Here is a 72089-nt window from a genome sequence, read left to right on the forward strand (position 1 = left end):
GATGCGCCGCATTACTTGTGTAAGGTCCACCCATCTGGCCCAAAGAAGGTTTCCGATGGTGGATGAAGGTTTCCTGCGTGTTCGGTCTTTCCAGTGTGCAAAGTTCTTCAATTTAAGTTAAACTCTAATCTGACTCCATTTTATCATTTAATCTGACTCCATTTTAGCTTGAAATACAAATTGATTGCTTGTCTATTTCTAATTTGTATTCTTCTGATATTTGATTATTCTAGTTAACTCTTGACTTTATATTTACTCGTTCATTCGGTTGCTCATGTCTTTAACAAGGATGCAACGTAATCTACTAGAGTCAATAATTACAGAGTAAAACAGAATAAGGTCAAATGTAACAATTTATTCTCAGTCAGGTAAATACTGTATGTATTATCTCAATTCCACAGCAATTCAAAGAGATCAAATCATATCAATACAAAACATCGAATTCTCAAAGATAAATCTATGAGTAAAGAATGCAAACCTGACTTTATAGAAATACATAGTGTAAGTATTGAGACATACCACACTACGGGCTTCTGGCTACAGAAATCGCCCCGACCCTTTTGCTACATTCTCCTTAAGTACCTCAGACCAAGACCAACACCCCCCGAGGTGGAGACAGGAACTAACAATTGTAATTTGCAATTTAATCAAGTCGAGTTAGCACCTTTTGGGACAGAAGGTAATTTGCATGAAAACCACTGAGAACTGACCCACCCTCTACAGTATGCAAAATATCTCTGAACTCTTAGGATCTGTATTACCTTTTAGTTTACTTCTTATAAGAATGAGACCATTGTACCAGTCGCTCTGAGACAATTCAAATGATACCAAACATGACTGTAAATAACACTTGCATTAATGTAGAACTTTACATTCTACTATTGACCATTCTGAGTGAGCTGAGTGAAAGGAAGGGTGGGTGAGCGGAAGAAAAGGAACTGATGCATATTTCAGAGAGGCGTTTTCCCGCATTTTCTCTCAGTGGGATGTGGAGACAGATGTCTGTATGTTAATGCACTGTGTGTGTGTTGTCCATCTCAGGAGTTCAAAGTATCTGAGGTTCTGTAATTCTTACACTTGTAAACAATGTCTATTTAGAATCTGGCGAACGTGCAAGGCTAATGCGTTCACAGTGTCGGCGTTGCCCATTCTGCAACCCCCCCCCCCGAACACTGTCACCTTTTTTTCTCTGATGAGTTTGCAGGTCTGTTTAAGGGATTTGAATGATAGAAATGTGATAGTGTGTCATCATGTGTATGGAAGGTTAAAGAGATAGGACTCTTAAACTCTCAGAGTGTGTCTGCCTCCCGAAGTCCGCCCTTTTGATCTGCCTGGAGCCACCTCTTCATAGTCTCCTTGACCTCCATTTCAGCAGCATTAGATTGAAAGTTTTTCCAAATTGCAGCCTTGAAATATATGTATAAATATATATTGTAAGGTAATTATTAAATCTTAAGCATTACAGTTTTTTTTACAGTCATTAGGACCAGACCCAGAATTCGCACCTCATATGTTTGATGAATGTTCATGCAGCTGCTCAGAATTTCTGTAAAAAAATAAAATAATGTCAGAATGCATACATAAAGTGTTCAGATTAAACTTTTTAATTTGTTTGCTCATAATAATCCCCACCACAGTAAAATAAGTATGATTTTAATCACATCATTTATTTTTGATGATTTTAATTCATCATCATATACGCTTCAAAAGTTTTCATTTACCTCCTAATAGAAACCATCTAAAAACTATATTCTTCGTGGCATTTAAAACATCAAACATGAGATTGAATATTAAATAAATTAAATAACATACTTTTTGCAGCTGAAGTATTCCTCTTGAGAACTCTGCTCCTCAGGATTAACCGCCAGATCTTTCTCAGGCGGAGGAGATCCTTCATTCTAGCAGCGGCCCGTCGGAGTCTAAACCAAGCCGGGCCAGAGATAGACGCTCTCGGTTACTCACGTAACCTCGGTTCCCCGAAATGAGGGAACTAGACATTGCTTAGGGAAATACCTTTTTCTCGAATACTACTGAAGCCTTATTGAATCATGCCAGTGAAACTGGCCAATGGCGTTCAAGCGCGCAAAATATGAGCGGGAATCCCACTCTATATAAGGCAGTGCTTGTACGTCATCCATTCAGAATCTTTGACTGAAGCAACTTACATTCTAAGATCCAGAGCTCTGTGACACGGCAATAAGTGCAATGTCTCGTTCCCTCATTTCGGGGAACCGAGGTTACGTGAGTAACCGAGAGCGTTCCCCTTCAATTCGGTCACTCTACATTGCTTTGGGAACGTATAAAATCCCACCGTGTCACAGCGATGGAGCCTGGCTCAACTAAGTACGTCAAGTTTCCCATTCGGAGCCGTAATGAGAGCGGCAATGATATTGGCGCTCTTAGTAAACACAGCTCAGGTCTACAGGACCTAGTCGAAACCATGGGAGGGGCGCGGCAACTAGATGATGCCGCGTCACACCAGGGGTGGAGTTTAACTCCGGTGAAACAGAGAATGTGAAATGGCAGCGGCTTCGGTGCTTTCATATATACAGTGGTGTGAAAAAGTCTTGGCCCCCTTCCTGATTTTTTATTTTTTTGCATGTTTGTCACACTTTAATGTTTCAGATCATCATACAAATTGAAATATTAATCAAAGATAACACAAGTAATCACAACATGCAGTTTTTAAATTAAGTTTTTTATTATGAAGGGAAAACAAAATCCAAACCCACACGGCCCTGTGTGAAAAAGTGCTCGCCCCCTAAACCTATTTCACACAGGGCCATGTGGGTTCAGATTTTGTTTTCTCTTCATAAAAAAATCCTTCATTTAAAAACTGCATGTTGTGATTACTTGTGTTATCTTTGATTAATATTTCAATTTGTTTGATGATCTGAAATCGTCTATCTCTGGCCCGGGTTGGTTTAGACTCCGACGGGCCGCTGCTAGAATGAAGGATCTCCTCCGCCTGAGAAAGATCTGGCGGTTAATCCTGAGGAGCACAGTTCTCAAGAGGAATACTTCAGCTGCAAAAAGTATGTTATTTAATTTATTTAATATTCAATCTCATGTTTGATGTTTTAAATGCCACGAAGAATATAGTTTTTAGATACTTGTGTTATCTTTGATTAATATTTCAATTTATTTAACCATGGTTTTACTATAGTAAAACTGTAGCAAGCATGATTATAGTAACCATGTGTTTTTTTTTTTAAACCATGGTTTTGATGCCATATTCTACTATAGTAATATGGTATCTTAAGAAATATGGATTTCAAATTCAGACGGACAACATTCTGATTCTTCTGCAAAACCTCCTTGTTATTTGTAATATTTCAAGAAAATGAACACACATGAACACATCGGAACACACATTAAGGCATTTGAACACACTTGAACACCTGAACTGGTTTTGGAGAACGGTGAACCCTATGTCTCTAGCATACTATTAAATTGTGTGGTGCCTCATTCTTCCTCATTGACCTGTAACACAAGGCTCTAACGCAGACTTCCCCTGACAGCCTGTCTTTATTTGATACTGATAGCAATAACACAAGCACATATGATGAAAACAATTAAGGCATTCCTGTTTGTTTACAGTTAGCTAACAGTTAGCACTGAAAGCTGATTAACATTAAATGTTGCTTACCTTCGTAACCGTGTATATACGAGGCTGCGTATAATTTAAAGCCTTTCTCCAGCTTGCTGGATGGAGCTTTGGTTGTTTTGCAAATACGATGCATGTCAGTAACGTTAATCCGTGGGAGATCTTGGAGACAGCGGGTGTAGAACGTAGCCATTGCTAAACCGGAACTGACTGAGCCCTATTGAAGAGAACGCGGAAGTAGGTGTGCAAGTAGCGTATTACTAGATAGACGCACACACAAACGGTTTTTCTTTGCACTGTATGTGTTTTTCTGTGTGGGTGTCAGACAAGCAATGTGCAAACTTATGTGAGAGTTACTTTGGTATAGAAGCCCCAAACGTCCGTCAGTCAGTCATAATTAACCAACTAACTGACGGAGCTGCGTTTAAGGCACAACATTCTCTCAGTCCACTTCATCAGATGATGATACAGATGATTAATATTTCTCATGTGGCCCAAACACAGAGAATTACGAGAAGAAAAAAAGTCAGTATTGTTTTTGAAAGTCGGTATTTAAACTGCTATAACTTCTCATTGATGACTGCAATGTTTTTGGAAAAGTTACAGACCGTCTAGCCTAATTAAAATGATTGAAAAGCTCATTGCACAAATATTTTCTATGAGAAGCAAACTAATAGCCTAGTTTATTATCTTCACTGCGCATCACTTATGCGGTGATGCGCAATTAAATTATTGCAGGGCAAATTAATAGTAATAAATTCACATCTTAAGGCTTGCAGGTGACTTTAGTAGTTTCATATATAATGGTATCATTTTTATTTTTATTTTTTCAAAGTAAAACTAGGGCAAGTTAAAAACATAATGTATTTAGTTATTGTTGTAGTAACTGCCTTGCAAAAAAAAATAAAAAATTCCTAGCCAGTATAAAAAATAATAATAATTATGGCTGCTAAATTTTGTTAACTCACCGGCCATCGGCACACAATCCTTAACTGCACTACAGTCAGTTTTTTAGGTCTATAATTTCTATCTGACTCGTGTCTTTTTTTTCCCTTTGTTTTTGATTTGCAGCTGATGGTGAAGTGAAGACGTTGGAGAAGTTGTTCACCGTTTCATGTTCACCGTACACATTTTCACAGTTTCATGTTCACCGTACACATTTTCATACCTATTGATGTAAATTTTGTTTGATGTTTGTTGTTTGTTGTTTAAAATGTTCATATCTCATTTCAGAGATTGAGATTGTTTCTTTAAATGCAAGTTATATATATATTTTTTTATATTTAATTCATGGTTCATAAAATTCTCATGTTTTGTGAACAATAAACTATGTAGAAGAAGTGGCTTGTTGACTGATTATTTATGTACAGGCATCAGAATATAGAGGTTAGGAGAACGTTCTGGGAACCTTCAGAGAACTTTCTGGGAACCTTCTAGGAACGTTCCTAGCCAGGAAAGTTTTCTTAACGTAAATAGAACGTTCCCTTAAGGTTAGGGGAACGTTCCGGGAACTTTATGGGAACGTTGCGGGAACGGTCCGGGAACGTTCCAAGTAGGTTCCCGGAACGTTCCCCAAACCTTAAGGGAACGTTCTATTTACGTTAAGAAAACTTTCCTAGCTAACCAATAGGGAACGTTCTGGGAACATAAAACGAACGTTCCCAGAACGTTCTGGGAACCAAAAAATGTTAGCTGGGTTGTTTCAGTGATGCTGTTTAGTTATTGAGTATTTTATTAGTAAGATGTTTGGCACTTTGCAGACGGTCCCTTCGGTCTCTCAGACTCCAGCAGTGAGATCAGTGTATTTTGTTCAGAGAGGAGGAAGCTTGTTTCAGTGATGCTGTTTAGTTATTGAGTATTTTATTAGTAAGATGTTTGGCGCTTTGCAGACGGTCCCTTCAGTCTCTCAGACTCCAGCAGTGAGATCAGTGTATTTTGTTCAGAGAGGAGGAAGCTTGTTTCAGTGATGCTGTGAAGTTATTGAGTATTTTATTAGTAAGATGTTTGGCACTTTGCAGACGGTCCCTTCGGTCTCTCAGACTCCAGCAGTGAGAACAGTGTATTTTGTTCAGAGAGGAGGAAGCTTGTTTCAGTGATGCTGTTTAGTTATTGAGTATTTTATTAGTAAGATGTTTGGCACTTTGCATACGGTCCCTTCGGTCTCTCAGACTCCAGCAGTGAGATCAGTGTATTTTGTTCAGAGAGGAGGAAGCTTGTTTCAGTGATGCTGTTTAGTTATTGAGTATTTTATTAGTAAGATGTTTGGCACTTTGCAGACGGTCCCTTCGGTCTCTCAGACTCCAGCAGTGAGATCAGTGTATTTTGTTCAGAGAGGAGGAAGCTTGTTTTGAGGAAAACTAATTGTAGCTCGTTTATATCACTACGAAATAAAAGAGGGGTTATTTCTGAAGTAAAATCGTTTTGCTCCCGAGTTATTGATCCGGAAAAGTCCAATCTGTGAATATCTTGCCAACTTTCCCGAACTTTCTCCAGAGCGACTTTCCCAAAAACACAGAAAACTCCGAGAGTTCAGACTTCCGGTAGAACCGAGAAGACGCCTTCACGAAAGATCATATTTGACGGTAAGTTCAGCGATCAGGATTTATTTAATATCTTGTTATATGATGTTCTATATATTTATAAGATTGTAACTCTGCTGTTGTTCACTGAAAAGAACAGAAACTGACGCTCATGAAATGAATCGAAAGTGAAAGTAAATATAACGGAACCGCACAGATACCACAGAAACCCTTAGATTTTACCATGGTATTGAGCTCCTGTGTGTGCTTTTACCTCTGCTTGTCATCATCTCATTATGTGATGGATCATTTCAATAAAAGTAGAGTCTTAACAATATCTTAGGAGGGCAAACATACATGAAAAGACTAACAATAACATGTTTGCATAAGCGTGCAGAACTGCCCTAATAGCACACGTTCGTCGACCCGATGTACAAAACTCCGTCGGCACGATGTCGCTCAGGGAGCGTTTGCTAATCGGGAATACATCGCCGCGACATCGGCCCCTGATCGGAAATGCGTTCCGGCCGATGTTGGGACGATGCAGCTGTAAATACCGGCCGCTCTGCGTGGGCGCGGTTCAAAGGCGTTTTGCTGCCGCTGCTTTATAATAAAACAATACACACCACTCTCAAGAACAGTTGCAACTTTATTCATATTTTCATTTAACACATTACATATACAAATACATTTACATTTATCAGATGCTTTGATCAAAAGCGGATTATTTGTAGTCTTTTGAAACTGAACCATTATTTTACCACAGCATTTGCAGTAAAACCATAGTAAACTCAAAATCAACCATAGTTTTACTGCAGTAACCATGGTTTAGCTATGACTGTTGCAGTAAAACCATAGTAAGTACAAAATAACCGTTACTACAGCATTTGCAGTAAAACCATAGTTACAACATTTACCATGATTTCAAAAACTATGGTTACTATAGTCATAGTTACCACAGTTTTACTGAAGCATTACTGCAATATTACTATAGTAGAATATGGCATCAAAACCATGGTTTAAAAAAAAAAACTCCAGTTTTACTATAGTAAAACCATGGTTAAATATTGTATTAGTAGAGCACTTTTCACAATACTTATCATTTCAAAGTAGGTTTACAGAATATGCATATTTCAATGTTACAATTTAAAAACATCCTTTAATCAGCCAGAAGTGACTGAGACTCACTGGGAAGACCATCTTCTGGCAACAAAATAATGTCCATATGACAGTAGTTCATAAAACAAGTCATGTGTTCAGTGCTGTCAGCATCGAAGGCTATCTTCATGAGTTACAATAATACAACAGTTACATAAACACACAATAAAAACAATTATTAAGCAGTTCAAATGTTTTAAATTGCATGATAAAAAAATTCTAAAATATTTTTCTGATAAAATCTTCCTAAAGTCTCTATTTTTGTGTTCAGTTAAACACTATTCTTCAACATTATTAAAGGGTCAGTTCAACCATTTTCAGTCCATTTTGTTACAATGTTGGTAATATATGTAAAAGAACAATGTTCATTCTTTCTCTGAGATACCCAGTGTATTTGCCAGCAAAAATGATGCAAAATAGCATTTTTTCATTTAGATGCTGCAAAAAGAGTTTGTCATTTTGTCAAAACTCGTCATTTCATTTTGCGTCATCCTGTGGAGTGCTGCTTGCAAATAAAAGAGGACATATAGATACACATAACTCAGAGAAAGAGTAAATATGGTTTATTTACAGATATTAGAGACGTTGCAATAATACAAAGTGGGCTGAAAATAGTCAAACTTACCCTTATAGACAATATAAGGATAGTATTTGTTTTGTGTGTCCATGTACAGTTGCTGTCATCTGAAGTCTTTGTGAGCGTTGGTATCATCTGAAGTCTGTACAAGTGAGTTTGGATTCAGTCTGGAGCTGGTGTAATCTCTAATCATCTTGGGATGGGCATCCTGAGATAGAAACAGGAAATCAAAAGAAGAAAGTTTAGCATAGCTGCTGTTCATATTATTTCAGACAAAAGAGGATTTATTTCATCACGTATAACTGGAGTGCGGTTATTAGATGTGTTGTGTGAATACTTGGCTAAAATATGTATTTTAATCTAATTTAAACTAAAAGAGTGTGTCCGAGCCCCAAATATTATCAGGAAGGCTATTTCAATGTAAAATACCAAAAAGCTCTACTTCCTTTAGTGGATTTGGATAAATCCTTGGTATTAGAATTGTGTGACCTCACTACAGACCAAGCACCACAGCTGCTGCTGCCCCTATTTGTGCTTATTTTGCTATAAATCTAATTTAATCACAAGAAGGTGTAATATGTGCTCATCCAAAAACATTAGGCAGGTGCTCAATCACATGAAACACTTCCTCTATCGATAAACACAAATCGGCACACTGCCACTAATGCTCTCAAAAATCAGTTTATTGATGAAGTGTTTCATGTGATCCCTTAGTAAATGTATTATTTTGTCCTCATTATTTGAGGAACAGGCGGTCTCTTTAGAATGGACAACACATGCCACACAGTATCGTTTAAGTGGGTGGAACGTCATATTTGTCATTTACACTACTCTTAAATTCAAAATTCAAGAGTTTTATTTGTCACATACACAGTTATACAGAGTATAACCAGCAGTGAAATGTAGGTCAGGTCCGCTCCAAGGACAGTGCAATTATAAAGAATACAAATATTAAGAAGAAGTACAAACATAAAATAAAATAAAAGATAAGATAAAATAAGATAAGATAAGATTAAAAAAAGCAGGTCAGTATGTTGTTGACAAATAGTAATGAGAGGAATGTGCAAAAAATAATGTGCAAAGAGTTGTACAGGGTATTTGAATAGCAGCAATATGAGGTAGAGAAAAATTATGAATAGCTTATTGATATATGATATTTACATGGAGAAAAATTATGAATAACTTATTGATATGGTGATATTACATGGAGTCAAGTGATGTTATGACACAGAGTTAGAGTTTAGGAGCCTGATGGCCTGGGGGAAGAAGCTCCTCCTAAGTCTCTCAGTTTTTGCCATCAGGCTACGGAAGCGCTTACCAGATGGAAGCAAAGTGAATAGCTGGTTACCAGGGTGATTAGAGTCCTTGAAGATTTTAACAGCTCTATTTTTGCAGCGTTTGAGGTAGATGTCCTGCAGAGAGGGGAGAGCAGACCCTGAGATGCGCTCAGCTAAGCGCACAACTCTCTGTAGTGCTTTGCAGTCCTGATTGGAGCTGTTTCCATACCACACTGAGATGTACTGAGTCAATACACTTTCTATGGTCCCTGAATAGAAAGTTTTCAGGATTGCTGGTGAGACCCTGAATTTCCTCAGCTGTCGCAGATGGTAGTCTGTGCCTGGCTTTCTTAACCTGTGTTTGGATGTGTGTAGTCCAAGTCAGGTTCTCGGAGATGTTTACGCCGAGGTACTTGAAGCTACTCACCCTCTCCACAGGGGTCCCACTGATCCTGAGAGGAGAGTAGGGCTGTTGCTGTCTCTTCCTAAAGTCCATGATCAGCTCTTTAGTTTTCCCCACATTCAGAGAGAGACAGTTGTCCTGGCACCATGATGTGAGTCTCTCTACCTCATCCAAGTATGCGGTCTCATCGTTGTTGGAGATGAGGCCCAGAACCACAGTGTCATCAGCGAATTTGACAATAGATGTGGAGCTGTGAGAGGACATGCAGTCATGCGTGTAGAGAGAGTAGAGCAGGGGACTCAGGACACAGCCCTGTGGGGCTCCTATGTTCAGAGTGATGGAGTTTGAGGTGAACTGGCCAACTTTCACCACTTGAGGTCTGCCGGTGAGGAAGTCTTGAATCCAGTCACAGAGTGAGGAGTTTAGGCCGAGGTCTGTGAGTTTAGATGCCAGCTTGATGGGGACTATAGTGTTGAAAGCTGAGCTATAGTCAATGAATAGCAGCCTTACATAATTCCCATTGTTGCTGTCCAAGTGTGTGAGGGAAGAGTGGAGAACGTGAGAAATGGCATCGTCCGTGGATCTATTTGGGCGATAGGCAAACTGAAGAGGGTCCAAAGTATCAGGGATGGAGGAGCAGATGTGGCTCTTTACAAGTCTCTCAAAAACCTTCATGACTATAGATGTGAGGGCAACTGGGCGATAGTCATTCAGGCAAGAGGGTTTATTGTTCTTTGGCACAGGGATAATAATGGATTTTTTTTAATGTAGTGGGAACCACGGAGGTAGCAAGGGACTCATTAAAAATGGAAGTGAACAAACCAGCGAGCTGATCGGCGCAGGACCTCAGAACACGGCTGGTTATCCCATCAGGACCGGCTGCTTTCCTGACGTTCACTCTCTTTAACGCCCTCCGAACCTCATCCTCCGATACGGTGATTACAGGATCATCGCTGCTCTGCCTGCTGCTTCCTGACGCGCCGCCGCCGTTGCCATCGAAGCGGCTGCAGAAGATGTTTAACTCGTCGGCCAGCAACGGATCTGCTCTCACCTCCGCGGAGGATTTGTTTCCGAAGTCACAGATGGTCCTCAGTCCCTGCCACATCCGTCGAGAGTCGTTGAGCTGGAAATGAGACTCAATTCTCTCTCTGTATCTGTGTTTGGCGGCTCTTACTGCACGACGGAGAGCATAGCACGATGCTTTGTACTCGCTCGTATTCCCAGACAGAAGAGCCTCATTGTAAGCGGCAGTGCGTGTGTTAACCGCGGCACGGATTGTTCTGTCCACCCACGGTTTCTGATTGGAGAATGTCCTTATCGTTATTGTTTCTGTAGCTTGCTCGGTTAGCGTGTTTACAAAACTTAATGCTACATCCGTGAACTCGCTGACGTCAGAAGAACTCGCCCAGAACATGTCCCAGTCGACGTCATCAAGCGCCGCCTGCAGCATAGTCTCTGAGTGGGAGGACCAGCGCGTCACTACTCTCTGCACCGGAGGTTCCTGAACGAGCCTTTGTTTGTATCCCGGTGTTAGAAAAATGGTGGCATGGTCCGATTTGCCAAAAGCCGGTAGTGAGCGGGCTTTGTAGGCATCCTTGAACTGAGTGTAGCAATGATCCAGTGTGTTTGGTCCTCTAGTTGGACAGGATACATGTTGATGAAAGTTCGGCATGACCTGTCTGAGGTTGGCTTTGTTAAAGTCCCCCGCGATGATAAAGGCAGCGTCAGGATGTTTGTTAATGTAGCCGCTGAGCACATCGTGAAGCTTAGACAAAGCCAAGCCGGTGTCCGCCTGTGGTGGAATGTACACAGCAGTAACAATGATCGATGAAAACTCCCGGGGCAGATAAAATGGGCGGCAAATAATGGAAAGATGTTCCAGATGAGGCGAGCAGGAACGCGACAGAATGGAGATATTCCTGGGATCACACCATTTCTTGTTGATCATGAAACACACTCCACCACCCCTGGATTTACCGGCCTCAGCTGTTCTGTCCGTCCGAAAGACAGAGAAGTTATCACTTGGCATTACAGCAGTGTCCGGGACCGAGGACGAAAGCCATGTTTCTGACAAACACAGGATGTTACAGTCCCTTATGTCCCATTGGAAACTAATCCTGGCTCTAAGATCGTCCATCTTATTCTCCAAGGATTGGACATTAGCGAGGAGAATGCTTGGAAGAGGAGGACTGTGAGCCCTTTTCCTGAGTCTGACTCGAATTCCAGCGCGCTTCCCGCGGTGTTTCTTGATCCGTTGCCTCAGGGGGTTATTGTTCGTCTCCGCGTTCCGAAGAATCTCCAGAGGCCACGCAGGATTCGTGGATAAAGTGTCCTGAAGCAGGTTGGTGTAGCGGTTTCCAATGTCCAAAAGTGTTTCTATGTTGTAGGTGATCAGTGCCGACGTGAAATGTGTAAAAAGAGAAAGTAAAAGTAGGTAAAAAAGTAAGTTTAAGCAAAATCTCAGAGGAGCGACCCGAACGGCGTCCGAACACAGCGGCGCCATCTTGGTAAAAAGTAAATGTTTGAGTCAGTAAGATTTTTTTATATGTCTTTGAAAGAAGTCTCCTCTGCTCACAAAGGCTGCATTTATTTGATCAAAATGAAGTAAAAACAGTAATATTGTGAAATATTACTATAATTTAACAACAGATTTCTATGTGAATATATGGTGAAATGTAATTTATTTCTGTGATCTAAGCTAATTTTTATTATTCCAGTCTTCAGTGTCACACGATCCTTCAGAAATCAAACTGATACGCTGATTTGCTGCTAAAGAAACATTTCTGATTATTATCAGTCTTATCAATTATCAAAAGTTAGAGCAAACATTTGTTTCAAATAAACACTGTACTGTTTTAAAACTTTATTCATCATAGAATCCTGAAAAAAATGAAGCAGCACAGCTGTTTTCAACACTGATAATAATCAGAAATATTTATTCAGAAGCAAATCAGTATATTAGAATGATATTTCTGAAGGATCATGTGACACTGAAGACTGGAGTAATGATGCTGAAAAATCAGCTCTATCAAGAGAATAACTGAGAAAGGAAGACCAACACCCAAACTGAATTTGCAAAGGCCAGCAAAGTTTTTATGCGCCATTTCAAAGATTGCAACTATGAGTGGCTAACAGCTAGCACCAAGCACAAGTTATTTTGTTGGCGTGTTTATTTTTTAATCCGACTAAAGGGACATGGGATGATAGACCCAGGGACTTTATATACAAGTGACAGGTGAATGCTTTATTATTTGAGGAGTATTGTATCATGCACATTGTTATGGAGGTGTAGGTGGTGCGTTGATAATACTGTGGTGTAGTCTGTGGATGTCCAGCATTTGTACAGTTTTGCTGCTTTGGTTGCGTCGTCGTAAATGTGCATAGTGAACTGTGTATTGGCGGATTACTTTTACTGACCATGATGTAGGGAAATTTACTCTGCATTTAACCCACACTAATCTAGCCTACTGTTGAAATTGTTGATCAGCCGTCATTGTTGTTGAGAGCCTATGCGTGGCATAATATGTGCATTATGCATATGGCTGTGCTAGCTGTAACAGAGATGTGTAAGATGTGTACATGTAGTTTACAGTTGCTTACTGAAGGCCCAGACTGAAACCCCACGGTACGTCACTGTCTGACAGTCGCTTCACTCCAACTCTGCAGCAGGCCATCATCACTGAAGAATCAACAAAACAAGCAATCTGTCACAGAGCCAACAATATTTAGTTTGCAGATCCAGGTTTATTAGAAGGAAACAAGCTAGAACAGAGGTAAAATGCAAATAAAAGAAAGAAGAATATATAACAATTATAATAACAACTTTCTTTAGACCACCTGTATTTCTAAGTCCGTAGCTCCCTTCAGAAATGTTGAAATCTTGGAGCTTTCCTTCTGTTCTGTAGTTTCTTTCTGTCCTCCTGAAATCACAGAACAATTTTTATTATATTTGTTTACCATGAAATATCAAAACTTGTTTTCAGTGATTACACTCTCCACGTAAGTGACGTCATTGATTCAGTAAAGAAGCCTTTTCCAATAACATATTGACAAATCACCATCAACATCTCTCATATATGGGTAGTTGACGTATCAATGTGTCCTATGGTGTGACAGCAAAAATGTAAAAAAAATAAAAATAAACTCTAACATTGAATATAATCCTCTCTCATGCTATTTGTAACTAAGAATGAAGATTATTTTTCTCAAGTTATTTGTAGTTTTTCTTTTCTACATTTTTGCTATGTCACACCATAGGACACAGTCCAATTTTTATTTGTCAACTACCCATATATACACAAATATTTGATTAAAAGCCCAGAGTTTCATAAACAAGAGCTCAATCTACAGATTTAGCCTAATGTTACCTGAAAACTGCTAAAATGCTAACAGACTTTTTCGAAGACACTAAACCATTTCTATAAAATAAATATTTAATTAAAACATGTCAATAAGTAGTAAGAAACGTGCCAGGAACGTTTTTATGTAATATTTGTGTGATGTTAGGGACTAAATTTACCTGAAAACAGTGAAACCCGCAGCGAGAGACGAAGTTTACTGCTTGCTGGTTGTGTTGATGCCCCGTTTCCATGGCAACTCTGCTCCCGCTGGTGCAGCGCTCAACTCACACACAGCATTCACACAAACATCTGGCATTAAAACATTACATTAATAATCTGGCAGCCTGTAAAAGAGTGAAAACAAGGAGATAAAGCAGTTAGGACTTCTCTATAATAATCCGCTTTAATATTTCCCCTCAGAGAAACTGCTGGAAACACATTAAGGTGTTAACATTCATTTTAAAAATCGCTAGCGTGACCGTTAGCTAAACAAGTTAGATGGAAATGAGGCACAATCTCTTCACCTGTGCTGTAGCACACCGAGTGCCTTACTAGTACCTTTTAAGTGTCACAGAATTAACAACGTAGTATTTTGTTTGTAATTTAGTTGAAGTGAAATCTTACCTGAAAGCCCCAGATGTCGCCGGGATGAGTCTCTTCTCTCTGTGGGTTGCTAAGAAACCAATAACCGGGCTCGCAAGCAAACAGATTAGCGTGGCATCGGCCTGCAATCGGGAACCGACTCGGAGCCGACGATTGAAGAGCTGAGAAACAGAGCACTGACCGAATTATACCAGCCTACTCCTGGCCGATGTTTTTTAGATGTTTCAGGTAGTGAAGCCGACGCTTTGATATTGGGCCGACGTCGGCCAGACGTACGTGTGCTGTTTGGGTGAACAATTTCCGAAAATGGAAACTAATTGTGGAGGAAGAGCAGCTATTAAATATCGGCTGTATGTCGCTTCCACAGGGTTTATTCACTAGTGGTTCAATAACTAAACATCAGCTCTGAAAATAATCCTCATCAGATGTCATGATCAGTTAGTTGATATGTGTTACAGCAGCAGAAACACATCAAGCTCTGAACAGATTGATGCTTTTCTCCTGCTGCTGGAGTCAAATATGTTCAGTAAGACACAAGAGCATCAGTGAGCTCAGATACTGACGATGCTCATGAGGATCACTCTTCAGATCTTCTTCACTACAGTCAGTAAAGCATCACTTTATGGATTCAGAAGAAAAGGATCCTGCTGCAGCTCCACATTCTCTTCAATCTCATTGTGTGTGTAGCGTTAAGATTTACTGCAATAATAATCACAATATTATGTGTCATTTGTTCTCTTATGTTTCCATTTGCAGGTGTGAAGTCAGTTTGTCATTATGGAGAACAGAGAGAGATCTTCATCTCCTGATCACAGCTGTGTGTCTCTGAAGAGTGATGCATCCATGGGTCGTCCTCCTGAATTCAGTGATGATCCAGTGACCTCTGACCCCAGGTGAGATATAATAAATTCAGATTAGGGGTGGACGATATGGCAAAAAATATCATATCACGATTCTTTGTCATGTTGGTTTTACTGTTTTGTCTGCACAGTACAGCCAAACTAATTTCCCTATTATATTATAAAGATAAAGCCTTTCAAGGTAACAAAATATAAAGAAGAATGGTGGATATTTAGGCCAAAGTGGGCGAAGATAAAACTCTTTGTCATTATTTTATTTGTTATTAAAGAATAAGAACAAAGTTACACATAATATACAAATAAAACAAACAGTGCTTTATTCTCAGGTACAATTAGGCATATTTAGCAATATAACAATTAAACTCTATATAGATTGATTCCTATTAAAGCAACTGTATTATTTTCAGTCAAGAGTAGTGAGTTATTGTTTTTCTTTGCGTTTTGTTGCTTTAACATTAAAGAATAACAATTTTGTCATAGTGTTTTATATTTATGCCATCATTAATTCACTCAAAATTAGTTTTAAACCTGAATGAGTTTCTTTCTTCTGCTGAACATAAATGCTATTTTGAAGAACGTGGAAAACCAAACAGTTGCTGGTTCACAGTGACTTCCGTAGGATTTTTCCCTACTATTGAACTGTTATGTCTGTGGTTTTCTGTTTCTCCTGTGAACTAGTTTTCTGTTTAATTAGTCATTCAGTTCACCTGTTGTCTTAATTATCTCATTAGTTTCCTTTGTTTGGCTCATGCTTTATAAGTCCTCAGTTTTCGTCCGTTCTCGTCTATGTTATGTTGATATAATTGCCTGTCTTTTGGATTTACTTCTTAAAATACCTTTTTATTGATCTCCATCATCTTCCTGTGGTTGTGCCTCATCAACACCTCACACAAAGTCAATGTGGACCAGCAACTGTTTGGTTACCCACGTTCTTCAAAATATCATCGTCTGTGTTCAGCACTAGAAATAAATTAATACAGGTTTGGGACAACATGTGAGAGAGTAAATAATGACAGAAATTAAATTTGTGGGTGAACTATCCCTTTAATGATAGTCGACAGCATGTTTAGTACTGTCCCTTTAAGACCTGTATGCAGGTAATATACAGAAACGCATCCATTTGTTTCGGCTGTTTACTTTCATTTTAGACATAACCAACTGAGTTTATATGTAAACCTTGTGTGTTTTGACAGTATTAGTTCAAAAGATAACTTAGATGAAACACACAAATAATGTACTTTTGTGATTGTGAATAAGTGCAGTGTCTCGTGAGTGTAACTCTACCGCTGAGTTAACACTGATGTGAATGTATGTGGCGCTGCACAATACATAGAGACAGCAGTGGCTCGGTTGAGCACTAGAAGCATTGCCCGTGTTAAACAGGTGTTAGAGACAACAGCTTTATCATCAATTGAGTAGCAGGCAGAACTAAAGCTTTAGTAACACTTTAAAGCCTTTGTGTAATGCATCGTAAAGGGATATTAAAGGTATAATGAGTTATAATCTTTAATAATGTGCACTGTAATAGATTTAATCTTGTTGTAAATAATTATAACCAAATTTGAAACGCATATGTAGCAATGAATTGCTAAGTCTTATAATGTATTAAGTGTGGTTACAGTTATTCATGAGATTGTACAATGTATTATAAGGTGCATTACAAGACATTTTTATGTAATGCTTATCAATATCTCCAGGAGGAGAGAGAGACAGAGATCTTCATCTCCAGAACCCAGCTGTGTGTCTCTGAAAAGTGACGGGTCAATGTCTCTTCCTCCACAATTCAGTGATGATCCAGTGACCTCTGACCCCAGGTGAGATACAATTCAGTATTAGACACAACAGACTGACTTGTAAGAAATTAAACAGCAGGCAGAACTAAAGAAGGAGTTATTTCTGTGTGTTTTCTCAGTATCTCCAGAAGGAGAAAGAGACAGAGATCTCAAAAACAAACTGAATTCACAGAGAGATGAAATTTGTAATCGGGCTGCAACAAATGTTTGTTTTGATTCATTTGTTGAGCATTTTTCAGTGAATCAGATGAAAAATCCAAATAACAAAATGAATATGCATTATTAAAGATGTAGTTTTTAGTCAATTTAAATTTTAATCCACTATACCAAGGCCACATCCTGCCCAATGTTGTCCTCCAAATAATGTGTAATATACAGCCTATGAAAACAAATTTTGGGGCGGTTTCCTGAACAGGGTTTAAGTCCTAGATTAAAATAAATGTTAGAGCTGTCTAAACTGAAAAAAGCTTGCACTGACATATCTTAAAATACATTATTGCAATTGTTTGGTCTTAAAATGCACACAAGTAATGCTTTTTTGTAAGGCATGTTTGTAAAAACTACTTAAATGTCCTAATTTAACAAAGGCCTAGTCCTGGTTTAATCTTATCCCTATCCGGGAAACCGGCCCATAGAGAATTAATCTATGTAGTCTACGTAGTCTCTAAAAAACCATTAAAATACAAACATTACATTCCAAACCCCAAAAAGAAAAAACCCCAACTGACCATTTTAAAGCAGAAGCTAAAATGAATTAAAAATGATGATAAACGAGAGTCACGTGACCTGTGAGTACGATGACAGCTTAGTTTTGTGCCGCCGCCAACCCCACTCATATTCGTCGATAATTTCACTCTATTTAACAAATTGTTTGGCTATTCTTTAATCACTGTGTATTTGACAACAACGGTATGTCCTCACGTCAAGCGAAATCGGCCGGCAGGCAAGTAAGTCGTGAACAAACGCATGAAGCGGATAAGATGGAGGAGTCTCTTGCCGCCATGATCGCATCAGCCATGGAGAAGCAACAGTCGTTTATTGAAGCACAGTTTAAAACTCTTCAAGACAGACTGGACAACATTCAGAAGGAGCTTTCCAGCTGTTCTAGCGGCGTAAGAGAATTAGGTGATAGATATTCCATCCTGAGCAGCCGAGTTAGTGAAACGGAGAACAACTTTGAGAAATGTACCATGAAAATGGTTACCTACGAGGAAAAACTGGCTGACTTAGAAGATCGGAGCCGGCGGGATAACGTTCGCATTATGAACTTACCGGAAGGTGTAGAAGATGTGAATCTCATGTCTTACATCTCGGATTCTCTACCAGTATGGTTTCATTCGTTGACCGGTGTGAAGGTGGAGATTATGAGAGTTCGTCGCATCGGCCCTCCCAACAGCACAAGCAGGCCGCGAACGGTCATTATGAAGATGCTGCGCTACACTGACCGGGATCAAATCCTCAGAGCGTCTAGGAAATCGCCAGTCAAAGTCGATGGAAAAGACATCCGATTTTCTGCTGATTACAGTGCATTTACCATGAATCGTCGCCGCGCATTCATTGAGGTTACCAACGAGGCACAGAAAATGGGCTTTCAGACTTTCTTGCTGTATCCTGCAAAACTCAAACTTACTCGAGGATCCCCTTTGGAGGTTGAGGACTTTCTGAGTGGAGTGGACACACAAGCGAGTGAAGAAGGATAATGTGACATTTCTTAAAGTATTTTTTTCTTTTCTGAATGTTGGTACTGGTATTCTCCAGTAAGCGTAAATGGAGTAACGTCAACATCTGATTTATATTATTGGCCTATTTGGAAATGTTTTTGTTGTACTCATTAGGAATTGGTTAACATGAGTGGGTGAGTGGTACTATCGAGTCGGCAGACTCGAGTGCCACACTATCTTTAGATGCTGAAAAAGCCTTCGACAGGCTGGAGTGGCAATATCTATGGAAAGTCCTGGAACACTTTGGCTTAGGTAGTGACTATATTAATATGATTAAAGTTCTATATGCTAATCCTTCTGCAGTGGTTATGACGAGTGGCATTTGTTCTTCACAATTTTTCATCTCACGCGGCATGCGTTGTTCGCCTTATCTCTTGAGCCTCTCGCACAGAAAATCCGTCAAAACACTATGGTGAGACCTATTACTTTTTGTAATACTTCACATTGGATATCTTTATACGCAGATGACATCCTACTGTATGTCAGTGACACAACTAACTCAATCCCACATCTTCTTTCTGTGTTTAATTCTTTTAGCTTACTCTCTGGATATAAAATTAATTGGACTAAATCTGCACTAATGCATTTAAATAATCTAGCAAACCTCCTCGTATAAAATATGCAACTCTACAACATTGCAAAGATGCGGGTGGTCTTACGGTACCAAACTTTAAGTTTTATCACTGGGCATTTATTTTATGACCTCTTATAGCTTGGTTGAATCCTGGCCCTCTCGTCTCTTGGAAATTGGTTGAATCTAATTTGGCATTACCCTACAGATTAAAAGATTTAATTTATTGTAATATCCCGTTGAAGAGTGTGAAACAGCATTTTGGTCCAATTATAACGTATCTTCTTTCTGTTTGGCGTGCAGCTGCAAAATTATCCCACAATAATAATTTATTGTCGTAGTGTGCACAAAACCCTGACAATAGATGCGAGTACGAAAGGTGTAGTGTCTTCATTGTATTTGTTGTTTTTGGAGGCCTCCTATAAGCCATTACCGATTTTGGACATCTGGTACAGAGATGTATATGGTACGGATACAGAAGACAGCACTGATGATATCTGTTGGGATTCAATATGGGCCAATTTTAAACTTGTTTCAAAAAATCCTAATCATCAATTAATTCACAACAAAATGGTTCATAGGATGTATCTTACTCCTAGAAAACGATATTTAATAATGAAGCTTTCTTCATCTTCCAATTGTAATTTCTGCTCAGGAAACTCTGTAGGCACTTATAGACACATGTTTTGGGATTGCCCTGAAGTTAAGCATTTCTGGAAACGGGTATCTAAGACTCTGAAGGACATTCTGACAAGATGACATTCTGACAAGATGGCGGCGCGAACACATCGCGAGGCTCAGCGTCTTACCAGATTTTGGAAAATGGTGTTAATTTACCTGGTTATTTCACTCGTGTTCGCGCGATCCAGTTATGCGAACTACAGCTATAGTAAACAATCACTTTTGGACATCAGCAAACAGTGTTCCAACATAGTTTTAGATCATCCTTTCGACTTCAGCGAACTCCCGTCGGAGCTACTGAGATCACCGCGGACAAGCGGATCACTCGTACCGACCGGAAGTGCTCGGCGTCGGGACCGTAAACAAAGACGGGGAAAGCGTGGAGGGCTGCGTGCTAAGCTAAGGCTAAACCCACATCGACCAGCTCTGCCCAGCATCTTCCTTGCCAATGTACGGTCTCTGATGAACAAGATGGACGAACTAAAGATCTGGACCCTCACACAGAAATGGCTTATGGACTGTAATGTTATGTTCTTCACTGAAACATGGCTCTGCAACGATGTCCCAAACAGCGTGGTGCATATGGATGGACGCTCTCTCTTCAGGGCTGACAGAGTAGCAGCAACCTCTGGTAAAAACAAGGGTGGTGGAGTATGCATTTATGTAAATAAATCATGGTGTAAAGACTCTGTCATTGTTGATACCTACTGCTCTGCTGAGCTGGAGTTCCTGATTATCAAGTGCAGGCCATTCTATCTACCACGTGAGTTTACTTGCATTGTTGCTGCTGCAGTTTATGTGCCTCCGGACGCTAATGCTAACGTGGCTATGAAAGAACTCTGTGCTGCTATTAGCAAATTACAAACCCTGCACCCGGATGGAGCCTTTATTGTTGCTGGGGACTTCAATCACTGCACTCTTAGATCTGTTCTCCCTAAATTTAATCAAAATGTCTCCTGCACTACAAGAGGACATAAAACATTGGACCACGTTTATACTAATGTGAGTGATGCCTACAAAGTCACACCCCTCCCCCACCTGGGTCAGTCTGATCACCTCTCTTTGTTCCTGCTCCCCAAGTATACCCCGGTCATCAAACGTGTGAAACCTACAACAAGGACTGTTAAAATCTGGCTGGAAGGTGCTGACTCCACTCTTCAACATCAATTCCAGCTCACAGACTGGAGTGAGTTTGCTGCCCAGGCCATCACAAACTCTCAGATTAACATTGACACTTACACCAACTCTGTCATGGAGCACATCAACAGCTGTGTGAGCAGAGTGACTACACACAAAAAAATTAAAATCTTCCCCAATCAGAAGCCCTGGATGAACAGAGAGGTTCGCCTCCTGCTCAAAGCAAGAGATGCAGCCTTCAGGTCTGGAGACCAGGAGGCTTACAGCTCAGCCAGAGCCAACCTGAGGAAGGGTATCTGCCAGGCCAAACTTACACACAAACAGAAGATTGAAGATCACTTCAATTCTTCAGACCCCCGGCGTATGTGGCAAGGCATACAATCTATCACGGATTACAAACCACCTAACTCTGTGCCCCCCTCCAGCTCTGCCTCCCTCCCAAACGAGCTCAATCACTTTTATGCTCGTTTTGATCAAAATAATAAGGAGATCTCACTCAAAGCTGAGCATCAACCCAGTGAACTGCCTCTCACTCTCTCCACATCAGATGTTTACTCCACTTTGCGTAAGGTGAATGCACGGAAGGCAGCTGGCCCTGACGGAATACCTGGTCGTGTGCTTAAAGCCTGTGCGGAGCAGCTAGCTGAGGTCTTCACGGACATTTTCAATCTGTCCCTGGCCCAAACAACTGTCCCCACTATCTTCAAAACCTCCACCATCGTACCAGTACCGAAACACTCCACTGCCTCGGTCCCTAACGACTTCCGTCCTGTTGCACTCACCCCCATCATTGCCAAGTGTTTTGAGAAACTGGTTGCATCCCACCTAAAATCCTGTCTCCCTGCTACACTGGACCCATTCCAATTTGCCTATCGCCACAATAGGTCAACAGAGGACGCCATCTCAACAGCGCTTCACTCTGCCCTCACCCACCTGGACAGTCAAAACACACATGTGAGAATGCTGTTCATGGACTTCAGTTCTGCATTTAATACAGTAGTCCCCTCCAAGCTGATCTCCAAGCTCAGCCAGCTTGGAATCAGCACACCCATCTGCAATTGGATTCTAGATTTTCTGACTAACAGACCTCAGTCCGTCAAGTTAGATAACCTCTCCTCCTCCATCATCACCCTGAACACCGGCGTGCCACAGGGCTGCGTACTGAGCCCTCTCCTGTACTCCCTCTTCACCCATGACTGTGTTCCTGTTTATGGCTCCAACACCATAATCAAATTTGCAGATGACACCACGGTGGTAGGTCTGATCAAGGATGACGATGAATCAGCCTACAGGGATGAGGTGCAGCACCTGGCTGTGTGGTGTGCCACCAATAATCTACAGCTAAACACCCAGAAGACAAAGGAGATCATTGTGGACTTCAGGCGGACTAGGAGTCATGCACACACACCCATCTACATCAACGGAGCTGAAGTGGAGCGTGTGTCGAGTTTCAAGTTCCTTGGCATCCACATCTCTGATGACCTCACCTGGTCCCATAACACCTCTACTCTGGTCAAAAAGGCACAGCAGCGCCTTTACTTCTTAAGGAGCCTTAAGAAAGTTCACCTGAATCCCAGGATCCTTGTGGAATTCTACCGCTGTACCATTGAGAGCATACTCACGAACTGCATCTCAGTATGGTACAGCAATTGCTCCGCATCTGACCGCAAAGCACTCCAGCGGGTGGTGAAAACTGCTCAACGGATCACCGGCACCCAGTTAACCTGTTAGCCTGCACCAGAGCGACCTCGCACTGAACGCTCTTTGTTTGCATGTGTCATTGTTTTCTAATAGAATAAATGAAACGGGACAAAGTTAATCTTGTCAAACTCTATATCATTCTGAGGGTCTAAGCCTCAAGCATCGACGACAGATCGCTGTTTTTCGATGGAAAGCTTATAAGGAATGAGTGGCACAAATTTGCTACATTTGTGTAAGCAGTACACATCCAAACACGCAGAGTAAAAAAGCCGTACGTACCTTTATCATTGTAATAACGAGCCACAAACGCGTCCACTGCTGAAATCCCAGTTTAGTTAGAGAGGTAAGGGTCCACAGAAAAACATCCCAGCGAGCACTTTTAGTCCAGCGAAACAATAACGTTGTAATAAGGATGAATATTCCTTTGTTTACGTTTCATTTCTTCAGAGAGTTATTGTTCGCGTCCGTTATGGAATAAATTACGCTCAAAAACAGCGTCTTGGTGGTAAAAAAACAAAACGATTTTGTAGAATACGGTCTTACAAACATAATGAGACCGTCTACGGAAAAAAAAGTCTCAGAAAAGCGGAATATAGATTATTTGAATTTGGCGCTCCCTCCTGCCGGCAGTGACGCTTCTGTGACGCACGCTGTCATCTGAGCGGGGCATAACTTAGCGATCTGCTTTATCCATAAAAAACTGTTTTTTTTTTCTTCTACATTTTTTATATGTGTGTGTGTGTATTGTGTGGGGAATGTGGCCGTGTCTGCATGATTATAATCTGTATGGACGCACATCAGCGTGTTTATTAGCGACTCTATGACGGCTATCATTGTGATTCATTGATCAGCTATTATTGATTATATGGCCCATCTGTTTGATTATAATCTGAATGGAAGCACATCAGCGTGTGTTTACTGACTCTATGACCATGTCTGGCAATATCACTTCACGTCTGGCAGTGATATTTATCATTGTAATAACGAATAACGAAGAATACTTCAGTATACATACTATATACAAAGCATTTTTTTCTATTTTTTTTCCTTTTTTATTACTCAAATAATTATTTTTGTATTTTTTAGTGCTCAAATAAATCTGTCTATTATTTTATAATTGAAAAACTATGCAGGAACATGTATAATGACTAAAATAGCTTGTATAATTCTGTAATCCATTTGGTGGTTATTTTTCCTCAAACAGGGGGGTGGGGGGACTATAAATAGTTTCAGAAAAAATATTGCAGGAATCTCATTTTTCATGGTATCTTCTTCAAATTTGAAATATGAACTGATGAGACACATGGCTTTCGATCCATTACTTTTCTGGATTGCTCCAGGACTTATTTCATGTATTTGTATATGAAATAAAAAAACATTCAGTGTGGAAAAATATTTTTCAAGGCACGTCAGTGTCTATAACTTTTTATCTTTTTGAGCATTATCAACTCTGGATGATAGATAGTAAAGCCCAGAGTCTCTTCTTTCCAAAGATACCTAATTTGTTTGTGTAAGCACACTTTGTCACAAACTGTTACCATTTTAATTCAGGTAGGTTATTTTCACCTGCGAGGCCCTAAATGGGGTTGAAGGTTAAAGTGTTAACTTCCATTGAGAACATTTATTATAAGCGCTGTCTGGGCAGGGCAAGAAACATCATCAAGGATGCCTCTCACCCTAACCATGGACTTTTCACCCTCCTCCCATCCGGCAGGCGTTACAGGTGCCTACGCTCTCGCACTAGTAGGCTCAGGAAGAGCTTCTTCCCCGAGGCTGTGACACTTCTGAACGCCACACCACCAATCTAACCTGCACCTGCTTATTACTGCACTGGTCACAGTACTTTACACACATGCATTTGCACTACTCATATTTTGCACAGACTGCACATTGTCAAAGTCATTACACTATAAACTGTTTAAAGTTGTTACTGTACAAGCACAGTAAACTATTTCTATAAAATATTGCACTACTGCTATTTTGCATAGAATACATTGTTCTATCAATACTTTGCACACTCATCCAGCTGTATTTATTTATTACCACTGTTCTCACGTTTCTGCTGTTCATAATGTGTATATATAATCTGTAATCTATATAATCTACATTGCTCTGTTCATAATGTACATACAATCCCTACATTGCATTCCTATTTTATATTCTGTATATACTCTGCTCAATACTGTATATAGCAATTCCACTGTATATTCTGTAAATCATATCTTCACGTACTCTGCACTTATATGTATATAAAACACTATATTCTTGCACTTCTGGTTAGATGCTAACTGCATTTCATTAGCTCTGTACTTGTACTCTGCATAAATGACAATAAAGTTGAATCTAATCTAATCTAATACTGGAAGTCGATATTTCATGCTGTCCTAAGCTTTTGCTTTTAAATGACTCCTCTTTCAGTTTCTCTCTGTCTCAGAAAAAATTATTCTCTGGATTAACTGCAGCTAAGAAAATGCTTGCCCTACGTTGGCAACCTCCACATTCTTTAGCTTGGTCACATTGGATGTATTCCTTCCTGGACATTGCAAACATGGAGCTATCAGTGGCTAGGATGCATGGTGCCACTCAAACTATTTCAGCTTGGATAGGGGCAATATCTAAAATTAAAGACTTGTTAAAGTGACATGATTAAAATGTCTTTACACTGTATTTGCTTTGTGAAGTTTTTGTAATAATTTTTGTTAGACTATTTGTGATTGTACCTATTATACCTTTTGATTTTTGTGATGCAGAGGGAGTGAAGGTTTTTTTTTTTTGGATGGTCGCCTGGGGTGGGTGGGTTGTATGGCATCTAAACGAGGAAAATTTAGTGTGTTGCACTTTGTTCTTATTGATATGTCTGTAATTTGTTTCGGTAACACTTAATAAAAAATTGATCATAAAAAAAAAATTGATAAACAAAAGCGAAAGCATGAGGTAGGCTATAGTGTTGTCAAAAGTACCGACGTCTGAAATTGAAGGAAGTGACGATACCAGCATTTTGAGCTGTAGAGCAGATTCTTAAACACCTCTGATTGGCCATTGTGTTCAGTTGCTCAACAGATATATCTGTGATTGTCTACGGTGATCATCGCTTGACGCTCTTCACTAAGCACTTACACAGATACACACAGGAGCGTTTGAAAGTCACGTTGATCAGCGGATCTGTCTGTGAGCAGATATATAAGGGATCCACTGATAGACACGGCTTTCAAACGCTTCTGTGTGTATCTGTGTACGTGCTTAGTGAAGAGCGTCAAGCGATGATCACATTTTTTTTTAATTTCAGTACCGATGACAGTACTTTTGGCAACACTAGTATGCAGTGAGAAAAACACACAATCACTCATCTGAACACTGTAATTATTGCATATTTCCACAGTATCCCTGCTTTCATAAAAATGTGAATACTTGTGTTACAATGTACAACTTTTAACCTACACTTAATTTCTATTATGAAATATTTTAGCAAAATGTATACTTTATTCAGACTATTTTTTTTCTTCAAAATATTTAGTTTATGCATCCACACTCATTCATATTGTCAGGTAATGCTAAATGGAAATATGCTAACGTTGGAAATCCTTACTATCATTTACAGTTAACTATATAGCTGTAAGTTATGCACTGAGGAAAACACATCTCAGTGGCATTAAACAGCATAACGCAAAAATCTTAATATAATTAATAATTAAAATTCTCATGTTTCGGGCATCTTGAGTCATGCTCCTTTCCCGCAGAAGCTTACTCTGTGTCCTCTGCTATCTTCCATATGCGTTTTGTCCATAGTAATGTGTTATTCACTATTGTAAAGCCACATGACTGAGAGATGGTTTCTGTGCACAGCTCACAGACACGACTAATCAATAATCACTTTCATCTTTAGTTATTTTCATTATATGTTATTATGTATTTTATTAATTAGTTGTACCAGCTCTGCTTGAAATAAATCAAACCACAGACAAAACTACAACTGTAAATTGTTTCTTTGTGTTTTCTCAGTATTTGGAGTCAGAGAGATGCAAAAAGTGTTGATCTGAAACTGAAATGAAACTCATTAATTGCATAGAAAATACAAGATTGACAACGTTTTGTTGGAGATTATTAAATGTGTGCACTTTTTTAGTTTCAGCTGTCATGATCAAAATGGAGACCAGGATCCTCCTCAGCCAGTGAATGATGAACTACAGAGAGTCAAAGAGCAGCTCAAAACCAGCATGAAGAACAAGTATGAGAGATTATTTGAGGGACTGAAACTCCAGGAGAATGAAAGCCTCCTGAACAGGATCTACACACAGCTCTACATCATAGAGGGAGAGAGTGAAGGAGTGAATGAAGAACATGAGGTTTTACAGATGGAGGAAACAGCCAGAACACAACACTCACAAGACACTCCAATCTACTGCAATGACATCTTTAAAGCCTCAGCTGAACCAGGATGTGAGGAGAAAGACCAGATCAAGACTGTTCTTACTAAAGGCATCGCTGGAATCGGAAAAACCGTCTCTGTGCAGAAGTTCATTCTGGACTGGGCCGAGGGAAAAGCCAATCAGGATGTAGATTTGATGTTTGTGCTTCCATTTCGAGAGCTGAACTTGATCCGAGATCATCAGTACAGTCTTCACAGACTTCTGCTGGACTTCCATCCTGAACTTCAAGATCTGGACTCAAAGATTTATGAGGAGTGTAAAGTTGTGTTCATCTTTGATGGTCTGGATGAAAGCAGAATCACGCTGATGTTTTCAGACGCTCAGAAAGTTTGTGATGTGACTGAGACTTCATCAGTGGGTGCGTTGATGTCAAAGCTCATGAAAGGAGAGCTGCTTCCCTCTGCTCTCATCTGGATCACCTCCAGACCAGCAGCAGCCAATCAGATCCCCTCCAAATACATCAACCGTCTGACAGAAATTCAGGGATTCACTGAGCCTCAGAAGGAGGAATATTTCAGGAAGAGAATCAGTGACCAGCATCAAGCCAGCAGAATCATCTCACACATCAGAAGAGCAAGAAGCCTCCACATCATGTGCCACATCCCTGTCTTCTGCTGGATCTCATCCACTGTGCTTCAGAAGCTCCTGGAAGAAGATCTGAGTGCAGAAATCCCTCAAACTCTGACTGAAATGTACATCCACTTCCTGCTGATTCAGATCAACATGAGGAACCAGAAGTATGAAGAGAGAGATCCAGAGAAACTCCTGCAGTCCAACAGAAAAGTGATTGTGAAACTTGCTGAAGTGGCTTTCAAACAGCTGATGAAGGGCAATGTGATGTTCTATGAGGAGGACCTGATTGAGAGCGGCATAGACGTCAATGACGCCTCCATGTATTCTGGGATTTGCACTGAGATCTTTAAGGAGGAATCTGTGATTCATCAGAGGAAGGTCTACAGCTTCATTCATCTGAGCGTTCAGGAGTTTCTCGCTGCTTTCTATATGTTTTACTGCTATTTAACAAAGAACAAGAAGTCACTGTTTGAATTCAGATCTTACAGCTTTGATAAAGTCTCTCTGTATAATCTACTAACATCAGCAGTAGATAAAGCTCTTGAGAGTAAGAATGGACATCTGGATCTGTTCCTGCGGTTCCTGCTGGGCGTCTCACTGGAGTCCAATCAGAGACTCTTACAGGATCTACTGACACACACAGAGAACAGCTCAGAGACCATCAGAGAAACCACACAGTACATTAAAATGAAGATCAAAAATGATGATGTTGATGATTATTTTATACATCCTCCTCTCTCTGCTGGTGAATCCATCAATCTGTTCCTCTGTCTGCTGGAAGTGAAAGATCAGACTCTGTTCAGAGAGATTCAGGAGTTTGTGAAATCAGACAAACAGTCAGAGAAACTCTCTCCTGCTCACTGCTCAACAATCTCCTACATGCTTCAGATGTCAGAGGAGCCGCTGGATGAGCTGAACACCATGAAATACAACACATCAGATGAGGGGAGAAGAAGACTGATACCAGCTGTGATCAACTGCAGAAAAGCTCTGTGAGTGTTTCATCATTAACTAAACTTTCATATTTAATAATGAATCTGACACCTTTATAATAAATGTTCCTGAATGAGAGATTTTCTCCTAAATAGGCCAGAATCTTAAAGGAGTCTCGACAGGCCTTTTTAAAGCAGTAGATAGTGAGTAATTGATCATAAATGCTTAATATTCCAGCTGTTTGACTGCTGTTACAGTGAACTATTACAGTGAAGGCAGTGCTTGAAGTGTGTTTACTCTTAGTGCTCTCTTTGTCGCGTTCATTCGTTCATTCATTCAGTAACGAAGTGACATGCTGTAGTTATGAATGGGTTATTAATCACTGACTCTCAGATTCGTTCACTAATGAAACACTGCTGTATGTTGCTTGGAGAAGCACACCGGATGATACGGATTTCATTGGAACTATTATTAATTTGTTGCAAAACAGAACAAACATGACAATATGATGTTTAACATGTAGGCTGCATTTTAAATGTTCACTTAATATCACCTTTTTTTGTTGAACTGTTGTAAAAAAAAGTCATGTTTACCATTGTTTGGATATTCAGGGAAATGTGCATTCTTGCTCGTATCTTAAAGGGCATATTGCAGGTTAGAGACCCCAGTGAGTCGATGTATAGAAAAATACTGTAGGAACTAGATTTTCTTTAAAATATACTATTAAGGCTTCTGGAGTCGTTTTTGTGAGAGAATTTTACTTCCGCATCTGAAACGCGCCAAAACCGGAAGTGACGCATCAAAAGGGAGAGCGGTCCATTTAAACCACAGGAAAACAATGGATCGCAATGACAGTTCGGACGCTGAGGAAATGTTAAATGTGTATTTACACTCGTATGACGGACCACAGATAAAATTATGCGCCTGCTATGCAGCCAAGAGAACAGGACAGGCCAGGATTAGAAAGAACAACGGTCAGAGAAGACAAATTGAGTTGAAATGAGGAGAACAGGGCAGGTGTTTGGTGAGAGATCAGTGTTAGCTTACAGATATACACACGTTAGATAATGTAATCAGGCAATAGCAATGCTAGTATTGATACTACCAGTAATAGAAACTAATAAGTGTTGCTCAGGCGTGTAACACTCGTTAATATCCGACACTAACATTACGTGACAGTGGTTTCTTATCACCGCAGGAGAGAGAGATAAACACGTTTTTGATTCATAGGTGCTTGTGTGGGAAATGCAGGAAAGCATAGACCTCTCCAGGCCAGCAGATACATGTTTTAGGGCAGAAATCATTTATTACTCTAAGCCAGGGGTCTTCAACTAAAATGGCTTGAGGTCCAGAAATGAACCCTCTCCACCAGCCGAGGTCCGGACAATTCTAAAAAACAATTGATGGCTTTTGCCAGGCCAGGGTATATGCTAGATATTTAAGCTTAATTTCAAGACATTTAAAGACCTTTTTTAAGACCTGCACAAAAATAAAATAAATAAATAAAATAAAATGACTGTAAAAAGCATGATTTACAGTTCAGATGCAGGTTTTTACAAAAAGATTCAAGTATTATATTAATTAAATAACAGCTTTCCTCAAATAGTAGAGCATGGCGCTAGCAACGCCAAGATCATGGGTTCGATTCCCAGGGAAAGCAAGAGCTGATAAAAATGTAAAAACTGTAACTTGAATGCAATGTAAGTCGCTTTGGATAAAGGCGTCTGCTAAATGCATAAATGTAAATAACATATATAAATATATTTTACTGCCTTAATTGGTTACATTTTACAACCAATTATCTTCTTGTTGATCCACCAGTTCACATTTACAACTCTGCGTGTTTGCAGCTTAAAATCATGGGTTGTTTTCACATTGATCTTTGACAACAGAAGACGTACAGGCTGACCGGAAATGGAAAATCATCCTCTTCCAGCGGAACGGCAGTACACAAGCCCAAGAGACAGACTCCACAAAGCAGCGCAGCAGCTGAATCTGAAACGTGCAGCGCTCATATTTATTGAATGAATAGCCTTTTTAAGTTTAATCGCAATTCTTGTCTTTCAGTCCCCACATTTAAGACCTCCTGAAATCATAATTAAGACTTTCTTGTACCATTTAAGACTTTTTAAGGACATGTAAACTTTCCTAATTTTTGAAAATGCCATCGTTTTTCACTCACTGAAAGTTTCATCTCTGCACGCATGCATCTCTCATCACTGCACGCACGACTTCACCCAAATGACTCTCGAGCTGACCTTGATGTGCTTAATATAAATTTGATTTATTAAATTAGCGTTTGGTATTTATTTATTTCATTATGTCAAAAGCCTTCACGAATTCGGACCGGAGTCTGCCAGTTGGCGGCCCCACTACCGTAAAGACTTCAAAAGCTGCACCGGCAGAAATAGAAGCGCCTCGTCAGGTTTAAATCTTAACATTCTGTTTTGGCTGTAGACGGGTCCGTATGGGACGGCTTTTGGGTCCGGATCAGGACCGTGGTCCGCCTGTTAGTGACCTATGCTCTAAGCTAAATACTTGCATACATGTATAAATCAAGCGGCAACCTCCCGCTCCCTCTAGTGAAACCAACACGGAAGTGATTAAAACTGCAATTCATCGACTAGCCGCTGGAGGCTGGCTCCAAAAGGGAGTCAATCACATTGACTCTCCATGTTAAAATGCCCAACTTTACAGTAGAAAAAAACATGTTTACAGCCTGGTACAAAAATTTATTTTGGTCTATATTTTGCCCTTCGTGACAACTGTGAGGAGGGTGAATTTTTTTTATAACTCATCCATTTAAATTATATTAAGCCTTAAACTTCTGCATAATTAAGGGCGTGGCCACTTGAGTGACAGGTTGATTGACGTTGCTGTCTCTATCTGCTGTCTGTTAGCCGTCACGTTACCTCAGCCGCTGAACTTGGCATCTCTGCCGTGTTTCTGCTTTTGTTTTATACAGTCTATGGCTTTTTTCGTTATTATTTCTTAAAATTATCTAATAAAATGGCTTGTTGTGCGGTTAATTGTACTAACAGACCGTCCAAGTCTAGGCTCCATTTTTTCCGGTGAGTGATATTGTAATGTAATTTTATTTATTAATTTATTTATTCTTTATAATTTTATTTAAATTTAGTTTCAGGTTAATTTACCTTGAGTAAGCTGGAAAGCTCTGGAAAAGTTCAAAAATTAACCGCCAATACGTCGACGAGGTAGGCGGGCGTGGTTTCAGCAACCAGGCATCTCAGTTCCGCCCACGTCCCGCCTCTTTGCCCATTTTGGATCATCCGGGAGTGACGCGTTGCCAAGATGGCGGCGGTCGGCTCCGCCCACTTTAGGCTTCAAAAACGCTCTTCAGAAACCTACGAGTGACGTCACGGACACTACATCCATTTTTTTTTACAGTCTATGGTATAAATACATTGTTAAAGATTTTAATATTAAAACAGTCTGAATAATTGTGATTCTCAATTACAAGTTAACTCTATTTAGGTCATGACTACCTATAAGTAACACTTTTTGATGCCATTGGTATAACACAATCAATAATGACAGCAGCATACAGACAAGTTGTCCGCTGGGCCTATGGTGCATGTGTTGTGTCAGCCATTAGAAGATAGTTTACAGAGGAAGGAGGACTTTATAAAGGTTTTGAATGGTCCCATTTTGTTGACAACCAATAAAAAATAAAATCACAATCAAGCAGATCTGCATTTATGGTTAATTCAATTCAGTTTTATTTATACAGCACTAAATCATAAATATTACTTCATAGCACTGTTAATACCCAACTCAAAACACAACATTTCAACTGTTGTGTTTTATATATATATGAAGATGTACCAAACATATACTACCAAAAGAAATACCATCTGATTTTAATCATTAAATGATTTTTAATAATTTAAAAACATTTAACAATCTTTCAGTCTGGGTATCACACTAATGTGTTGTTAAAGTGTGTTAAATGGTGAAGGCTGTGCTAGATATACACCAACAGCCTCATCATGTTGATCCTCTGGAGGGATCTGGAGAGAGGAGCAGGTGTAGTGGACATGACTGGAGGGATCTGGAAAAAGGTGCAGGTGGACATGACAGTGCTGTGTTCTCCTGGAGGCTGTGGTGACCTGCAGTATTCCTCTCTCAGACGGCATATGCTGGGAGAAGCAAACACAAGTTTAGATCACATTCACTGCTGACCATACTTTTTCACTTGGCCTCCATCACATCTGTTAAGTTACACACCACCGCGGTGTTTGAAGCAGATGCATTAGTGAAGTCCTGTCTCTTCAGCTGCACTAACGCACCGAGGCCCGGAAGATACCGTCCTATTTCTTGTTAGGAAACCTGTGGACTCGATGTCCTGACAGGCTGGAGTTTGTGCAACCTCCACAAACACAATAATTTACCATGACAATGATAAATTGAAATAAAAATAACTACCGAAAACACACTGACTCCCGCACGCTCAAAGCAGAGCACGGCACACGACCCCCTTATGTGACGTAATATGACGCCATGTTGAAAAAGCGGTTTTTGAGAACTGTCCAGGAAAGCCTCACTTTTTTATCTAAATTTGTGCCCTCACGCCTTGTAAAACATTTTCAAATCCTGCATTAACGGTTCATGTGGTATTTTCATACAAGATTATATATTCATTTGAATTTTTTTTTTAACCTGCAATATGCACTTTAAACATGAAAACAATAACTCTCACAGAGTGTGTCTGTATCGAAGAGAGTTTAAATCGATCTCAAGGTACAGTCCGTGTCAATATTTGCTCTTCATGATATTAAGTGAAGATCTACTTTAAAGATACATTGAAAAGCAGCACGGTTTGCTAAAGCAGCATATTCAGCAGGCATCCTATCATACGCTCGCTGCTTGTGTTTGACTGCAAAAGATGAGGGAAGCTGATTGGTTGCTGATATCATGTATTTGACCGTTTACGACACTCCACTTTTCCTGTTTTTACATCAGAAGCGGCCACAGATTTCCACAGATTTTTGTCCTGTTCAAATCAAATCACTTTTATTGTCACATCACCACAGCACATGTGCCTTCGTGAGTGAAATTCTTGAGAGCGTGCTCCAGACAGTGCAGAAACAATTTACATATAGACATTACCATACATACGTACAGACTTATACAGATGACAGTGTAATATACACATACATATACTCAGTACACACAGTGTACTATTAGACAGACATACAGTTACCGATACACATTATACACAGTATGTAGTACACATTCTACGTTATATACACACAGTAATATGCGAAGATGCAGCAGATTATATATAAACCGGATGTGCAAATGTCATGGATGTGCATTGGATGGTATCCAGTGCTGGCAAAAAGATTGTTGTATTTGTGTACTGGTAGTCCAGTTTGAACTGTATGGAATTAAAGTGCAGTGCGTGGTATATTGTAAAGTGGAAGTATGCTGTAGGGTGTATTAGTTCTGACTGTTCATTAGCCTGATAGCCTGAGGAAAAAAGCTATCCCTCAGTCGGCTAGTGCGGGATCGGATGCTGCGGAGACGTCTTCCTGAGGGCAGCAGAGAGAGCAGTCTGTGGGACGGGTGGCTGGAGTCACTGATGATCCTCCGGGCTTTCTTTATACACCGCCTGGTGTAGATGTCCTGGAGGGAGGGAAGCTCACCTCCAATAATGTGATGGGCAGTTCGCACGACCCTTTGCAGAGCTTTGCGGTTGCCAGCAGTGCTGTTTCCAAACCAGGCGGTGATGCAGCCGGTCAGGATGCTCTCCACAGTGCAGGTGTAGAATGTTCTGAGGATGCTGGGGCTCATTCCAAACTTCCTCAGCCGTCTCAGGAAGAAGAGGCGTTGGTGTGTCTTCTTCAGCACTGCATCTGTGTGAGCAGACCATGTGAGATCCTCAGTGATGTGAACACCGAGGAATTTGAAGCTGTTTACTCGCTCCACAGGTGTCATGTCGATGGTGATGGGTGTGTGTTCTCTGCTCTGTCTCCTGAAATCCACCACCAGCTCCTTGGTCTTATCGATGTTGAGTGAGAGGTGGTTCTCTTGACACCATTTAGTCAGGGTTCTCACCTCCTCTCTGTAGGCCGTCTCATCGTTGTCAGTGATCAGGCCTATCACCGTTGTGTCGTCAGCAAATTTGACGATGACGTTGGAGCTGTGTGTTTCTGTACAGTCATGTGTGTACAGGGAGTACAGGAGTGGGCTGAGGACGCAGCCCTGAGGAGCACCAGTGTTGAGGGTCAGCGGGGATGAAGTGTTGTTGCCCATTCTGACCACCTGACATCTGCCTGTCAGGAAGTCCAGGATCCAGCTGCACAGAGATCCGTTTAGTCCCAGAGTCTGGAGCTTCTCAACCAGTGTGGCAGGCACTATGGTATTAAATGCTGAGCTGTAGTCCACAAACAGCATTCTCACATAGGTGTTCTTATTTTCCAGGTGGGAGAGAGCAGTGTGCAGGGTGAAGGCAATAGCGTCGTCTGTGGAACGGTTTCTGCGATATGCAAATTGTAGGGGATCCAGTGAGTCAGGCAGCACAGAGCAGATGTAGTCTCTGATGAGTTTTTCAAAGCACTTGCTGAAGATGGGTGTCAGAGCAATGGGCCTCCAGTCATTCAAGCATGTGATTTTATTTGTCTTTGGTATGGGCACAATGGTGGATTTTTTGAAGCATGCGGGAACCACAGACAGAGAGAGGGAAAGGTTAAAAATGTCTGTGAAAACCCCGGCCAGTTGGAATGCGCATGCTCGGAGCACACGGCCCGGGATGCCATCGGGACCCACAGCCTTGCGGATGTTCACCCGTCGGAAGGATCGGGTTACATCTGCGACAGAAAAGGAAAGTGCGCTCGCCTCTTCTGCTACAGCCGCGGGAGCGCGCTCTGTGTGGGCGGTGTTGTGAGCCTCGAAACGAGCATAAAAGTGATTAAGTTCGTCCGGTACAGAGGCGGCAATGTTCACAGTAGCTGGTTTATTCCCTCTGAAATCTGTGATGTTATTGATACCCTGCCACATGCTTCTTGCGTTGTTGGTTTTGACTTGTTCTTCAACTTTGTTTTTATATTGTCGTTTGGCAGCTTTGATTGATTTCCTGAGATCGTAACTGGCTTGTTTGTGATCGTCAGAGTTTCCGGATTTAAAGGCAGATGTCCGCGCTGACAAGGCTGCTCGAACATCGCTGTTAATCCACGGTTTTTGGTTGGGGTAGATGCGGATTGTTTTTGTCGGTACTACATCCTCTACACACTTCCTGATGAAACACGTTACAGTATCTGAGTACGCCTCTATGTCGTCATCAGACGCTGCCCGGAACATGTCCCAGTCCACGTGATCAAAACAGTCCTGTAGTATAGCGTCTGATTGGTCCGACCAGCATTGAATTGTCCTGAGGGCGGGTGCTTCTCGTTTCAGTTTGTGCCTATAAGCAGGCAGGAGCAGAACGGAAGAGTGATCCGATTTGCCGAAAGGTGGGCGGGGGAGCGATTTGTAGGCGTCCCGGAATGGAGAGTAGCAGTGGTCAAGTACACGATCACCACGCGTGTTGATGGTGATGAGCTATTGTCCTGAAGTTGGCTTTGTTGAAGTCCCCCGTAACAATAAACGCCGCGTCTGGGTACGCGGTTTCCTGCTCGCTTATATTCCCATGCAGTTCCTTGAGTGCCTGGTCTGTGTTGGCTTGAGGGGGAATGTAAACAGCTGTGATTATGATCGCTGTAAATTCCCTCGGTAGCCAGAATGGTCGACACAGAAGCATATGAAATTCCAGATCAGGGGAGCAGGAGGATTTAATAGAGTGTAGGTTCCTTTCATCACACCACGAGTTGTTGATAAAGAAACAGACGCCCCCACCTCTGCTTTTCCCTGTGAGCTCTTTCGTTCTGTCCGAGCGGTGCACGGAGAACCCCGTAAGCTCGATGGCTGAGTCTGGAACCACTGCAGACATCCAGGTTTCTGTGAGGCAAATAATGCAGCAGTCCCTTGTTTCCCGTTTGTATGAGATGCGTGCCCGCAGTTCACAGAGTTTGTTGTCCAGTGACTGAACGTTAGCCAGCAAAATAGTTGGGAGAGGAGGTCGGAGGGGACGGCGTCTGAGTCTGACAAGGACGCCGGCTCTCTTCCCCCTTTTCCGGCGGCGTTTCCTCGGTCGCGATCGTGCAGCCCAGACAAAGGGCTCTGATGGGGTGTCTGTAAACAAGGAGCCGGCGTTCAGGAACTCAAAGTCCGATTTGCGTTGCGCAACGAAGGAACCAATGTTTAAAAGCGTGTGTCTATCGTAGACAGTTATAATGACAACATCTAACACGTGAAACAACAAAATAACAAATAAAACATAAGAAACATAAGAAAAACTGAGTTTTCTTGGAGCTCGCAACACGGCTGCCATGCTCGGCGCCATCTTGGATAACAAGATTCATTGCTGTTTATCACTATATGAGTCATTGTAATATCAAGAGTGAATCCTGCAGATGTAATTCCTGAAACTCTGCAGTGTGTATGTGGCCGTTAGTCCTCTTAGCAGCATGAAAAACAAGAGTTTATACAAATTCTGAATGGATTATATCCAGCCTAGAAAGCAGACAAAGAGAGCTCCCTTTATAATCAGTAAAAAGCTGTAACTCACTTCAGTTCATCACAATCTCACAAACTTCTGTAATAATCAGTGAAGCTCTACACTGCACAATCAATCTCTTATTGACATCACATGTTGATTATAATGAGAGAACTACTGAGTTTAAACATGAGGACGTTTTATTAATCCTTTACTTCTTTTTACTTCCAGTGTTTTAGCTAAATTGTGGCCATGTTTTATTTATTTTTAAATTAAATAATGGAAATATTTGTTTTATATTTATTTCCTCCTTTTCCATTTACCTGTACTTTTACTTCCAATACTTAAGTACCTTTGATATATAAAAAAGTCCATACTTAAGTACAATTAATATCACATACATAGTAATATTCCAGACGGTGACTTCAGCTTCTACCAAAGTCATTTTCTGGTAGATATCTGTAGTTTTACTTAAGTGTGGCTTTCAGGTACTTTATCCACCACTGCGAATAACAAAGTATGTTCATTACATGTTAAAATTAGGGCTGTCAGTCGATTAAAAATATTAATCTAATTAATTACACAATGTTTCGATTAATTAATGGCTAAATAAATTTGACTGTGAAAATACCCACAAAAGATCATTTAAACAGCTATGTTTGTGTTAAATGAGAAAGTATCAATTAGACATTACAAATCGTAGCTTTAGAAATATTTGATTTGATTTAACATAAAATTTATTACACAATCATTTAGGCTTAAACAGTTCATCAGATTGTTAGCTGTGCTTTCACGTTTCAAAGCCAAGATTATCTCAAAACGGGAGAAAAGAGCTCATAAACCCTCACCAGACGCGCGTCCTCTCCTCTCCACAGCGCCGCTGATCGTTCTTCATTATCTATAACTCTTCTTTTCATAACCTTTGGATATTGTTCGTCAATCGACGACCCACGCATGCTCTCAGAATACTCTTGTGTCTTGCCCTCAACATATCTGTTTATTGATGTTTGAAACTGCCTGTTTGACTAGGTCTCTAAGTAAAAGCTTGCACATGGATCCGTATGCCTCACATCTCGTCTCTTAGGCGGAAATTCGTGTGGGAATTAATTTTACTGCTTTGTATCATAAAATCAAAAGTTATTATTTGTAAAGAAGAGACTCTAAGCTTTCAAATGATAACACATATGGGCTGATGGCGCCGAGTATGGCTGCTGTGGTGTGGAACGCTCCCGTACTTTTGTTGTTTTTGTTTGTTTGTTCTGTGTTTAGTCATTCTCCTACTGTCAGTTTTACCAGAGACGAACTACTGGACATAAGGCAACACACACCGGACAATTTTTTTCCGGTTTTTTATTATTCAGACGCTTTGTTGGATGTTTTGGTCGGAGGGGCAGCGGTCCTAGTCAAACGCGCGCTCAGACGGAAAAGAGGGAAGCGCGCCGGCGCGCTGCTTAAACTCCGCGAACGCGGCTTCCGAACTGCGCTCCCAAGCTTTCATCTAGCGAATCTCCGATCCCTTCCTAACAAAATGGATGAATGACTTCTCCTCACCCACACAAATAAGGACTTTTCAAACTCTGCTGCATTGTGCTTCACTGAAACCTGGCTGAGTGAAAACATCCCGGATAACATGCTTCATTTGCCTGGATATCAGCTGTTCAGATCAGACCGCATCACGGAGCTAACGGGGAAAACGAGAGGTGGTGGACTATGTTTCTACATAAATGAAGGTTGGTGTTCAGATGTAACAACTCTGAAGAAGATGTGTTCTCCTAATTTGGAGGCCTGCTTCATAAATTGTAAGCCGTTCTATTCGCCCCGAGAGTTTTCCTCCTTCATTCTCGTGAATGTGTACGTGCCTCCGGACGCGTGCGTGAGCGCCGCGATGCAACAGCTGGCTGAACAAATATCTGAAACAGAGCAAAGGTACCCGGACTCTTTTTTAATCATTCATGGAGATTTTAATAAAGCAAATCTCTCCCGCGAACTGCCAAAATACAGACAGCACGTTACATGTCCCACCAGAGACAGTAATATATTGGATCATTGTTACACAATAATTAAAGATGCATATCACTCTGTCCCACGGGCAGCTCTGGGGCTCTCTGATCACTGTTTGGTTCATCTCATACCGACCTATAGGCAAAAACTCAAATCTTCTAAGCCTGTATTAAGGCGAGACACGGCAGGCAAAAACATCGTTTTTTTTTTATTGGTCAATTTTGAGATTTTTGGATATTTGTCTTCAATAACATGTCTTCTTTCAGACTTGTGGTGAAAAAAAGTCCGAAATACACATTTAGGTCTTTATTTTACTGCACTTTGTCTGTTTGCGTCTGTAGATTTCTCATAAATTCAACAAAAGTTGGCGTTCTAAATCAACATGCTGCTCCGCGATCTCTGCCTGTACCCAGTCATCACGTATACTGCTGGAAAGCTCTCTCTGTTCTCTACAATGCTGTCGGATCCAAATATGGTCATTTCCTTTCTATCAGCAACCAATCGTGAAAGTAAAAGAGGGGATTTAACTCTAAATGCGCAATCTCATTGGCTGAAGACAATTTCTGACAACGTGATTCGTTCAGAATCGTCACATGACATGGTATGCGTTGACGCTTCCTTGTTTGGTTAGCTTTCCGCGGGATCTTTTGAGTGAATGAATGAAAATGACTTCGCGTCAATCATCGAAAAGAGTACAGCAGTTGTCACTTGCAAGGGGGAAAAGGAAAATGAGTGATGGATTACCCAGTGAAATGCCCGCCTCGGGAAGCGCATCTGAACGTAAGCTGTCGATGGGAGAATTTCTAATGTCAGAAATAGCCCAATACGTGTGGCTGTTACCACCTTGTAACATATTATAACATTACTGTAACAGTATTTGTTTTGTATGGATGAAATATTTATTTATTTATAAGAATAGAATAAAGTGCCATCTCATTCATTATGTTGTGGTGGTCAGTTTTACTTTTACAGTACAGATTTCTGTGTGCTGTATCTATAAAAACAAAACAAATGAACAGTTATTGATACAATACACATTTCATTTTAGCGGCAGAAATTGAGAGAGGTCTTGAGTCACTTCACAGGACCAGGGAGCAGGTCAGGCAGGCCTATGCAGATATCGATGCAGATGTGGCAGAGGTGCTGAGAGAGGATGCAGATGCGGTGATGAATATCAGTGTGTCTTTTGATGGCACTTGGCAGAAAAGAGGGTTCACATCACACTATGGGATCGGGGTGTGCATCCATATTTTTACGGGACTGGTGATCGACTTTGAGGTTCTATCCTCCTATTGCCATGCTTGTGCCCTTAAAGAAGCTGCCAGGCATGAGGGAAAGATTACAGATGAGGAAATTGACAACTGGAGAGAAACGCATGACTGTGCACAACATTTTAGGGGCTCAAGCAAGGCTATGGAGCAGGAGGCAGCGAAGAGGATGTGGGCCAGGTCTGTGAGTCGCCACCAGCTGAGATACATTCAGATGCTGTCAGATGGGGACAGTGCTGCATTCAGGGAGGTGGTATCCCTCAACCCATACCCTGGGCATGAGGTAGTAAAATTAGAATGCATCAACCATGCCCATAAGCGTATGGGCACAGCACTACGAAAATTAAGTGGGGGGGAAGGGTCTGGGAAAATGAACGGCCAAAAAATGTAAAACATTACAAAATTATTGCAGGGGGGCAATTTTAAATAACCAGGGTTCCATAGAGAAAATGAAAAATGAGATCTGGGCTGATCTCCTCCATAGCATGTCCTGTGACGAAGTCCCCTTGCACACCAGGTGCAACCTGTCCTGGTGTTGGTATAGGAGAGCGGAGGAAAATGGAGAAACTCCAGAGAGCCACAGGCTCCATGCAGGAAACTTTTTGTCTCGGGAGGTGGGCCAGAAGCTGATACCTGTATACCACCGCATGTCAAGTGACAGCCTGCTGCAGCGCATGCAGCATGGTGGCACTCAAAATGCGAATGAGTGCCTCAACTCCGTCATTTGGGCCCGCTGTCCAAAAACAGTGTTTGTAGGTAAGAGTAGAGTTGAGGCAGCTGCAAGTATGGCCATTTCAACTTTTAATGAGGGGGCCTCTGCCATGCTTGCCATTATGGATAAGCTTTGGCTGGAAAGCACTGTCGTTACCGTCACCACCATCAGGGAAACCGACATGCTGAGGATCACAAAAGTCGAATCCATCCAGTCTGAGAGTGTAAAACGTTGCAGAAAGACTCTGAGCACAGCTAAAAAGCTGAAAAGGCATCAGCAAGAGAGGGGTGAGGGGCCTACATATGGTGCAGGCATGGAGAGCTAGGCTCTCAACCCTCATGGGTGAACTTTGTGTTCCGATGGACATAGATGACTAGAGTTGCAGTTCTGATGATAAGTTTGTGTCTGTATTTGTGGTTCTCTGTGGTTAGTTGAAGGTCTTATTTGGCAATGTTGTTTTATTCAGTTGTCATTGTTCATGGTCTACATTGTTATAAACAATTACTTGGCCAGTTGTTTTGCTTGTTAGCAATGTTTTCATATAAAAATGTGTGGATTTTTACAATATAAATCTTTAAAGCCCGTTTTCTCAAAATGACTTTTCTCTCATACTCCAAGTCCGAAATCTCCACTTCAGTAGCACCTGTATACACCAACCTTTCCAGTCTTGTACCTAGTTATATTATGAAGACAATTACAGAGGGATTTGTAAATATATTATTCCTAGCCTGATTTATATAACATTTTATTCCAAAAAACATGGCGAAAATACATTTTTTAAGGCTATTGACAGTATATTCTGATTTACAGGATAACAAAAGTAGATATCCATAAATCCCTCTGTAATTTTTTTCCCATCTCATATGTGAACACAATGAAAAAAGAATTTTGAACCTGGCTTTATCCAATTCTGAGATTTCGTTTTTTAAAATATATGCAAATTAGCGCATATTTAATTAGATACTGACTAATTTGCATATTTAAACATAAAATTACAGAAACTTTGTAATACATTTTTTTCTCATCTTAATGTAGGTAATCAACTGGGAAAGTTTCATGGTGATATCTGCTAGTTAAAAATTTTACCCTATTCACCTGTAGTGTCTCGCCTTAAGAACTGTTAAAAGATGGACTAATGAAGCAGAGCAAGATTTAAAAGCTTGTTTTGACCTCACTGATTGGACTGTTTTTGAAGCCGCTGCCACCGATCTTGATGAACTCACAGAGACTGTAACATCATATATCAGTTTCTGTGAGGATATATGCATCCCCACCAGGACATTCTTATCATTCAATAATGATAAACCGTGGTTTACTGGGAAACTCAAACAGCTTCGTCAGGCCAAAGAGGATGTTTACAGAAGTGGGGATAAAATCTTGTATAACCAGGCCAGGAACAGACTAACAAAGGAGATCAGAGTGGCTAAAAAGAACTACTCTGAGAAGTTGAAAAAAGAACTTTCAGCCAACGATCCGGCGTCGGTATGGACTGGTCTGAGGAACATCACCATGTACAAGTCACCACCCCCACAGTCTGCAGAGAATCAACAACTGGCTGACGATCTCAATGTGTTTTACTGCAGATTTGAAAAGGCCAGATTGACACCCAGCACCCGCTCTGATCTGCACTTCACACATTCACCTTCCCCCCCTGCAACCCCCCTTACTCCCTCCCCCACCATTCTACCTGCGTTTAAAGTCTGTGTAGAGGATGTGAACCGGGTCTTCAGAAAACAGAAATCTAGGAAAGCTTCAGGACCAGACGGTATTTCACCTGCCTGTCTAAAAATCTGTGCTGACCAATTGGCCCCCATCTTTACACAAATCTTCAACAGATCTCTGGAGCTGTGTGAAGTTCCCCGCTGTTTCAAACGCTCCACCATCATTCCCGTCCCCAAAAAGCCCAAAATCACTGGACTTAATGACTACAGACCTGTCGCACTCACGTCTGTGGTCATGAAGTCACTTGAGAGACTGGTCCTGGCCTACCTGAAGGACATCACTAGACCCTTGCTGGATCCTCTTCAGTTTGCCTATAGAGCAAACAGGTCTGTGGATGACGCTGTCAATATGGGACTGCATTACATCCTGCAACACCTCGACAAACCTGGGAATTATGCAAGGATCTTATTTGTGGACTTCAGCTCGGCCTTCAATACCATCATACCTGACCTTCTCTCAGAACAGCCTGACAGCTCTCTGTGCCCTCCTCCATCTGTCAGTGGATCACCAGCTTCCTGACAGACAGGCAGCAGCTAGTGAGGCTGGGCAAACTCACATCCAGGACTCTCACCATCAGCACTGGCGCCCCTCAGGGTTGCGTTCTCTCCCCACTGCTCTTCTCCCTCTACACGAATGACTGCACATCAAAGGACCCCTCTGTCAAGCTCCTGAAGTTTGCGGACGACACTACAGTCATAGGCCTCATCAAGGACGGTGACGAGTCTGCTTACAGACAGGAAGTTGTGCAGCTGGCTGTCTGGTGCAGTCTTAACAACCTGGAGCTGAACACGCTCAAAACTGTGGAGATGATAGTGGACTTCAGGAGAAACCCCCCTGCTCTCCCCCCACTCACCATCATGAACAGCACTGTGACTTCAGTAGAGTCATTCAGATTCCTGGGAACCACCATCTCCCAGGACCTGAAGTGGGACAATCACATTGACTCTATTGCGAAAAAGGCCCAGCAGAGGCTGTATTTCCTCCGCCAGCTAAGGAAGTTCAACCTGCCTCAGGAGCTGCTGAAACAGTTCTACTCTGCAATCATCGAGTCTGTCCTATGTTCTTCTATTACTGTTTGGTTTGGATCAGCTACCAAAACAGACATCAGAAGACTACAACGGACAGTTAGGACTGCTGAGAGAATTATCGGTGCCCCTCTGCCCAGCCTCCAAGAACTTTACACCTCCAGAGTGAGGAAAAGGGCTAAGAAAGTCACTCTGGACCCCTCACACCCAGCTCACTCTCTCTTTGTACTGTTGCCCTCTGGCCGGCGCTATAGATCACTGAGCACCAGAACAGCCAGACACAAGAACAGTTTTTTCCCCCAGGCCGTATCCCACCTTAACAACACATAACACACCCCGGTACTGTACATCTGTAAATAACCCATCAAACCTTCATCTGTACATAGGACACATGCACATTCACAGTTCTGTCTATGGTCAAGTCTCTTTTCTGTATATTTTTATTTTTATTACTATTGTTATTTTTAATTATTGTATATTCTCTTCATTAGTGTTATTTATCACCTTAATTATATGTTGTCTGCACTATGTTTGTACTTTCTGTACTGGTAGCTCATAACACCAAGACAAATTCCTTGTGTGTGCAAACACACTTGGCAATAAAGCTCTTTCTGATTCTGATTCTGATTCTGATAACATATAAGGAAGGCTTTGAAAATGAAGCAAACATTTTTAACGCAAACTCTTAAATTTTATTTAATCTGTGTCTGTAGATGATCTATCTGTTTGTGTTAATTCTTAAAATGTATTCAATCTCTTCCAGATTTTCTGTCTGTGATCTCTCAGATCAGCATTGTGAAATTGTGTCTTCAGCTCTTCAATCCTCAAACTCTGTCCTGAGAAAGCTGGATCTGAGTAAGAATCACCTGCAGGACTCTGGTGTAAAGTTTATTTCTGATGGACTGAAGAGTCCAAACTGTCAGCTGCAGATACTGAGGTATTAACAACATATAAGAGATAATTTACAGTCAACTGGTCACAATGTTGATGTGTTACTGTAGATGATCTGACTGTGTGTGTCTGTAGATGATCTGACTGTGTCTGTAGATGATCTGACTGTGTCTGTAGATGATCTGACTGTGTGTGTCTGTAGATGATCTGACTGTGTGTGTCTGTAGATGATCTCTCTGTATGTGTCTGTAGATGATCTGACTGTGTGTGTCTGTAGATGATCTGACTGTGTCTGTAGATGATCTCTCTGTATGTGTCTGTAGATGATCTGACTGTGTGTCTGTAGATGATCTGACTGTGTGTGTCTGTAGATGATCTGACTGTGTGTCTGTAGATGCTCTCTCTGTATGTGTCTGTAGATGATCTGGCTGTGTGTGTCTGTAGATGATCTGAGTGTGTGTGTGTGTGTGTGTGTGTGTGTGTGTGTGTGTGTGTGTGTGTGTGTCTGTAGATGATCTGTATGTGTCTGTAGATGATCTGACTGTGTGTCTGTAGATGATCTCTCTGTATGTGTCTGTAGATGATATGGCTGTGTGTGTCTGTAGATGATCTGACTGTGTGTGTCTGTAGATGATCTGACTGTGTGTGTGTGTGTGTGTGTGTGTGTGTGTGTGTCTGTAGATATTCTGTATGTGTCTGTAGATGATCTGACTGTGTGTGTCTGTAGATGTTTCAACTGTTGATGTGTGTGTTCTGCTCTCTTTCAGTCTTGCTGGCTGTAATCTCACTCCTCAGTGTTGTGAGAGTTTGTCTTCAGCTCTTCAAACCTCAAACTGTGTCCTGAGAGAGCTGGACCTGAGTAACAATGACCTGCAGGACTCTGGTGTAAAGTTTATTTCTGATGGACTGAAGAGTCCAAACTGTCAGCTGCAGATACTGAGGTATTAACAACATCTAAGAGATAATTTACAGTCAACTGGTCACAATGTTGATGTGTGTCTGTAGATGATCTGACTGTGTGTGTTAATTCTTAAAATGTATTTAATCTCTTCCAGATTTTCTGGCTGTAATCTCACTCCTCAGTGTTGTAAGAGTTTGTCTTCAGCTCTTCAATCCTCAAACTCTGTCCTGAGAGAGCTGGACCTGAGTAACAATGACCTGCAGGACTCTGGTGTAAAGTTTATTTCTGACGGACTGAAGAGTCCAAACTGTCAGCTGCAGATACTGAGGTATTAACAACATATAAGAGATCATTTACAGTCAACTGGTCACAATGTTGATGTGTGTCTGTAGATGATCTGACTGTGTGTGTCTGTAGATGATCTCTCTGTATGTGTCTGTAGATGTTTCAACTGTTGATGTGTGTGTTCTGCTCTCTTTCAGTCTTGCTGGCTGTAATCTCACTCCTCAGCGTTGTAAGAGTTTGTCATCAGCTCTTCAATCCTCAAACTCTGTCCTGAGAGAGCTGGATCTGAGTAACAATCACCTGCAGGACTCTGGTGTAAAGTTTATTTCTAATGGACTGAAGAGTATAAACTGTCAGCTGCAGATACTGAGGTATTAACAACATCTAAGAGATAATTTACAGTCAACTGGTCACAATGTCGATGTGTGTCTGTAGATGATCTGTCTGTGTCTGTAGATGATCTGATATGTGTCTGTAGATGATCTGTCTGTGTGTGTCTGTAGATGATCTGGCTGTGTGTCTGTAGATGATCTGACTGTGTGTGTCTGTAGATGATCTGACTGTGTGTGTGTCTGTAGATGATCTGACTGTGTCTGTAGATGATCTGACTGTGTGTGTCTGTAGATGATCTCTCTGTATGTGTCTGTAGATGATCTGACTGTGTGTGTCTGTAGATGATCTGACTGTGTGTCTGTCTGTAGATGACCTGACTGTGTCTGTAGATGATCTGACTGTGTGTGTCTGTAGATGATCTGTCTCTGTGTGTCTGTAGATGATCTGGCTGTGTGTGTCTGTAGATGATCTGTCTCTGTGTGTCTGTAGATGATCTGGCTGTGTTTCTGTAGATGATCTGACTGTGTGTGTCTGTAGATGATCTGACTGTGTGTGTCTGTAGATGATCTGACTGTGTGTGTCTGTAGATGACCTGACTGTGTGTGTCTGTAGATGACCTGACTGTGTGTGTCTGTAGATGACCTGACTGTGTGTGTCTGTAGATGATCTATCTGTGTGTGTGTGTGTCTGTAGATGACCTGACTGTTGATTGTGTGTTCTGCTCTCTTTCAGTCTTGCTGGCTGTAATCTCACTGCTCAGTGTTGTGAGAGTTTGTCATCAGCTCTTCAAACCTCAAACTGTGTCCTGAGAGAGCTGGATCTGAATAACAATGACCTGCAGGACTCTGGTATAAAGTTTATTTCTGATGGACTGAAGAGTACAAACTGTCAGCTGCAGATACTGAGGTATTAACAACATCTAAGAGATAATTTACAGTCAACCGGTCACAATGTTGATGTGTGTCTGTAGATGATCTGACTGTGTGTGTGTCTGTAGATCATCTGTCTGTGTGTAGATGTTTCAACTGTTGATGTGTGTGTTCTGCTCTCTTTCAGTCTTGGTGGCTGTAATCTCACTGCTCAGTGTTGTGAGAGTTTGTCATCAGCTCTTCGATCCTCAAACTGTGTCCTGAGAGAGCTGGATCTGAGTAACAATGACCTGCAGGACTCTGGTGTAAAGTTTATTTCTGATGGACTGAAGAGTACAAACTGTCAGCTGCAGATACTGAGGTATTAACAACATCTAAGAGATAATTTACAGTCAACTGGTCACAGTGTTGATGTGTGTCTGTAGATGATCTGTCTGTGTGTGTCTGTAGATGATCTGACTGTGTGTGTCTGTAGATGATCTGTCTGTGTGTGTCTGTAGATGATCTGACTGTGTCTGTAGATGACCTGACTGTGTGTCTGTAGGTTGTCTGGCTGTATGATGACAGAGGAAGGCTGTGGTTATTTGTCTTCAGCTCTGAGTTCAAACCCCTCACACCTGAGAGAGCTGGATCTGAGCTACAATCACCCAGGACAATCAGGAGTCCAGCTGCTCAAACACAAACTGCAGGATCCAAACTATAAGCTGCAGATACTCAAGTATGTCAAACCGTAATACTGACATACTGAACGTGTGTGTGTGTTTGTGTGTGTGTGTGTGTGTGTGTGTGTGTGTGTGTGTGTGTGAATGATGCAGACCTACATTAATGTGTGTTTGTGTGTTTATAGTGTGGATCATGGAGGAGAGATCATGATGACAGCAGGACTGCGAAAGTGTAGGAATATAAACACACACACACACACACTCTGACAGACACACACACACACACACACACACACACACACACAGACTGTTGTTTGAGTGTATCACTGATCTCATCTCATAGACATTCATTGTTTTTCTATCAGGTTAATAAGGTCTATAAGGTTTAGTTAGCAGTGTCGGTCAGCACCAGGGGCTAATTTACTCTCAAAGATGATTTAATAAGCAAATTACTACTTAATGTAAACAGAACAGTAATTTCACAAGTTCGTACTAACATATAATATGATTGAGCAATTAGTAAGCATATTTGGCGTGCTGTCAGGAGGGAGGGCTCCGAGTTCGCGATGGAGCCCGAACCCAGAGAACTCCCCCCTCATCCCAAGAATGGGATGAAATTTAGATTGGAGTGCAGAGTTGAGGTGGAGGCGGGATGCTGGAAAACTGTCATAGAACAGAGGTGAGTTGGCTATATATATATATATATATATATATATATATATATATATATATATATATATATATATATATATACACCTGATGTGCTTGTTAAGGTGATTAGCTGACGAGCTGCACCTGGGCCAGACTGATTATCTGATCGTGCTCCTCCCGAACCTTGTTAATAAAACATCATATGTGGATTCAGCTTTAGAGTCACGTGGAAATATCTTTCTTTTAATAAATAGAATTAAATAAATTATATTTATTTAACTGGACTGTGAACAAAGTAACATATCTTTAGCAACAGTGTGAAAGTGAACAGCACATAACAGACACAATACCGGTATAAACACAGATATCTATCAGTACAATACACATCACATGACTAAACATGCGTCAGTGTTTCAGATACCTCAGTTTCACAGTCCACACTACAACACCAAAACACTGTTATCACCTTCATCCACTTGGGAGAACGTCTTCAAAAAGATCAGTCTTCACAAAAACAGCATCTCAGTGTGAACAGAAGACCGAACAAGACCTATGGCTTCCAATCTAAACTGTCCGTCCAGAGCAGAAAAACAAATGACAGAAAAGCAGCAAGAACATGAAGAAAATACAAGAGCAATGTTTTTTCTATTATTTTAAATGGTCAATTATTTAGTCAATTAATTAATTAATAATTAACATTAGTCCACTGATGAAATGTCATTTTTAGTTTGTGTCAGTACTCATTAATTATCAATACGTTCATATGTATTTCTGTGGTGGCTGGTCAATAGAGGGCGCCACACACACAAAATAATAATAATTATTATTCTAATCTATATAAATTGATATCTGAATAAAGATAAGCAGCTCGTTAACTTCAGCTGAAGCTCGTTTGATGTTGTGGTTTATAGAGACTCTTGTGATCCTCACAGAAACCTCTCCTGACTCGTTCTGGTCAGAAACTGAGAAACTAAATAAATGCAACACCATAAATAATGATAGCGGCATTAAAATACAGTTTCATGTTATTTCACAACATATACTTTAATATTTCATAGATTTGTGAGGTAAATCATTTATAAATCTACACAAACACAGGAGAATACATCGTGATTTCAAAATAAAAGCTCAAACCCTCACTCTGAGTTTACACGTTTCGATGTCCACATATTCATTTAATTACAGCAGCTGTAGCATTTCTGTCCTAAAGAAATGGCCAAATATTAAAGATTAAGTGGACATTTGAATGAAATGGTGCTTGGTCAATATTAAACAAGGATTAGATCGCGCAGTAATGTGTAAAAACAGGCCTTTGTTGTAGTGTGTAATATACATTAGCTCTATTGTTTATAATACATTATGTATTTAACAGTTTATAATAAAACCATATGATTTCTTGCTTTTGATACTTTATTTGAACTAAATATTGCATATTATATAGGTATTTTAAGTCATTTTAAAGGCTATTGTTCACTTCTATTTTTATTACAAAATATATATATGTATATAGATATTAAAGTAAAGTCGTGACGTATTGTCAAGTATGGTGACCCATACTTGAAATTGGTGCTCTGCGTTTAACCCATCCAAGTGCACACACACAGCAGTGAGTAGTGAACAAATGCACACACACACACACACACACCGTGAACACACACCCGGAGCAGTGGGCAGCCATTTATGCTGCGGCGCCCGGGGAGCAGTTGGGGGTTCGGTGCCTTGCTCAAGGGCACCTCAGTCGTGGTATTGAGGGTGGAGAGAGCGCTGGACATTCACTCCCCCCACCTACAATCCCTGCCGGCCCGAGACTCGAACCCGCAACCTTTGGATTACGAGTCCGACTCTAACCATTAGGGTTATACACATATATATACACACATATACACACATATACACATATATATATATATATATATATATATACACATATACACACATATACTCACATATATATACATATATATATATATATATATATATATATATATATATATATATACACATACACACACAGTGCCCTCCATAAGTAATATTTCAATAATAATTCAGATGTTTGCTAAAATAGTTGGATGTGGTTCAAACGATTAGATTCAATAGAAAGGAAACAAGTGAATGGAGCGTTGAATCACAGCACATTAGTGTTTGCAGCCTCGTGCACGTGTGCTGATATACAGAAAACTACAACGCTTGTGCAATGAATATAAAAACATAACTCATACATGGGTGTTTTTTGTTTCATTGCTGGAATTATAAGGGCGTTCTAACTGTATTCTGATGGGCTTCATCACGCAGTGAATGCTTTTGGACTCTCAAGACCTGTTTTTTTTCTTCAAAGTTGGATAATGTCAGCTCTCCTATCGTCTCTCAGTTCCTCACAGTCACACAAACATTGTGTCAGGAGAATGTCTTTAAAAAAGAAGACAGGAGAAGCTATGATTTTTCTTTGATTAGAATTTAAAGAACTTCAAAACTTGCGATTGAACCATTTTGTGCGAAAAATGCTGAAATTGCTTCTTGTTACAGTAACGTTACCAAGTTCTGATTGGCCAATCGCTGTTATTTAGTTCGTAAATGATCATAAGTAGAGAGTTTTAACATTTCATGTGCATGATACGTTTTATGTAATACACTAAATTAATAACCCAAAGGGGATGGTGGTTTTACAGAGGGGACGCTTTTTATCATTTTTTCCACCAGGGGGATCCCCCCACATCCCCCCTCAATTCCAGCCCTGTATATATACACATAAATACATATATATACAGATACTTATTTCCAGGTGAGCTCCAGTAATGCTTTGTATAAAATAAAAATAATAAAAAAAAAGCAGCAGTAGTCGGGATATTGGGTCCTCAGAGCTAAAGACCAGTGGCTTCTGATCACCTTTCTTAAATTTAAAAATGAGGTTGAGCCCTATTAGATATGAATATTGATGAGATCAGATGTTTTATCAAGCTATTATTATTATTTCTGATATTTAGATGCATATGTAAGGCAGAAGGTCATGTGACTGAAAGATACTGAATGGGGTTCAGAGTTTTCTTCTTGAATCTGCATTTTTATATTTTGCTTAAAACAAATAATCAAAACACTCTCATCATGAGCAGAAAACAAAGATAACTAGTCATTTCAAACTTTGTTGTCTTTCCTTGTCATCTACAAATAATTTCCCCAATTTAAACAATTATATGTTTATTTTTAAATGCTCTTAAAATGCTGATTAATAATGCTCAATGTAGATGATAAAAATGTCCCGTCACAAACCTGGTTTACTGCTTTGAAACAATCTGTACTGTAGAAAGCGTTCTAGAAATAAAGCTGACTTGACTTGTGTGCATGATAAACCCACAAGCGCTGCTTTACACAACACTAGTCTGCACTGTTTTAGGCCTGACAGGGTTTTTCACAGAGTTTTGTTTGGGCTCCAGAAGTCTAGGATCAGCACTGCTAGTGAGATCTGAATCACTAGTCGCTCTTCAACAGCTTTCACTATATTAGTGAACACATTTGTGAAGAGTGAGGACAGTTTGGACTTTAGCTGTAAACACACACAGACATCTTCACTGTTGTGTTGTTCTTGATGTTTCTCTCTTCTTGTGTTCAGACGCCTGTGATCTCACACTGGATCCAAACACAGCACACACTCGACTCATTCTGTCTGATCAGAACAAGAAGATCACACGTGTGTCAGATCGTCAGCCGTATCCTGATCATCCAGAGAGATTTGATGAGTTTCCTCAGGTTCTGAGTGTTGAGAGTCTGACTGGACGCTGTTACTGGGAGACTGAATGGAGCGGAGATGATGCTGTTATATCAGTGTCATATAAAGGAATCAGCAGGAAAGGAGGGAGTAATGACTGTATGTTCGGATTCAATGACAAATCCTGGAGTCTGGAGTGCTCTGATAACGGATTCTCTGTCTGTCACAATAATAACTTCACTGATATACCTGCTGACCGTTCATCCTCTAAGAGAGCAGGAGTGTATGTGGACGTGTCGACCGGCTCTCTGTCCTTCTACAGCGTCTCTGACACACACACACTCACACACTTACACACATTCAACACCACATTCACTGAACCCCTCTGTGCTGGATTCAGGGTTTATTATCCTGGTTCCTCAGTGTCTCTGTGTGATATTAAACGATAGAGTCTCTGTAAATCCTCTTTCTGATGTTCACATGCACACAAACTCATCAAATCTCACATCATTACATTTGTATTAATTCATATTTAAATAGTTTTTCATTCTTCATCTAGAAGTTATAAATCTAGATCAGACACATACTGTTCTGAATCTTAAACAGATGAATAAGTTTGCTTTAATATCTGTATTGTAAACTGATGATCAGATGTAATAAAAGTGTATTAGTGACTGATTTAATGATGAAGTGGTTTCTGAATCTCCACTGAGGAGACGGACAGGCAGGGTTCCTACAAGCTGCTTAAAGTGCTTCAATTTGACTCTGAAATTCAAGTCCTGGAAAACAGCCATATTTATGAAAAGGTACTTGAAATGTTAAAAGGCAGTATATATGAAATTAGTGTTCATATTTGTTTTCGATAAAAGCAATATTTTCACGCAAAATGAAAAATGCTGTGTGTTTTAATAATTATAGTTTCTCCCGGCTTTTGAGCGCACGAGATCTCGCGATATTTGACCTTGAGGTGAAAAGCGGTCTCGCGATATCAGTATAAAGTTCAGTTTGTGGTGAAACCTTTGATAGTGCTTGCATTATATTGTTCAGTCTTTTATCGCATGTGCTGTTGGTTTGGGTTTCATGTGGGAACGCATATAAAGTCTGACGCGCTTTGTGTTGCGCTGTTATCATTTATAAGCATCTCACAAACTCTTCCTCAGTATCTGCTGGAGTTTGGGTTGCTTAACGTTCATTTGGGAAAACAGTGTGTGTTATCTGTGTAGATTTACTATTATGCATAAAAAACCTTATGCAACATTAATAGGAACATGGAGATAAAAAAACTAAAACATTCATCCATCACCACATTTCAAAATTGTAAATTTTTGTAAAATATAACATCAAATTTTTAGATTAATACTACGAGTATTACAAAATCATTATTGTAAATTTTTTGTAACATTTTAAAAAATGTATTAATTGAGTGCAATATTTTGTCATTGCAACATTTTATTGTAATTGTCACTAGCAACTGCAATTGATTTCTATTGTATACCTAAGTTCACTGTTATCCCAGCGGTCACTATTGTGACCATCTACATGTTTACTCATTCTATGACCACACTCAACAAAACTGAATATATGTGAATTCATAGATTAATACTAGACACCCTAAAGATCATGTGTACCACAAATCTGTGTCATATCTTTATGTTAACACACTTTACTAGCCTTTTGTTTTGGAGCTTTGATGCAGTCATCATCTTCTGAAGATTCTGCTCTGGTCATGTGACAATCTGCACTAATCATGTGACACTGCACATATTTAACTGAGACCCTTTATTTGCTCCATATTTGCAGGAAGTGCACTACAACATCAGTCAGTAAGGGTTTTAGGGATTTTTTTTAAAGTCACTATTGTGGGATTAAATGGGTTAAGTTGGTTATATTCATATTACATTATGCATTTTAACAGCTTTGTTCAATAAAACCATGTAATTACTTGGATTTGATACTTTATTTATTAAGTGGCCGACTGACTATATTAAAATAATGTCATTAAAACCTCCGTATATAAGTCTGCAATAGTGCACTGTTCTCTACAGCCTTGTAATGCATTGTATTTTTCAAAAATATCATCATTTCCAGTTCAGTGCTAATACAGAAGCCTAAGTGTTGCTTCACAGTGAAGATTTATTACAACAGTTAATAACAGTATTCTTTACAAGAACACAATGTAATGTTTAACAGAATCAGAATCTATTTTCTGTAACAATTAGTGTTCATAAATATACAAACCTTGAAATATCAAATAAATATTTAAATTTAAACAATAAAAATGTATAGCATGTTCTAATGACACTTGTCTAATGGCAGGCTCTGGCTTGACAGCGGAGACCTGGGCAGGCTCTGGCTTGACAGCAATGACATGAAGGGGTGTTGTTGTTGCCGCCATTTTGCGAGTGAGTGCGGTGTTGCGTTCCTCCGCGACACCCACAGTGAATGAAGAGCCCACACACAGCAAAGCGCAGTCCATAAATTGAGCGAGTGACGCACGGGGACCCTCACGGATTAACTGTCGTTTGAGTGGCTGATTAATGCCCTCACAAAAGAAGTCTATTAGTGCATAGTCCGGCAGATCAGAAAAATAAGCGAGATCTAAAAACTCTTGCATGTATTCCTCGAGCAGTCTTGAACCCTGCTCGAGGGTTAACAACAGTAGTGCAGTGTCCATACCTGGCCAATGTCTATTAGAAAAGCCGCTGGATCCTCTTATGGCCGAGTATTCTGTTACGGGGCTGACGAGACGTGAGACGTGCGGATCCATATGCAAAGCTTTATTAGAAAACATGGTCATACAGGCAGGGTCAGGAGAGAGCAAACAGGTATGGCAGAGGCAAGAGAGAGCAATCCGGGGAGCAAGCGTGGGTCGACGATCGGCGAACAGTATCCAAAGGGGCAAGGCAGAGAGATAATCCAGAAACGAAAGCAATAATCCAAACGGGGAGCGAACACAGTCCAAACGGCAAGGCAAAGGGGTAAATCCAGGAAACACGGGCAGGGTCAGACACGGCAAGATAAACAAGGCAAGACAAGACTATAAGAATGGCTCTGTAAAGTTGCTATCGCTGAATGAGTGATAAACGCTAACACAATTACAGGAACAAAACAGAAACACGGAATGGCACGGTAAAGCAGCTAGCGCTAGGTGAGCACTAAATGCAGATCAATACTCGGCCCCAATGCTGAGGAAGTACATGGTTTATATAGGCCGTTTCTCAATATGCGTACTTGTCTGTACTTGTGTTCTTGTGGACTTGTGAAACGTCATCAGTCGCTGCCGAAGTACTGTTCCAATTCAAAGTTCACATCTAGCCAAATCCAGTTCAAATCCCCGGATGTGTTCTTGATCCGCCCCTTTTACCGAGGATGCATCGAGAGGTGACTTGTGCGGACTTGATACGGGCCATAAGCCAGAATTCAGTTCGTCCTCCCGTCCTCGAGAGTTCGTTCTTCCGAGTCGAACTTGGCAAGTCCAAACTCGAAAGGACGGAAGTCCAGACTCTGCGAACTTGGTATTGAGAAACGGCCATAGTGTGTGTTTGGGTGATGGTGATTGCGAGATGGTTCTCAGGTGTGGGCGTGATCATTGTGAACAGCTGTGTATGAGTCCGTGTGGTGAATGAGTGACCTCTGGTGGCTAGTGAATGATCTGAGCAGTAACCGGCAGCGCAGCATCCAGAAGCTGCAGATCCCAGTGGTCTGGACGCAGTATGTGTGGAGCTGTCTGGACCAAGAGCATCTCCTGCCTTTGATGGAGCATAATTTGACCCCACAGCTGCCATATCCCTCTGAGTCCTCAGTCATCCAGGTAGGAGATTCATGAACCTCATTTAAGGAGCTCTCAAACTTTCTTTGTTAGAACAGATGTTTGTCTCAAGTGATACGTAACTAAGTGTTTGGTAGTAGTGTGTGTGGGTCCTACCTCTTGCCTGATCGTAACCCTTCTTTTTAATGTTTTGTTCCTCCGATATTTTCCTCTTTTTTTATCTGCCATCTCTCTCTCTCTATAGTCGATCTGCTAATATCCGTCCTGTGCTCTCACTGAGCGCTCTCTTCTCTCTATCATCTCTAGACACGCCCCTTACTGCTGATTGGCTGCAAGTGTGTTTTGGGACTCGGTCCGACGCTGTGGTCAAAAGCATTTTTCAAATATTGTTTAATGCATCTTTAAGTGAGATTAAACCATGTATTTTTGTGGCACTGTTGATGTAATGTTGTTTTTTACCATAAAGAGGTAAAAGTGTGGGGACACATACTTCATTTTTTTAAAAAGTTTCAGAAAATGTTGATGTGTGTATGATTAATTGTCATTAATTTGATTGATCAGCTTATTACCTGGATATAATTGTTACACATTGTTTATAGAGGTCTGCTGCGGCCCAGGGTTGGAGTCGAACAGCATGGGATTGAGAGGACAGATATCGGGAAGCTTGGAGTAAGAATCTACTTCAGTGACTCTCTGAAGTCAGTTATCTTCAGCATTACTCAGTCATCTCTTAATATAACAGATTTCGTTCACTGTAACAATTAGAGAAACACTTTGCTTGCATGCTGTAGTGTCAAAGAATTGATTGGAAACATGGAAACAAAAGTTTTTTCGGATAATCAAACCAGCTCATGATGACTATCTGATCCCTGTAGAGCACTGATCTCTCTGCTTTACAACAGCAGATGCAATGCTACAGAGAGAGATCTAACTCAAGGGTCAAGAGCCCAACTAAAGCAAACACTGATCTCCATGATGGTGGCATCATTTTAACTAATAAAACATCAACATCTGATCCTCTGTAATTCTCAGTAACAGCAGGTGTTCATCACTAACGCTCAATCATCATTTAATTAGTCACTTAATTATCTCATTAACTTTAACTCTTTGAGGACTTGGGATTTGACTTGAGACTTGCTTGTGACTTGAAAGGAATGTCTTGGTTCCTCCTCTGGTGAAATCAGCTGCTGAGTTCATGGGTGGAACAAAAATATGGCCGGACTTTTACTCTTTGGCCCCTGGACTTTCCACCTCTGGGAACCAGATGAGTCCTCAGCACAAACTACTGGTTCATCTGGCCAGAGGAGAACTGGCCCCCGACTGAGCCTGGTTTCTCCCAAGGTTCCTCTGCTTTGCTTAGTTGGGGACACTTATTTTCCAGCGATACCGTCGACTTGATTGCACAGATACTATTAGAACTGAACTGAGCTGGACGATGACATCACTGAATTCAATAATGAAGGGGTGGTGATGGCGCAGTGGATAAGACACATGCCTTTGGTGTGAGAGACCCGGGTTCGAATCCACTGTGAGACACCAATGTGTCCCTGAGCAAGACACTTAACCCCTAGTTGCTCCAGAGGCGTGCGATCTCTGACATCTATAGCAATTGTAAGTCGCTTTGGATAAAAAGCGTCAGCTAAATGAATAAATGTAAATGAAATTTATAGTAGTAAAGGCTTTAACTGAAAATTGAGGGTTTAATATCTTGTCATTTTACATTATAGACACACTATTTTCCTATTTTGATACTGGAAAGTAGCTTTGACACAATCTGAAATGATGAGGACCTGGAACACATCCTCCAGTTTGGTCCTTCGCTGCTCCTTGAGAAAGACATGGGCTCCAGCAGATCTCTGATGAAGAAGAGCCACTGGAGTCTTTATGGCAGAGAGCAGCTGCTGGAGTTTCTCAGTTCTGCTCACAGCTTTGAAGAAATCCATTGTGTGGAAATGCTGTTGTTTTTCACAATGCGCTGATTCTTGTCTTTCTCCAGCACAGAGATGAAGATGTTGAGACTGCAATGCTGAGCCTCAGCTCCTCAAGCTACAGCTGCAGTGTAAGTCTAATGTATTTCTCTGTTACTGCATGTTAGAAATACACTGGATTTTACCATATCTTTGATTTACTTCAGTATGAGGAACACATATTCATTATTAACTACCACTTCTGCCTCAATAAACTCCTAATTACTGCTTATTAATAGTTTGTAAGGTCGTTGTTGAAGAGTTTAAGATTAAGTATTGGGTGGATTAAAGGATGTAGAATATGATCGTGCTGAATTAGACATTATATTATGGAAGCATATGTGTAACAAAATTCAATTTGCAATGCAATATGCAAAATGACAATGCAATATTCAAAATGGCAATGCAATATTCAAAATGGAAATGTAATTCTGTATTTAAATTTACATTTTCCATCAACTCCATGCATGCTAAATTTGGTGCAGAATGAAATTGAAAATTAAATTATATTATTTACATTTGCCATTTTCAACAGTAGTCTTAAATTGTAAAGTGCATACTATTTTAATGCTTTATAAGTAGCAAAATGAAAATGAAAATGTATAACCAAATTGATTTGATATGTGTAACGTGTCCAAGCACAAACAGTAGCAAAATTATCATTTAAATGTTATTTGTCATTTAGACTAACTGTTAAGACACGTACGATTGCATTTTCATCATGACGCCGTGGGATATTTGTAGCAAAATTCAATGCGGCTTTGAAAACGCATTCCGAGCTGACCACGCCCACCCTACGTCACTCATTGCATCAAGGCGGGGCTTACTTTGCGTTGTCGTGGGTATTTTGATCTATTGGCGGTAAGGAACATGGCGAAGTCTGTTCCACAACTTCTCCGAGAAGCTGCCCAAGCACTGGAGCGGCAAACTGCAAATGTTGGCCCTTCAGAAAACCCATCGTCTGGTCTGAGCACGACGCCTCCGGATCGAAGTGGCAGGACACGGGGTAAGTTGGCAGATAAAGACCAAGGCAACAGTTTGACCTAGGGTTGCCAACTTTCACTCGGGTCTGGCGAGGTGGGTTGTTAGACGACGATCACATTCGTTAAAAATCGTCTGTAAGAGAAATGCTCGTTTTTGACAAAACAATGGGATGACGGCTTTAGCCACGGTCACACTACACTTTGAGCAGGCGTAGCTTACGTAACAACAACAACAACAAAAAAAAATTCAACCCAAAAAGTACAAATATTTAAAGCTTCACTTTACTGCAAAAACTTTATTATTATTTTAATTCAGTTAAAGGTTGCGTTGTGATCGGTATTGGTCACGACATAAAAATTCGCAGGTCAGAGTTTACCATACAGTTTGCAGACCTGACACTGACTGTGTAATTGAATTTATTAAAATACAAACTAGTGTTCATATTCTATGATCATTTTCTTGCAGCAGAGGTTTTAAGATTGTTTGCACCATATTCAAATCCACGGGGCCGTGTGCCGAGACGTCCCATCACTGCTGGACCTTCAGCAAAGAAATCTAAAAGTGTTTCCTACACCCATCGTTTTTTTTGCCTGTCCAAGAGAAAGGAATGTGAGGTTCCAAGTCCATCAGTGAAAAACAAATTAGAGAGGGCAGGAATAGGAGAGAAGAGGATCACCATTCCAGGTCAGTTATTTTTTTTGCTCTTTCTAAGGGTTTGCTTATATCATGCTTACATTAATGTATTATCCACCTGAATTTAACTTGTATTTTTATTTTATCTTTGTTTTAGACAAATACTGCACTCCTCAGGAGTTTTCAGACCATCTCTTTCAGCATTTCCCTATGTTGAAGGACTGTGGCGGTTTCCAGCTGTTGCGATCCAGAGGATCAACACGTTCCAAAAAATTAGAGACAATACCCTGTCCAGATGATGGGTATTCCCCTGAGTACCTCTTAAGTGAGTCTGTCATGGTTGGGCAGGCTCTCATATATATCCGGCCACTCCAGAAAGATATAGATCTGCAGGTAGGTAGGAAAAGGTTAAAATCTCTGGTTAGTAATAATACTGTGGTTGTTTAGACAGTTTAAACCACTAAAACTAAGTAATACACTAGATTTAAATAAAGTGATTTAGGAAATTCCTAAATTAATATTTCTTTGTATAAGCTAACCCTACTATCTATCTGCTAATGTGACTTTTTATGTTCTTACAATGATTCAGACTCTTGAGAGTGACCAGCCTATATCCTCTGGACCACTGACAGAATGCTTGTACTGCAACGAGAAGTATAGCCTGTCAGAAATACAAGACCATGTTGATGTTTGTGAAAAGTAGGTAACTTAAAAAAAATGGTGTGTGGTGGTGGTGTTTATCACTCAACAATGTAGATACATAGATTTATTTTTTTATGTAAAATTATTTTAAATTAATGTGGGCAGATATCCCACCTCTCTGTCTCTCTCTCACTTACTCACCAAAATTCTCGCCATTTGTATATTATTTGCTCCAGGGACTCCAACTTCTGTGAGAGGTGGGATATCTGTGTGGGACTCTAAATCTCTTCATACAGATTTAACATTTTTTGCTTGACCTTTTTTTCATAAATTGCGGTGACGCCTGTCTGCAACAATTGATTAATTTATATGTTTCGTAACTTAAATCAGGTACCAAACATTTGATGGTACTGTGGGAGGGTTTAATACAGCTGCAAAGAGAGTGATGTTGAATTTTATATCTTTCACTAATCTAGCTGCTGTACTGTCGTTATGGTTATATCAGGTTTCATGAGTCAGGCGAAGTGATATCAGATAGAACTGGCAATACAAGACAGGAAGAAATGGCAGCAACCATGTCAGAGGATTATGCTGAAAGGGAGGAAAGGGCCTCAACATCACTCAATACTGTTTTCTCAGCCAGTGCCAGCACATCTGCAGAGCCTGCCACTGAAGGTGTCCCTATCATATTGACCATACCACTGAGCACACCTTTCTCTGTACTAATGGAAAAGCTCCACCATGGATTTGAACTTGACATTGGTGAGTTATAATTGTAAACATTTTGAAATGTTGTGCAGACTTTCCTTCGCCTCCAGTTTTAGTCACTATTAGAAATACAGACATACTGGATATAATACATTTAAACTTTTTTTTTTAGTAGATTTAATAGTTATGTGCATATTATAGGAAGAGATGATTAAGTATGTTCATCTGAGTGCATTATACCTGTTATACATTTTTCAGATAACTGTGGCAAAACGCTGTTCTTCAATGGCGAAGATGATCACAAGGTTCCTTCAACATCTAGAGCACTCTTGGATGGTGATCTGTTCAGAGTTGTGGGACGAATGATAGGACATACATTTATTAATGAAGGTCCACTCTACTCAGGACTTAGTCCAGCTTTCTTCTCCCTTTTAAGTGGCGTTAAGGATGATACTCCAGTTTTGGAATTGAAGGACTGTCCTGATATGGATGTGATTGAAGTTGTGTCCCTTGTATGTATATATTTATTTTATGTATGTATATATATGTATATGAGTATACATTTAAAATCTTACCTTTTTCACACTTTGTGTAAATCTTAGCTGGAAAGCCAGAATGAACTGAATCAGAATGAAATAGACAATATAAACAACCTGGCCATCAACTGGGACTTGCCAGCAATGAGCAACAGCAACAGGTGGTGGTTGGCAGAAACCATTCTCCACCACGGGGTATGTATGTCTTATCATATAAAGGTGAAAGTATGTTAATTGCAGTTGGGTATGTAGTTTATCTTTTTAGTTTAACTCTACATAAGCCTCTTTACATAACCATTAAGTTAGGATAAAAGCTTAGATCTTTCGTCAAGGCTTGCATACCACCGGTTTCACAGACATGGCTTAACCCTAGTACTAGACTAAATGTAAATCTGAGCTGTTTCAACTGAAAGAAACTTGCACTGACTGACCTTTAAACATGTCAGTGCCTTTGTTTTGTCTTAAGATGCACACAAGTAATGTTTTTTTTTTCGAAGGCAAGTTTATAAAAATTACTTAAATGTCCTTTTTAACCATGTCTATGAAACTGGGCCACAGTGTTTATAATTTTTTATGGTTTGTGGATAATTTCTAGGTTATTGGTCGACGTGAAAAACAGATCTCTCAGCTGTGGAGAGGACTCAAAGATACGGGTGTTTTGAGAATGATAAAAGAACGGCCCAGTTTAACTGCAGTACTGTTTCCTAGATCTTCAACACTGCTGATGGAACCAGAAGTAATTGGTCTATTTTACTTAGAAGAACAGACTGTATGGAAGCCGTTGCACTAAATCAATTATGAAATTTTCTGTATCTAATCATACAGTGGGTTGTTTCTAATAAAACACTAAGTCAGTGGATGAAATACATTGTTGCAACTCCATATTAAGGCTTGTATTCAGTGCTGCTATCTTTGTATTAGATGATACTTAGGAGAGTCATCTGGCCAGAACCTGACAGTGATGAAGATGAAGCCCCTTCGAACCTGGAGCAATCTTGTGTTGTTACGGCTTTCTTGCGTGAATATATTCAAACAGGTAAAATGTGCTATTGTAAATGTTAGATTTTAAAAACATAAAATTAATGTGCATTTGAAATTTAGTTGCAGATGTAGGAATTATGCTATAAAATATTATTTTACCCAAACTGATGCAGGATCACCTGCTGAACTGTGCGAGTTGCTGAAATTTTGGACTGGCTGGGCTGTTCTCCATCAACACCTGTATGTCGAAGTATCACCTGACCTATCACTCCCAGTGGCTTCAACCTGCCTCACAACACTGAAACTTCCTTTAAGATGCAAAACCTTTATTGCATTTACACAAGCAATGAGAGCAGCGGTTTCATCCACAAGATTTGGCTTTGGCCTTATCTGAGTTGTAATATTTAAGTGTTCATGTGGAGAACTGCATTTTCAAGAAAAAATTTAAATGACATGTTCATTGTCTTTAGTATTTTTCGCATTTCTTGCTTAAAAAAAATGCATGTTCTTGACAGGAAGTTTTAAAGAGCTCTTATTGCAGTGATGGAAAGTTAACCTTATGAGTTAAGTGAAAAACAAATTAATTACAAATGTTAAAACTACTTGTTTCACTCACTTTTTTTTTTATTTTGTTTATCGTCATACATTGTCATGCATGTTCTTAAGAAATTTTGTAGTTCAGGTATTTGTTAAAATAAAATAAAGGAAAAGCTGCTTGTGGTGTCCATGCATGTTCAATGTCTAAAAATCTCTGTCAATTGGGCTACTGTGCTCATGTAGGCATCGATTGCCTCGTTTAGTGGCATTTCCCGGTTCGGAAGACCAGCCAACTCCTCTGCAGTGAGATCTCGTGGTAACTCTATATCTGGTATTGAAATGCTGTCTGCGTCTTCCACGGCATGTGGTCCATCCCAGTCAACACCATAGTCATCATCAACCTTGCAAAATACAATGCTGAATACAAGCCTTATCTACCAAAACACCCAGTAAATATTACAAGCATTTGTCGCATATACTTTTTGTTCTGATGTAGGTATAAGTGAGGATATTTTATAACTTTTGTTAACAATTTAAAATATCCTGAACAGTTCTGGGGCACCACTGACTTCCATAATGTTTGTTTCCATTATGTCAGTGGTGCCCCAGAGCTTTTTGATTACACACATTCTTTAACGTATCTTCCTTTTGAGTTCAGTAGAACAAAGAAATAACTTGAGAGTGAGTAAATGATGAAAGAATCATTTAAAATGTGCAAACATACAGCTTCCAGATCATCAGCAGCCTCTCTGTTTTGCAGCCAGAGTTGGTATGGAGAGCAACCATTCTCCGTTCTCAGCCTGTGCAAGTTCCATGCTTCTTTAAAAGTGTAGCCCTCCAGAAACAGGGTTAGTGATCCCTGGCATAGTGGCTATGCAGGTCTGCCATAGGTCCAACACATAAGTATAAACAAGCCTGCAAGTATGTAACAAAAACAAACTTACACTGAATCAAATGCCCACTTGCTTAGAGGAAAGCTCTCATCATACGATATCCACACTGTGGGTGTTCCCTTTGAATTTCCAACACCAAACGGTCCAGCTCTCTGATACTCTGTGGAACAGGTGGATAATTGTGTGGTAAGTGGCATTAGATGTATCAGATGAACAAAACAAAACAAAACAATAGAAGCCCAATTGAAATCATCACAGAAATTCTAATGGTTTCCATTAAAATGCCATTATTAACGTCTCGGTTACTGATGTAACCCTCGTTCCCTGAAGGAGGGAACGGGAGACGTAACGTCGACGTGGCGACGTAATTGGGATCACTTCAGAGAGCCCTATCAACCTCGAGTATCTACAGAACAAGCCAATGAACGTTGGCGTGCGTGAACGCGTCACGCGCCCCCGCCCCGCGGGTATAAACAGGAAGCGGGCGCACGCACACATTGTTTTTCGCTGAGGAGCCGAGATTTGTGACGGCCATGCAGCGATGGTCAGCAACAGTGGCGACGGGACGTTACGTCTCCCGTTCCCTCCTTCAGGGAACGAGGGTTACATCAGTAACCGAGACGTTCCCTTTCAGTCGCTCACGTTCGACGTGACGACGTAATTGGGATCCCATGGAAAACGCCACGGTTGCTGCCACATCCAGCGCCCTACGCAGGACTCTCAGCCCCCCAACTGCTGGGGCGGAAGACCTGCGTAGAGGGGGTTCAACTGCTGTTCCATTACACCCCTTAATAACACTGGGAAAGCGTCCCTTCCCAGGGGAAAGGACGCTGCGGAGCCACATCCTGCCCGAAGGGAGGTAACATGTGGAGAATACACATATGGACTGGCCGAGGGGGCAGTGCAACACATGGAATGTCACTGGGGTGGCTCCACCCGAAGGGGGAGACACACCGGACAGTGACGGCAGAGCAGACTCTGCCAAGGGAAGACACGGGCTCACCACAGGGAGCTGGTCGTGGAAGAATACACATATGGGATCGCCGCAGGGAACGCACATATGTAACCCAGCCTAGCACAAGTTACACAAGCATACGAGCACTAGGCCTGGCGTCGGACGCTCCGCAAAGTCCGACTGCCGAGGGGGTGCGGAGGAACTCACAGGGTTCGCCAAGTGGGGAACTCGACTGGAGTAAAAAGCGCACGTATCCGTTCCTAGGAAGGGAGTGGCGCAGCAAGCCGACACTAAGCGGGAGCTTCGGTGTTACCGGCTAGAAGAAGCGAGCACACAGGAAGACCCGCTCAACACGTAAGCTATAAAACCTAGCGAACGTGTTAGGTGTCGCCCAGCCCGCAGCTCTACAGATGTCTGTCAGCGAGGCGCCGTGTGCCAGCGCCCAGGAAGAAGCGACACCCCTAGTGGAGTGGGCTTTCAACCCAGGCGGGCAGGGCACGCCTTGGACTTCGTAAGCCAAGGCGATGGCATCCACTATCCAGTGGGCCATCCTCTGCTTGGAGACAGCCTTCCCCTTCTGCTGGCCTCCGTAACAGATGAAGAGCTGATCTGAGGTCCTGAGGCTTTGCGTTCTTTCCACGTACAGACGCAGAGCGCGAACGGGAAAGAGAAAAGCCAGGGCTGGGTCTGCCTCCTCCGAAGGCAGCGCTTGCAGATTCACTACCTGGTCCCGGAAGGGAGTGGTGGGAACCTTGGGCACGTATCCGGGCCGGGGTCTCATGATGACGTGAGAGTTATCCGGGCCGAATTCTAGGCACGATTCGTCGACCGAAAATGCATGCAGGTCCCCTACCCTCTTGATAGAGGCCAATGCAACCAGGAGTACTGTCTTACAGGACAGAATTTTTAACTCAGCTGACTGCAGAGGCTCAAAGGGTGGTCTCTGAAGTGCCGAAAGGACCAGAGACAAATCCCAAGAGGGTATAGAGAGTGGGCGAGGAGGATTCAGTCTCCTCGCTCCCCTCAGGAACCTGACGATCAGGTCGTGCTTCCCAAAAGACTTACCATCAACCGCATCGTGATGTGCAGCAATAGCGGCAACATACACTTTAAGGGTGGAGGGAGACAGCCTTCGCTCCAGCCCATCTTGCAGGAAGGAAAGCACGGCTCTGATCGAGCAAGATCGGGGGTTCTCCTCGTGAGAGGAGCACCAGTCAACGAACAGGTTCCACTTCAACGCACAGAGGCGCCTCGTAGAGGGGGCTCTAGCGGAAGTGATGGTGTCAACTACCGCAGGGGGTAGGTCACCTAGAACTTCCGCGTCCCGTCCAGGGCCAGACATGGAGTTTCCAGAGGTCTGGGCGCGGGTGCAGGGCGCCCAGTCACTGAGAGAGCATCTCAGAGGAATGGGCCAGGGAGGGGCTGTCGCGAGGAGCACTAGTTCCGGGAACCAGGTCCGGTTGGGCCAATACGGCGCAACTAGCAAGACCTGCTCCTCGTCCTCCCTGACTTTGCACAAGGCCTGTGCAAGAAGGCTCACTGGGGGGAACGCATACTTGCGTAGGCCCCGGGGCCAGCTGTGTGCCAGAGCATCCGTGCTGAGGGTCCCCTCGGTCAGAGAATAAAACAACTGGCAATGAGACGTGTCCGGGGTGGCAAACAGATCTACCTGTGCGGTCCCGAAACGCCTGAACATCAGCTGGACCACCTGGGGATGGAGTCGCCATTCTCCCGGTAGCACCTGCTGCCGTGAGAGCTCATCGGCTGCACGGTTGAGCAGGCCCGGAATAAAAACGGCACGAAGCGACCTCAGATGCTTCTGACTCCAGAGGAGGAGATGGCGGGCGAGTTGTGACATGCGGCGGGAGCGTAGACCACCTTGGCGGTTGATGTACGCAACGGTCGCAGTGCTGTCCAAACGGACTAGTACATGCTTGCCTAGTAGCAGCGGTTGAAGCGGCTCAGCGCAAGACGTACTGCTAACAACTCTAGGCAGTTGATGTGCCAATGCAGTTGAGGTCCCGTCCACAGACCTGAAGCTGCATGCCCGTCGAACGTGGCCCCCCAGCCGGTGGCAGAGGCATCCGTGGAGACCACAGAGTGCCTGGACACTTGTTCCAGGGGAACCTACCCGCAGGAACGAAGGGTCCGACCACAAGCTGAGAGTTTGGCGACAGTGCGGAGTCACTTGAACCCGGCACGAGCCGCTCTGCCACGCCCACCTCGGGACACGATCGTGGAGCCAGTGTTGGAGCGGCCTCATATGAAGCAATCCGAGCGGCGTAACCGCGGCTGCAGATGCCATATGCCCCAGGAGCCTCTGAAAGAGTTTCAGTGGTGTCGCTGTTCTGCGTCTGAGCGTGCTCACGCAGCTCAACACTGACTGGACACGGGCCTCAGTGAGGCGCACTGTCATGTTGACCGAGTCCAACTCCATACCGAGAAAAGAGAACCTCTGTCCGAGGGTGAGTTTGCTCTTTACCCAGTTGACCCGAAGCCCTAGGTGGCTGAGGTGGCTAAGCACCATGTCCCTGTATTCGCACAACTGCTCTCCCGACTGGGCTAGAATAAGCCAGTCGTCGAGGTAGTTGAAAATGCGAACACTCCGCTCGCACATGGGAGCAATGGCCGCCTCCGCGACTTTCGTGAAGACGCGGGGCGACAGGGCCAGCCCGAAGGGGGTCGATCGCTGCAACCAATCCTGGGGACGGATGCATTTGAAAATGCGTTTCTGCGTAAGCATCTTGAACGGTAGCCTGTGAAGGGACCGGTTCAGGACGCGCAGGTCCAAGATTGGCCGTAACCCACCACCTTTCTTGGGTACAATGAAGTACGGGCTGTAGAAGCCGGTCTTCATATCGGCTGGAGGGACCGGCTCGATCGCGTCCTTCGCCAGTAGGACTGCGATCTCTGCCCTGAGCACAGGGGCACTGTCTGCCAGAACACGGGTGAACAGAATGCCCCTGAAAGCAGGGGGGCACCGGGCGAACGGAAAAAAAGTGAAAACACTTTTTGTTTATACACTTTTGTTAGTGAAAACAAAAAACAGAAAAATAACTCTCAGTGCTGAGGCACCCAGGGGTAGCCGCGGTGTGAATGAACACACGGGGAACGCCCACCGAGCCGACACACACACACACACAGACACAGAACAATAGTGCTGTGAAAACAGCAGTTGTGAGCTGCAATGCTTGCGGCCACTGCTGATCGCGCCGTCACACCAACACAGGAGAGTCCTCTTTTTGTTCTCAAGGCAATCTTGTAGAGTTCGGAAGTGAAAGCAAAAGCTCGGCTCCGAAGCGAAAAGCAATGTGTGCGTGTGCCCGCTTCCTGTTTATACACGCGCGGGGGCGCGTGACGCGTTCACGCACGCCAACGTTCATTGGCTTGTTCTGTAGATACTCGAAGTTGATAGGGCTCTCTGAAGTGATCCCAATTACTTCGTCACGTCGACGTTACGTCGAACGTGAGCGACTGAAAGGGAACCATTAACTTTTTCATGTAAAACCATTACAAAATTCCTTTTTGTAGTGTGTTTTGGGCTTTTTTCCAATAGGATTTAACACCAATAAAATCCATCACTTACCAGTATACACCATTAAAACCAATGCAATTCCCATTGTTTTCTATTGTGTTTTAGGCAGGGATCTATTGGGGGTTTTTTGTTGTTGTTTTTTCCAAGCAGGGAAACATGCCTCTGAATTTCCTAGTGAAATTTATATCAGATTATTCAAGTCAGCCTATGTGTTTCTATGATGCTTCAAAAAAAGAGGGCATTCATGACCTAATGTTTAGAGTCAGGGCGTTTAACGTTACGTTCTATGAAACCATAAAAAAAATTAAAAAAATAAACATTTAAGTTGATGTTTACCTTAGTCCACATTGTTGCACTCGTCGATGTACCGTCCAGCGACTAACTCCATACAAGGCCGCGATGTCTTTAACTTTAACCCTTTAGGCGCCAGGGTTTTTTGGAAAAAATGCTGGATTTTGACATCAAGATTTCAAAAGCTTGTGGCTTGAAATGGCTTAAAGATAGAGATCTACTGTAAATTAGAAAAATGTTGGGCATGACCGTAAGTTTATGTGGGGTGTAAATATACTCATCTAATTTGCATATTATGACGTCATCAGGGGCGGCCCTCTTGAATTTCATAATATTTAGGAAATAGTAGATATTGAATTGATGTTTGATTTTTTTGTTTGTTTTTTTGTCTTTTTCTCCTCATTCCAAATGATCAGAAAAGAGGAAACCAACAATAAAACAGGAGAAAGTACTAAATTATTACTATATTACAATACTATATAGTAGTAAAACGCATGTGAACAGTAGCCTACTTTTTGATAAGTTCATCAGTAATATTCAGGAAATAATAGATATTGAATGGATGTTTGAACTTATTTGCATGTTGTTGTTGTTTTTTTGTCTTTTTATCCTCATTCCAAATGATCAGGAAAAGAGGAAATCAACAGTAAAACAGGAGAAAGTAGTAAATTATTACTATATTACTGTGCCATAGTAAAATACATGTGCCTATTTTTTGATCAGTTGACCAGCTATCTGTCCAATCAGGTATCTATGTGACAGTTTATAGTTCTTGAGAGTATGGTACCTCTCATTGCATGGCACAGCGCACAGACCTAACGTTACCCCAAACTGACTGCACCTGTAGTGTCTGCCGGCGGCCCTTGGAGCGTGCGCGATCAGAACAAACAGCGCAATCTGGCCGATCATCAGAGATCAACAGCTCTCCTATGGACACTAAGACCACATCCACCCCTGCCACCCCCATCCTCATTGGGCAAAGTGTTGAAATGATCACTTGTTTGTGCTTTGAGAACGATCGCGCCATGCGCCATTGGAGAAGCGCGATCATTAGACGGCCGATCGTCATTTCCAAAAGGCAAATATTCCCCTTCAGAGTCAGAATCGGCGAATGACATTTGCAACACGTCCTCACAGTACAACTTTTTATTAGCCGTTTGGCGATTTTCTCTCACAAATCTCACAATTTACTCAGACGCTATGAACTGAATTGCTTCCGCATCAATGACACGATAGCTCACTTACTCTGCTATTTCCTCAAACAATTTTGGTCTAGAATCGAAGTACTACATGTCTGCCATCTAGTGGAAGGGAATACAAATGAGCCATTACACCAGATTAGGAACTACAGCCCATTTCATGAAGTATGACGTCTTGTCGCAATTTTGGCGCTTAGACCATACATAAGATACCCCTCTATGGCCTCGTCAGGGATCTCCACGGCCGGTCTTCCCACTCCCCATGACAGAGACGAAGATAATCGATCTTCCACCACTCTCAAGGGTTCAGCAGCCAAACGAGTGTCGAGGCCTGTTAAGGCCGACAATTCTGCAAGATGCTCCAATATTGATCTTGTCCTGTCACCTACATACGCGTTAAACTCTTCTGAAACATTATTTCTGTGTTCACGCTCCACTTCATCTGCCAATGCATTCAACGATCTTATCAGATCTCCGGCCGCCATGTTTCAAACGATCTAAACGTAACACGCTTCCGCCAATCCCCGCCTTGACGCAATGAGTGACGTAGGGTGGGCGTGGTCATCTCGGAATGCATTTTCAAAGCCGCATTGAATTTTGCTATAAATATCCCACGGCGTCATGATGAAAATGCAATCGTACGTGTCCTAACTGTTAGTCTAAATGCATTTAGGACAAATAACATTTAAATGATAATTTTGCTACTGTTTGTGCTTGGACACGTTACACATATCAAATCAATTTGGTTATACATTTTCATTTTGCTACTTATAAAGCATTAAAATAGTATGCACTTTACAATTTAAGACTACTGTTGAAAATGGCAAATGTAAATAATATAATTTAATTTTCAATTTCATTCTGCACCAAATTTTGCATGCATGGAGTTGATGGAAAATGTAAATTTAAATACAGAATTACATTTCCATTTTGAATATTGCATTGCCATTTTGAATATTGCATTGTCATTTTGCATATTGTATTGCCATTTTGCATTGCAAATTGAATTTTGCTACACATATGCTTCCATACTGCTCTTCCTTCTCTCCTCCTTTTGTTTCATTATTTTTATTTATTTATTTATTTATTTCATTTTGTTAAGCCTTCAATAAAACCACTTGACTTGATAAAAATATTCCTGGTATTCGTTCTTCCCTTATTTTATGAAGTAATGAAGAGTGTAGCTTGTATTATAGCCTAACAGTTTTCTATTGGAGGAAAACGCTTAACCAGTAACGTTAATTACAGGCCTAACGTTACAGCCAATCACAGTCTGTCGGATTCTGGAGTGTAGTTAAGTTTTAAATAAAACTATAAAGAATAAATAAAATTACATTACAATATCACTCACCGGAAAAAATGGAGCCTATACTTGGACGGTCTGTTAGTACAATTAACCACACAACAAGCCATTTTATTAGATAATTTTAAGAAATAATAATGAAAAAAGCCATAGACTGTATAAAACAAAAGCAGAAACACGGCAGAGATGCCAAGTTCAGCGGCTGAGGTAACGTGACGGCTAACAGACAGCAGATAGAGACAGTAACGTCAATCAACCTGTCACTCAAGTGGCCACGCCCTTAATTATGCAGAAGTTTAAAGCTTAATATAATTTAAATGGATGAGTTATAAAAAAGATTCACCCCCCTCACAGTTGTCACGAAGGGCAAGATTAGCTATATAGACCAAAATAAATTTTTGTACCAGGCTGTAAACATGTTTTTTTCTACTGTAAAGTTGGGCATTTTAACATGGAGAGTCAATGTGATTGACTCCCTTTTGGAGCCAGCCTCCAGCGGCTAGTCGATGAATTGCAGTTTTAATCACTTCCGTGTTGGTTTCACTAGAGGGAGCGGGAGGTTGCCGCTTGGTGTAGAGCAGTAATTCTTAAAGTGTGGTCCGCCATCGCCCCCTAGTGGTCCGCGAAAAGATGACCTAAACTAGGCAAGTGTTCATAAAATCGTCACTTATTTAAGTAGATTTTTAATGCACTTGCGA

At 41.3% G+C, this 72089-nt stretch overlaps 1 protein-coding gene across 9 annotated transcripts; it reads left to right on the forward strand.

Annotated features, from left to right (window-relative positions):
- The first annotated feature begins 5786 nt into the window (after positions 1-5786).
- LOC306854985 (protein NLRC3-like) lies at positions 5787-54404 on the forward strand. 9 transcript variants are annotated; one of them, XR_013782889.1, is made up of 13 exons: positions 5787-6189; positions 15241-15377; positions 17042-17158; positions 27072-28940; positions 44930-45103; positions 45825-45998; positions 46113-46286; positions 46441-46614; positions 47309-47482; positions 47633-47806; positions 48040-48163; positions 48293-48339; positions 52363-54404. XR_013782889.1 is itself a non-coding variant. In XM_079393347.1 (13 exons), the coding sequence occupies exons 2-13, from the start codon at positions 15262-15264 to the stop codon at positions 52905-52907; spliced, it is 3912 nt and encodes a 1303-aa protein (XP_079249473.1). In that variant the 5' UTR covers positions 5787-6189; positions 15241-15261; the 3' UTR covers positions 52908-54404. The 9 variants fall into 9 exon arrangements, 8 of the variants coding, with proteins under 8 accessions (XP_079249473.1, XP_079249475.1, XP_079249479.1 ...); XM_079393347.1 differs by having other exon boundaries at positions 47990-48163; XM_079393348.1 differs by having other exon boundaries at positions 5933-6193; positions 15253-15377; positions 47990-48163.
- Positions 54405-72089: the final 17685 nt, after the last annotated feature.

This window comes from Barbus barbus, assembly GCF_936440315.1.
Source record: "Barbus barbus genome assembly, chromosome: 3".
Classification (NCBI taxonomy): Eukaryota; Metazoa; Chordata; class Actinopteri; order Cypriniformes; family Cyprinidae; genus Barbus; species Barbus barbus.

What these genes read in the sequence shown, in the direction of transcription:
- LOC306854985 (XM_079393347.1), top strand. Translation starts at nt 15,262, where the DNA reads ATGGAGAACAGAGAGAGATCTTCATCTCCTGATCACAGCTGTGTGTCT. An exon ending in TGTCAGCTGCAGATACTGAG is followed by an intron (nt 45,999 to 46,112) that starts GTATTAACAACA and finishes AATCTCTTCCAG; the next exon opens with ATTTTCTGGCTGTAATCTCA. An exon ending in GACAGCAGGACTGCGAAAGT is followed by an intron (nt 48,340 to 52,362) that starts GTAGGAATATAA and finishes TCTTGTGTTCAG; the next exon opens with ACGCCTGTGATCTCACACTG.